At 46.9% G+C, this 71917-nt stretch overlaps 1 protein-coding gene and 1 pseudogene across 1 annotated transcript; both read left to right on the forward strand.

Annotated features, from left to right (window-relative positions):
• Positions 1-12608: 12608 nt before the first annotated feature.
• Positions 12609-12706, forward strand: LOC144690240 (U2 spliceosomal RNA; annotated as a pseudogene).
• Positions 12707-24558: 11852 nt separating this feature from the next.
• LOC144689969 (tripartite motif-containing protein 16-like) lies at positions 24559-38583 on the forward strand. The gene is made up of 7 exons (XM_078557500.1): positions 24559-25160; positions 28494-28589; positions 29767-30000; positions 32685-32856; positions 35710-35805; positions 37584-38442; positions 38475-38583. Exons 1-6 carry the CDS (start codon positions 24573-24575, stop codon positions 38114-38116), a joined length of 1719 nt encoding a protein of 572 aa, XP_078413626.1. The 5' UTR covers positions 24559-24572; the 3' UTR covers positions 38117-38442; positions 38475-38583.
• Positions 38584-71917: the final 33334 nt, after the last annotated feature.

A 71917-nucleotide genomic window follows, 5' to 3' on the forward strand; every position in this document is an offset into this window, starting at 1 on the left:
GGTATTACACTGTCTGCAGTGAGTCTGGGTATTACACTGTCTGCAGTGAGTCTGGGTATTACACTGTCTGCAGTGAGTTTGGGTATTACACAGTCTGTAGCCTGGCTGGGTATTACACAGTCTGTAACGAGCCTTGATGTTACACATTCTGTAGCCTGTCTGGGTATTAAATAGTCCGTAGTGAGTTTGGATGTTACAGAGTTGGCAGCCTGTCTGGGTATTACACAATCTGTAGCAAATTTGGATATTACACAGTCTGTATCCTGTCTGGGTATTACACAGTGCGTAGTGAATCTGGATATTAAACAGCCCGTTGCCTCCCTGGGTATTACACAGCCTGTAGCGATTCTGGGTATTACGCAGTCTGTAACGAGCCTGGATGTTACACAGTCTGTAGCCTGCCTGGGTATTACACAGTCTGTAGCCTGTCTGGGTATTACACAGTCTGTAGCCTGCCTGGGTATTACACAGTCTGTAGCCTGTCTGGGTGTTACACATTCCGTAGCAAGTTTGGATATTACACAGTCTGTAGCCTGCCTGGGTATTACACAGTCTGTAGTGAGTCTGGGTGTTACACAGTCTGTAGTGAGTCTGGGTATTACACAGTCTGTAGTGAGTCTCGGTATTACACAGTCTTTAATCTGTCTGGGTATTACACAGTCTGTGGCATGTCTGGGTATTACAAAGTGTGTGGCCTGTCTAACTATTACTCAGCATGTTGCCTGTCTAAGTATTACACATTCTGTAGCCTGTCTGGGTATTACACAGTCTGTAGCGAGTCTGGATGTTACATAGTTGGTGGACTGTCAGGGTATTACTCAGTGCGTAGTGAGTCTGGATATTAAACAGCCTGTAGCCTGTATGGGTATTACACAGTCTGTAGCGAGTTTGGTTATTACACAGTCTGTAGCGAGTTTGGTTATTACACAGTCTGTAGCGAGTTTGGTTATTACACAGTCTGTAGCGCGTCTGGGTATTACACTGTCTGCAGTGTGTCTGGGTATTACACTGTCTGTAGCACGTCTGGGTATTACACTGTCTGCAGTGTGTCTGGGTATTACACCGTCTGTAGCGCGTCTGGGTATTACACTGTCTGCAGTGTGTCTGGGTATTACACTGTCTGCAGTGTGTCTGGGTATTACACTGTCTGTAGCGCGTCTGGGTATTACACTGTCTGCAGTGTGTTTGGGTATTACACTGTCTGCAGTGTGTTTGGGTATTACACTGTCTGCAGTGTGTCTGGGTATTACACTGTCTGTAGCCTGTCTGGATATTACCCATCCGTAGCTTGTCCGGGTATTACACAGTCTGTAACGAGCCTGGATGTTACAGTCTGTAGCCTGTCTGGGTATTACACAGTCTGTAGCCTGTCTAAGTATTACACAGTCTGTAGCCTGTCTGGGTGTTACACATTCCGTAGCAAGTTTGGATATTACACAGCTTGTAGCCTGCCTGGGTATTACACAGTCTGTAGTGAGTCTGGGTGTTACACAGTCTGTAGTGAGTCTGGGTATTACACAGTCTGTAGTGAGTCTCGGTATTACACAGTCTTTAATCTGTCTGGGTATTACACAGTCTGTGGCATGTCTGGGTATTACAAAGTGTGTGGCCTGTCTAACTATTACTCAGCGTGTTGCCTGTCTAAGTATTACACATTCTGTAGCCTGTCTGGGTATTAAACAGTCTGTAGCCTGCCTTGGTATTACACAGTCTGTAACTAGCCTGGATGTTACACAGTTTGTAGCCTGTCTCAGTATTCTTTAGCCTGTCTGGGAATTACACAATCTGTGGCGAGTCTGGGTATACATAGTATGTAGCCTGTCTGGGGATTAGACAGTGTGTAGTGATCCTGGGTGTTACACAGTCTGCAGTGAGTCTGGGTATTACACTGTCTGTAGCCTTTCAAAGAACTGCACATTTTGTAGACTGTTTGGGAACTACACAGTCTGCAATGAGTCTGGAAGTTACACAGCCTGTAGCCTGCCTAGGTATTACACATTCTGTACCCTGTCTGGGTATTACACAGTCTGTAGCCAGTCTGGATATCACACAGTCTGCGGCATGTCTGGGTATTACACAGTCTGTAGCGAGTCTGGGTATTACAAAGTCTGTTGCCTGTCTGGGTTTTATATAGTCTTTGGCAAGCCTATGTATTATACAGTCTGTAGTAGTCTGGATATTACACAGTCTGCAACGAGTCTGGAAGTTACACAGCCTGTAGCCTGTCTAAGTATTACACATTCTGTAGCCTGTCTGGGTATTACACAGTCTGTAGCCAGTCTGGATATCACACAGTCTGCGGCATGTCTGGGTATTACACAGTCTGTAGCGAGTCTGGGTATTACAAAGTCTGTTGCCTGTCTGGGTTTTATATAGTCTTTAGCAAGCCTATGTATTATACAGTCTGTAGTAGTCTGGATATTACACAGTCTGCAACGAGTCTGGAAGTTACACAGCCTGTAGCCTGTCTAAGTATTACACAGTCTGTAGCCAGTCTGGATATTACACAGTCTGCGGCATGTCTGGGTATTACACAGTCTGTAGTGAGTCTGGGTATTACACAGTCTGCAGTGAGTCTGGGTATTACACAGTCTTTAATCTGTCTGGGTATTACACAGTCTGTGGCATGTCTGGGTATTACATAGTGTGTGGCCTGTCTAACTATTACTCAGCGTGTTGCCTGTCTAAGTATTACACAGTCTGCAGCCTGTCGGGATGTTACACAGTCTGTAGCCTGTCTGGGTATTACCCAGTCTGTAGCCTGCCTTGGTATTACACAGCCTGTAACTAGCCTGGATGTTACACAGTATGTAGCCTGTCTCAGTGTTCTTTAGCCTGTCTGGGAATTACACATTCCGTAGCGAGGTTGGATGTTACACAATCAGCAGCCTGTCTGTGGATTACGCAGCCTGTAGTCAGTCTGAATATTACACAGTCAGTAGCCTGCATGGGTATTACACAGTCTGTAGTGAGTCTAGGTATTACACAATCTGTGTCGAGTCTGGGTATTACATAGTGTGTAGCCTGTCTGGCTATTACACAGTCTGTAGCCAGTCTGGATATTACACAGTCTGTGGCATGTCTGGGTATTACACAGTCTGTAGCAAGTTTGGGTGTTACACAGTCTGTTGCCTGTCTGGGTTTTACATAGTCATTAGCAAGCCTATGTATTATACAGTCTGCAGTAGTCTGGATATTACACAGTCTGTAGCCTGTCTAAGTATTACACATTCTGTAGCCTGTCTGGGTATTACACGTTCCATAGCAAGTTTGGATATTACACAGCTTGTAGCCTGCCTGGGTATTACACAGTCTGTAGTGAGTCTGGGTGTTACACAGTCTATAATGAGTCTGAGTATTACACAGTCTGTAGTGAGTCTGGGTGTTACAAAGTCTATAATGAGTCTGAGTATTACACGGTCTGCAGTGAGTCTGGGTATTACACAGTCTTTAATCTGTCTGGGTATTACACAGTCTGTGGCGTGTCTGGGTATTACATAGTGTGTGGCCTGTCTTACTATTACTCAGCGTGTCACCTGTCTAAGTATTACACAGTCCACAGCCTGTCGGGGTGTTACACAGTCTGTAGTGATCCTGGGTATTACCCAGTCTGTAGCCTGTCTGGGAATTACACAGTCTGTAGCCTGTCTGGGAATTACACAGTCTGTAGCCTTTCTGGGTATTACACAGTATGTAGCCCGTCTGGGTATTGCACAGCCTGTGTTCAAGTCTGGGTATTACACAGTCTGCAGTGAGTCTGGGTATTACACAGTCTGTAGCTTGTCTGGGTATTACTTAATTTGTATAGAGACTGGATGTGACACATTCTGTAGCCTGTCTGGGAATTAGCGAGTCCGTTGTGAGTCTGGATGTTACACAGTCGGTAGCCTGTCTGGGTTATAAACAGTCTGTAGCCAGTCTGGTCATTACACAGTCTGTAGCCTGTCTGGGTATTACACAGCTTGTAGCCTGTCTGGGTATTACACAGTCTGCAGTGAGTCTGGGTATGACACAGTCTGTGACAAGTCTGGTTATTACACAGTCCGTAGCGAGTCTGGGTTTCAAACAGTCTGTAGTGGGTCTGGGTATTGCACAGGCTGTAGCAAGTCTGGAAATCACGCAGTCTTTAACCTTTCTGGGTAGTACACAGTCTGCAGCCTGTCTGGGTATTACACTATCTGTAACGAGTCTGGATATCACACAATCTGTAGCCTGTCTGGGCATCACACAGTCTGAGGTGAGTCTTGGTATTACACAGTCTGTAGTGAGTTTGGACGGTACCCAGGCTGAAGTCTCTCTAAGTATTACACATTCTGTAGCCTGTTTGGGTATTAGACAGACTGTGGTGAGTCTGGATGTTACACAGTCTATACCCGTTCTGGTTATCAACGGTCTGTAGCCTGTCTGGGTATTACAGTCTGTAGGGAGTCTGGGTATTACACAGTCCGTAGCCTGTCTGGGTATTACACAGTCTGCAGTGTGTCGGGGTATTACACAGTCTATAGCGTGTCTGGGTATTAGGCAGTCTGTAGCGAGTCTGGGTACCACACAGTCTCTAGCGAGTCTTGTTAATACACAGTCTGTAGCCTGTCTGGGTATTACACAGTCTGTAGCGATTCTGGTTATTACACAGTCTGTCGTTAGTCTGGGTATTACACTGTCTGTAGTGAGTCTCGGCATTACACGTTCTGTAGTGAGTCTGGGTATTACACAGGCTGTAGCGAGTCTGGGTATTACACAGTCTGTAGCGAGCTTGGTTGTTACACAGTCTGTAGCCTGTCTGGGTATTACACAGGCTGTAGCGAGTCAGGTAATTACACAGTCTGTTGCCTGTCTGGGTATTACACAGTCTGTAGCGAGTCTGCGTATTACACAGCCTGTAGTGCGTCTGGGATTTACACAGTCTGTAGCGATTCTGGCCATTACACAATCTGTAGTGAGTCTGGGTATTACACAGACTCTAGCGAGTCTGACTGGGTATTCCACAGTCTGTAGTGAGTCTGGGTTTTAAACAGTCTGTAACCTTTCTGGGTATCACACAGTCTGTAGTGGGTCTGGATATTGCACAGACTGTAGCAAGTCTGGATATCATGCAATCTGTAACCTTTCTGGGTAGTACAGTCTGTAGCCTGTCTGGGTATTACACTATCTGTAGTGAGTCTGGGTATCACACAATCTGTAGCCTGCCTGGGCATCACACAGTCTGAGGTGGGTCTTGGTATTACACAGTCTGTAGTGAGTTTGGATGTTACACAGGCTGTAGTCTCCCTAAGTATTACACATTCTGTAGCGTGTTTGGGTATTAGACAGACTGTAGTGAGTCTGGATGTTACACAGTTGGTAGCCTGTCTGGGTATTATGCAGTCTGTAGCAGGTCTGTATGTTACACAGTCTATACCCTTTCTGGTTATCAATGGTCTGTAGCCTGTCTGGGTGTTACACAGTCTGTAGCGAGTCTGGTTATTACGCAGCCTGTAGCCTGTCTGGGTATTACTCAGGCTGTAGCGATCCTGGTCATTACACAGTCTATAGCGTGTCTGGGTATTAGGCAGTCTGTAGCGAGTCTGGGTACCACACAGTGTCTAGCGAGTCTTGTTATTACACAGTCTGTAGCCTGTCTGGGTATTAATCAGTCTGTAGTGATTCTGGTTATTACACAGTTTGTCGTGAGTCTGGGTATTACACTGTCTGTAGTGAGTCTCGGCATTACACGTTCTGTAGTGAGTCTGGGTATCACACAGTCTGTTGCAAGACTGGTTAGTACACAGCCTGTAGCGAGTCTCGGCATTACATATTCTGTAGCGAGTCTGGGTATTACACAGGCTGTAGTGAGTCTGAGTATTACACAGTCAGTAGCAAGCCTGGGCATTACACAGTCTGTAGCCTGTCTTGGTATTACACAGTCTGTAGCGAGCCTGGTTGTTACACAGTCTGTAGCCTGTCTGGGTATTACACAGGCTGTAGCGAGTCAGATTATTACACGGTCTGTTGCCTGTCTGGGTATTACACAGTCTGTAGCGAGTCTGCGTATTACACAGCCTGTAGTGCGTCTGGGATTTACACAGTCTGTAGCGATTCTGGCTATTACACAAACTGTAGTGAGTCTGGGTATTACACAGTCTGTGGCGAGTTTGGATATTACACAGTCTGTAACGATCCTGGGGATGACACAGTCTATAGTGAGTATGGGTATTACACAGACTCTAGCGAGTCTGGTTATTCTACAGTCTGTAGCCTGTCTGGGTATTAGACAGTCTGTAGCCTGACTGGGTATTCCACAGTCCGTAGTGAATCTGGGTTTTAAACAGTCTGTAGCCTTTCTGGGCATTATACAGTCTGTAGTGAGTCTGGGTATCACACAGTCTGTAGTGGGTCTGGGTATTGCACTTTCTGTACCGAGTCTCGATATCACGCAGTCTGTAGAATTTCTGGGTATTACACACTCTGTAGCCTGTCTGTGTATTGCACTATCTGCAGCGAGTCTGGATATCACGCAGTCTGTAGCCGGTCTGGGCATTATACAGTCTGAGGTGAGTCTTGGTATTATACAGTCTATAGTGAGTCTGGTTATCACACAGTCTGTAGCCTGCCTCAGTAATAAACAGTCTGTAGCCAGTCTGGTCATTACACAGACTGTAGCCTGTCTGGGTATTACACAGTCTGTAGCCAGTCTGGTCATTACACAGACTGTAGCCTGTCTGCGTATTACTCAGTCTGTAGCCTGCCTGGGTATTACACAGTATGTAGCCTGTCTGGGTATTACACAGTATGTAGCCTGTCTGGGTATTACACAGTCTGTAGCACATCTGCGTATTACTCAGTCTGTAGCCTGCCTGGGTATTATACAGTCTGTAGCGAGTCTGGATATCACACAGGTGTTAAATGAATACTTTGCATCGGTCTTTACCAAGGAAGAAGATGTTACCCAGGCCATGATTAAAGAGGAGGTAATTCAGACATGAGAAGTGTTTAAAATTGATATGGAGGGGGTACTGGATAGGCTGTCTGTGCTTAAAGTTGATAAGGCACCAGGACCGGATGAGATGCATCCAAGGTACTGAGGGAAGTGAGAGTGGAAATTGCAGAGACACTGGCCATAATTTTTCAGTCTTTTTGAGACTCGGGATGGTCCCAGAGGACTAGAGAATTTCAAATGTTACACCCTTGTTCAAAAAAGGGTGTAAGGATAAACCCAGCATCTACAGGTCAGTCAGCTTAACTTCAGTGCTGGAAAAACTTTGAGAAACAATAATTTGAGACAAAATTAATAGTCACATGGACAAATGTTGGTTAATCAAGGAAAGTCAGCAAGGATTTGTTAAGGGAAAACTGTTTAACTGACTTGCTGGGGTTTTTAGAAGAGGTAACGAAAAGGGTTGATGATGGCAAATCTGTTGATGTGGTGTACATGGACTTCCAAAAGGCATTTGATACAGTGCCTCACAACAGATTTGAGAGCAAAGTTATAGCTCATGAAATAAAAGGGACAGTGGCACCATGGATACAGAATTGGCTGAGTGACATGAAACAGAGAGTAGTGGCTAACAGATGTTTTTCGAGCTGGAGGACAGTTACTAGTGGAGTCCCCCAGGGGGCAATGTTGGGTTCCTTGCGTTTCCTGACAGATATTAATGACCTAGACCTTGGTGTACAGGGCACAATTTCAAACTTTGCGGAAGCATTGTGAACTGTGAGGAGGATAATGCAGAAATTCAAATTGGTGGAATGGGTGTCAGATGAAGTTTAATATCAAGAAATGTGAAGTGATTCATTTTGGTAGGAAGAACATGGAGAGACAATATAAAATAAAGGGTACAATTCTAAGCAGTACTCAGGAGCATATATGTGTATATATGTGCATAAGTCATTTGAAGTTGGCCAGACAGGTTGGGAGAGCAATTAATAAAGCACACAGTATCCTGGGCTTTATTAATAGGGGCATAGAGCACAAGGCAGGAGGTTATGTTTAAATTGTATAAAGCACTAATTCAGTGTCAGCTGGAGTATTGTGTCCAGTTCTGGGTGCCACACTTTAGGAAGGATGTGAAGGCATTGGAGAGAGTACAGAAAAGATTCACAAGAATGGTTGCAGGGATGAGGAACTTGAGTTATGAAGATAGATTAGAGAAGTTGGGATAAAAACAGAAAATGCCGGAAAGACTCAGCAGGTCTGGAAGCATCTGCGGAGAGAGAAACAGAGTTAATGTTTCGAGTCTGTGTGATTCTGAAGAAGAAGAGTCATATTGGACTCAAAATGTTAACTCTGTTTCTTTCTCCAAAGATGCTGCCAGACCTGCTGTGTTTTTCCAGCATTTTCTGTTTTTATTTCAGATTTCCAGCATCTGCAGTATTTTGCTTTCATCTTGGAGAAGTTGGGACTGTTTTCCTCGGAGAAGCGAAGGCTGAGAGGAGATTTGATAGAGGTATTCAAAATCATGAGGGGTCTGAACAGAGTAGATAGGGAGAAACTGTTCCCACTCATGAAAGGTTTGAAAAGGAGAGGGCACAGATTTAACGTAATTGGTAAAAGAGGCAAAAGCGATATAAGAAAAAACTTCTTAAATCAGCAAGTGGTTAGGGTTTGGAATGCACTTCCCCAGGGTGCAATGGAGGCAGATTCACTTGAAGCATTCAAAGGAAATAGACCTTTATCGAGAAAGGAAGAATGTGCAAGGTTACGGGGAGAAGGCAGGAGAATGGAACTAGGTGAATTGCTCATTAGGAGAGCCAGTGCAGACACGATGGGATGAATGACCTCCTTCTGCGATGTAACAATTCTGTGATTCTATGAATAACCACCCCAAACCCCTCGAGTGGATTCTAGTCTGTAACCCACTCTCGGGTATCTGTTATTCTATATCTAAACTGCACAAATACCTCAATTAGATTCCAAACTGCATCTCAATGCCAGATATCTGTTATTCTATATATAGCACAACTACTGACCGAGCTGGCTGAGTCCTAAAGGACATAGCTGCTAGACTGGGTCTGCGGCAGGTGGTGTGGGAACCAACAAGAGGGAAAAACATATTTGCCTTCGTCCTCACCACCCTGCCTGCCACAGATGCATCTGCCCATGACAGCATTGGTTGAAGTGACCACCGAACACTTCTTGTGGAGAAAAAGTCCTGTCTTCACATTGAGGATACCCTCCATCATGTTGTGTGGCAGTAGAAGGGTGAAAGTGTGGCAAGGCTCCTTAGGCAGCACCTTCCAAACCCATGACTGCTACCATCTAGAAGGATAATGGCAACAGATACAAGGGAACACCACCACCTGGAAGTTCCCCTCCAAGTCACTCACCACCTTGACTTGGAAATATATTGCCGTTCCTTCACTGTCGCTGGGTCAAAATCCTGGAACTCCCTTCCTAACAGCACTGTGGGTGTACCTACACCACATGGACTGCAGCGGTTCAAGAAGGCAGCTCACCACCACCTTCTCAAGGGAAATTAGAGATGGGCAGTAAATGCTGGCCCAGCCAGTGAAGCCCACATCCCCTGAATGAATAATTCTTAAAAAGTACCACCGTGCTAAATGGGATAGATTTTGAACAGATCAAGCAACTCAAGACGAGGCAGCTATGAGGCGCTGTGGGCCATCAGCAGCAGCAGAATTGTACTCGAACACAATCTGTAACCTCATGGCCCAGCATATCCCCCACTCTATCATTACCACCAAGCCAGGGATCAACCCTGGTTCAATGAAGAGTGCAGGAGGGCATGCCAGGAGCAGCATCAGGCATACCTAAAAACGAGGTCTCAACCTGGTGAAGCTATAAGACAGAAGTACTTGTGTGCCAAACAGCATAAGCAGTAAATGATAGTCAAGGCTAAGCGATCCCACAACCAATGGATCAGATCTAAGCTCTGCAGTCCTGCCACATCCTGTCGTGAATAGACAACTCACTGGAGGAGGAGGCTCCACAAATATCCCCTTTGTCAATGATGGAGAAGCCCAGCACATCAGTGCAAAAGATAAGGCTGAAGCATTTGCAGCAATCTTCAGCCAGAAGTGCCGAGTGGATGATTCATCTCGGTCTCCTCCGGAGGTCCCCAGCATCACAAATGCCAGGTCTTCAACCAGTTCGATTTGTGCCAGGTGATATCAAGAATCAGCTGAAGGCACTGGATAGTACAAAGGCTATGGGCCATGACAATATACCGGCAATAGTACTGAAGACTTGTGCTCCAGAACTTGCCACACCCCTATCCAAGCTGTTCCAGTACAGCTACAACACTGGCTTCTACCCGGCTCTGTGGAAAATCGCCCAGGTATGTTCTGTACATAAAAAGCAGGATAAATTCAACCCGGCCAATTACTGCCCCATCGGTCGGTCTACTCTCGATCATCAGTAAAGTAATGGAAGGGGTCATCAACAGTGCTATCAAGCGGCACTTGCTTAGCAATAACCTGCTCACTGGTGCTCAGTTTGGGTTCTGCCAGAGTCACTCAGCTCCTGACCTTATTGCAGGCTTATTCAAACATGAACAAAGGAGCTGAAAGCTGAACCCTAGAGGTGAGGTGAGAGTGACTGCCCTTGACTTCATGGCAGCAATTGACCGAGTGTGGCATCAAGGAACCCTAGCAAACTGAAGTCAATGGGAATCAGGGGAAAAGTTCTCCGCTGGTTGGAGTCATACCTAGCACAAAGGAAGACGCTTGTGGTTGTTGGAGGACAATCATATCAGTTCCAGGTCATCACTGCAGGAGTTCCTCAGGGTAGTGTCCTCGGCCCAACCATCTTCAGCTGCTTCATCAATGACCTTCCTTCCATCCTAAGGTGAGAAGTGGGGATGTTTGCAGATGATTGCACAATGTTCAGCACCATTTGTGATTCCTCAGATACTGAAGCTGACAAGTGGCCAGTAACATTCACGCCACACAAGTGCCAGGCAATGATCATCTCCAACAAGAGAGAACCTAACCATCACCCCTTGACATTCAATGGCATTACTATCACTAAATCCCCACTATCAACATCTTGGGGGTTACCATTGACCAGGAACTGAACTGGGCTAGCCATATAAATACTGTGGTTACAAGAGCAGGTCAGGAGCTAGGAATCGTGCAGCAAGAGGGGATCTTCCAGGTGGTGATGTTCCCATGTATTTGCTGCCCTCATCCTTCTAGGTGGTAGTGGTTGTGGGTTTGGAAGGTGCTGTCTAAGGAGGCTTGGTGAGTTCCTGCAGTGCGTCTTGTAGATGGTACACGCTGCAGCCACTGTGTGTCGGAGGTGGAGGATGTGAGTGTTTGTGGAAGGGCTGCCAATCAAGCGACTGTTTCTTGAGTGTTGTGGGAGCCGCACTCATCCAGGCAAGTGGAGAGTATTCCATCACACTCCTGACTTGTGTCTTGTAGATAGTGGACAGGCTTTGGGGAGTCAGGAGGTGAGTTACTCACCGCAGACTCTGACCTGCTCTTGTAGCCACAGTATTTATATGGCTGGCCCAGTTCCAAAGTCTGGTCAACGGAAACCCCCAGGATGTTGACAGTGGACGATTCAGTGACGTTAATGCCATTGAACGTCAAGGATGGTTGGATTGTCTCAGACTCCCCACCCTCCAACCAGCCAGCCCCTGGAACCCCTCGATTAGATTCCAGTCTGTACCTCACTTTTGAGTGTCTGTTATTCTATTTATAAACCATCATTGACTAAATGCTTAGATTCCTGCCTGTGAGTCATTCATAAATTTTCATTAATTCCCCTATTCCTCATTTAAGGAATATAATGACTAGGATTTCCTTGTTGTGGTTATTCTGCACAATCTATTCCGAGAAATGTATGTAAGTGGTTCCATTCTAACTTATTGATGGTAACATTACATTGCTGACCACAGACTGAGTGCTCCCGCGTCAACATTGTAGCAGCAGTGAGGATTTAACTATCTCCAAGCACCCTGTGCTACTCAGCCACCAAGTACCAGCACAGTCAGTTTGGGAGCTTGCACTGGGTGTGCTGCCTACCCCAAGCGAGCAGCCAGGATGGGGTGGTGGCAGTGGAGGTCACTGTTGACTGAGGTTGTAACTCTCGTTGGCTGCGGAGCTCTGTGATGGGAATTTGGGGGGTCTGGTGTGGAGGGGAAAGCTGCTATCTGAATATATAGGTTTCACATCAGCTCACTCGCTGCATGGTCATTGGGTTAACCCAAGCGCAGACCCTTCACACAGATCCTTCACAGAGTGCCAGTTCCTTTACTGAATAATTCTGTCTCATGATAAAGGCACTGCCTGTGAGGAGGTACCCTGCAGTGAATTTGGATGAGGCGGATCTTAATTCAAAGCTGTTTAAAATTCAGAGATGGTCCAAGGGGGCAAAGGTCCCATCATCCTGAGTTTGGTCTAAACCTGTTTACAAAAGTTCCTAAATTTGCATTTTAAGATCTGTCCTTTATCCACAGGAAATGTTACTTAACAAGTATTTCTTTATTGTTATGGTAATTCTCACCAAAACAGTGCTGCTGTTCTTTTATTCATTCATGGGATGTGGGTATTGCTGGCTAGGCCAGCATTTATTGCCCACCCCCAATTGTCAGCGCTGTTAGGGAGGGAGTTCCAGGATTTTGACCCAGCGACAGTGAAAGAACAGTGATATACTAAGAGGCATTTTGGCTTCTCGGTCTTTTGGCTAAGATCAAGTGTAGTATCTGTTCTTGTCAATTTCTTCTACATGTGCAGGCTTCAGTACCTAACATCAGGAGCTTTAGGGGGTGATGGCTGCAACCAGTAGAGCCCCAAACCAGGGAGTACGTAACACCGTTAGTGTGGTGGTGAAGAACAGCGAAGGAGGAACACCCATGGATCGTGCCTTCTTCATGAAGCAAGTCCTTTTGGAGTCGTGTGGATTTGAAACTGTGGAGATCTACTGCGTGCAGGACTTCCCCAGCGCTGGATACTTCGACGTGACCTTCAGGAGCGTGGCTGCCTGCGTCAAGTTCCTGAAGGTGTTCATGGAGAAGAGAGACCAGCCGGAGATGAGGATCCTAATGGTGGAACCACCCTTTGCTCTGCTGTTGCAACGGGACCGTGTGGTGACTCTGCACCTCTACAACCCCCATGTCCCTGTCGCCGACGTGTTCACCTTCCTCGCCAGGTACGTCGACAAGGTTGGGAGCCGCACCGAGGTTAGAGACGCCTTCAGGATTTGGACCAGCAAACGCCAGGTCAAGGTCACGTTCAAGACCGATGGTAAGGGAGCCATCATCCACCCTCCTTCCAGCTTCGCTATCGGGGGAAGCCGTGGCTACCTTGTCTACGCTGGGCAGCCCAAACTTTGTCGCTCAAGTGGCAAGTCTGGTCATGTGGCGGCCAACTGCAGCGCCGCCCTCTGCAAGAACTGCAAACAGGAAGGGCACTAGACAAAGGACTGCAAACAGACTAAGTGCTGCAACCTGTGTGGCGAGGCAGCTCACCTCTACAGGACCTGCCCCAAACGCTGCCTCGCTTATGCACAGGCAGTCAAAACCAATGAGGGTGAAGCAGATGAAATGGTCAATGTCACTGCTGCCAAGGACACTTGCAACCCTCCAACCACCGTGGCCTCCAGCGAGAACAATGGGACAAAGGAGGACACAGAGAGAGACAAGATGAAGGAAAAGTTTGAGGCAGCAGACAGCCAATCAACAGCACTGCCCCCTGAACCTCCCACTCCTCAGGAGAGCGAATCAATGGAGGAGGAGGAAGCAGCAGAAAATCAGCAGGGGGAGTGGCAGCTGGTGAAGAGAGCCAAAAGGAAGAAGGGGCTAAGAAGGGACCAAGCCACTTCCCAGACAAGTGGCAAGAGGCGTCTCCCATCCGACACGGATGACAAGGGCAGCTGCTCTTCGGACGAAGGAGGGCAATAGCGGCACCTACAGAAGAAGTGGCAAAGCTCTAGGGAGTTGGAGGACGAGACACCCGAGCTCCAGAACATTGGAGACAATGAGGAGACCAGCGCACCCCAACTTTGCCCACAACCCGAAGAGGCCAGTGCACCCCAGCCCCAGGAATCTGGGAGCAGTGAAGCGCTCAGCACACCCCAGCTCCGGGAAGCCAGGAGCAGCAACGCCCCAGAGGGGGAGAGGATCGGAGAGACTTCTCCAACAGAGAACAATTCAAGCCTCGCTCCTTGTACGAACCCCCAGACGCCAACTGAACGGAACATCTCCAAAGGGGTGGTCCAGGGCAGTTTCTCAGCTCATTCAAAGAGAGTCAATTTGTGAACACTCTGGGTATGCAGGAGCAGACCAAAGGTCTGGAACTCGCAAAGACAACAGGTTTGGTAAGCGACAAAATGCTTTAAAAATGAGGATTAAGATTGTATCCATAAATGTGTGTAGCATTAAATCTACTACGCGATGTGTTGCGACCTTGGATTACCTTGTAGTGTCATAGAGTCAAAGAGGTCTATAGCACCGAAAAAGGCCCTTCGGCCCATCGAGTCTGCGCCAGTCAAACAAATACCTAACTAGTCTAATCCCATTTTCCAGCACTAGGCCCATAGCCTTCTATGCCATGGCATCGCAAGTGCACATCCAAATACTTCTTAAATGTTATGAGGGTTTCTGCCTCTACCACCCTTCCAGGCAGTGAGCTCCAGATTCCCACCACCCTCTGGGTGAAAAAATTCTTCCTCACCTCCTGTCTAAACCTCCTGCCCCTTACCTTAAATCTATGGCCCCTGGTTATTGATCCCTCCACCAAGGGGAAAAGTTCCTTCCTGTCAACCCTATCTATGCCTCATAATTTTATACACCTCATTCATGTCCCCCCTCAATCTCCTCTGCTCCAGGGAAAATAACCCCAGTCTATCCAATCTCTCCTCATAACTAAAACTCTCCAGCCCAGGCAACATCCTGGTAAATCCCCTCTGCGCTCTCTCTAGTGCAATCACATCCTTCCTATAATGCAGATTCCAGAACTGCACGCAATACTCCAGCTGTGGCCTAACCAGCGTTTTATACAGTTCCAGCATAACCTCCCTGCTCTTATATTCTATGCCTCGACTAATAAAGGCAAGTATCCCATATGCCTTCTTAACCACCTTATCTGCCTGTCCCACTACCTTAAGGGACTGGTGAACATGCACACCAAGGTCCCTCTGATCCTCGGTACTTCCCAGGGTCCAATCATTCATCATGTATTCCCGTGCCTTGTTTGTCCTGCCCAAGTGCATCAACTCACACTTATCCGGATTAAATTCCATTTGCCACTGATCAGCCCATCTGATGAGCTCATCTATATCTTCCTGTAATCTAAGGCTATCCTCCTCACTATTTATTACCCCACCAATTTTTGTGTTATCTGCGAACTTACTGATCAGCCCTCCTAGGTTCAAGTCTAAATCGTTTATATATAACACAAACAGCAAGGGACCCAACACCGATCCCCGTGGAACCCCACTGGACACAGGCATCCAGTCACAAAAACACCCCTCGACCATCACCCTTTGCTTCCTGCCACTCAGCCAATTCTGGATCCTTTGCCAAATTGCCTTGGATCCCATGGGTTCTAACCTTCATTATCAGTCTCCCATGTGGGATCTTATCAAAAGCCTTGCTGAAGTCCAAGTAGACCTCATCAAATGCATTGTCCTCATTTACACACCTGGTCACCTCTTTGCAAAATTCAATCAAATTGGTCAGACATAACCTCCCCTTAACAAAACCATGCTGACTGTCCTTGATTAATCCCTGCCTCTCCAAGCGTAGATTAATTCTGTCTCTCAGAATTGCTTCCAATAGTTTCCCCACCACTGAGGTTAGACTGACTGGCTTGTAGTTCCCTGGTTTATCCCTTCCTCCCTCCTTGAATAATGGTACCACATTGGCTGTCCTCCAGTCCTCTGGTACCACTCCTGTGGCCAGAGATTTATTGAAAATTATTGCCAGCGCCTCTGCTATCTCCTCCCTTGCCTCACTCAACAGCCTGGGATACATTTCATCTGGGCCTTGAGATTTATCTACTTTTAAGCCTGCCAGGCCACTTGGAACCTCCTCCCTTTCTATGCTAATTTCTTTAATTATATCATAATCCTTCTGCCTGATTTCCATACCCATGTCGTCCCTCTCACTTGTGAACACCAACACAAAGTATTCATTTAAGACCCTACCTACATCTTCCGGCTCCACACACAAATTACCACTATGGTCCTTATTGGGCCCTACTATTTCCCTAGTTATCCTCTTATTCTTAATGTACTTGTAAAATAACTTTGGATTTTCCTTTATTTTACCTGCCAATGTTTTCTCATGCCCCCTTTTTGCTCTCCTAATTTCATTTTTAAGTTCTCCCCGATACTTTCTATACTCCTCTAGGGCTTCCGCTGTTTTGAGCCCTCGGTATCTGCCATAAGCCTCCCTTTTTCAATTTATCCAATCCTTCAACATCCAGGGTTCCCTGGATTTGTTGGTCCCACCCTTTGTCTTTACTGGAATTTGTTGGCCCTGTACTCTCCCTATTTCCTTCTTGAATGAGCCCCACTGCTCTGAAGCAGATTTACATAAACGTAGCTGCTCCCAGTCCATTCTGGCCAAATCATATCTGATCTTATTAAAATCGGCCTTCCCCCAATTTAGAACTCTGATTTCTGGCCCATCCTTGTCCTTTTCCATCACAACCTTGAATATAATGGAGTTATGATCACTATCTGCAAAATGCTCCCCTACTGATACCTCTACCACTTGCCCAGCTTCATCCCCTAAAATTAAGTCCAGGACTGCCCCCTCTCTTGTAGGACCTTCTACGTACTGGCTTAAAAAGCTCTCCTGGAGCATTTTAAGAATTCTGCTCCCTCTAAACTTATCACACTATGACTAACCCAGTTAATGTTGGGGAAGTTGAAATCCCCCACCATTATTACCCTATTATTTTTACACTTCTCTGAAATTTGCCTACATATCTGCTCTTCTATTTCTCACTGACTGTTTGGGGGCCTATAGTACACTCCCAGCAATGTGATTGCTCCTTTTTTGTTTTTCAGTTCTACCCATATGGCTTCATTTGAGGAGCCTTCTAAGATGTCATCCCTCCTTACTGCTGTAATTGATTCCTTGATAAATATTGCAATACCCCCTCCTCTTTTACCTCCTTCCCTGTCTCGCCTGAAGACCCTATATCCTGGAATATTGAGCTACCAATCCTGCCCCTGTCTCAACCATGTCTCTGTGACAGCAATGACATCATACTTCCATGTGTTAATTTGTGCCCTCAACTCATCTGCCTTTTTTGTCAGACTCCTTGCATTAAAATAAATACCATCCAACCTTGCCAAACTCCCTTGTGCCTTGAGTGGTCTATAATTTCTATGCCTTCCAGACTCACTTGCTCTCTCTTCTAATTTTGGCTGTGCATCTCCCCCTACTGAACCTCATTTCAGGATCCCATCCCCCTGCCAAGTTAGTTTAAACCCTCCCCAACAGCATTAGCAAACCTCCCTGCAAGGATGTTGATCCCATTCCGATCCAGGTGCAACCCATCCACTTTGTACAGGTCTCATTGCCCCTAGAAACGGTCCCAACGTCCCAGAAATCTAAAGCCCTCCCTCCTGCACCATCTCTCCAGCCACACATTCATCTGGACTAACCGTCTATTTCTATACTCACTCGTTTGTGACACCAGAAGTAATCCAGAGATTACTACATTTGAGGTCCTGTTTTTTATCTATTTCCTAGCCCCCAAAATTCTGCTTGCAGGGCCTCATCCCTCTTTCTACCTATGTCATTGGTACCAATATGTATCACGTTCCCTGTCTGTTTGCCCTCCCCCTTTAGAATGCCCTGCAGCTGTTCAGTGACATCCTTGACCCTGGCATCAGGGAGGCAACATACCATCCTGGAGTCACGTCTACAGCCGCAGAAATACCTGTCTGTTCCCCTTATTATCGAGTCTCCTACCACTATTGCTCTTCCCCTCTTTTTCCTCCCCCACTGTGCAGCTGAGCCACTCACAGTGCCATGAGTGTGGCTGCACTCCCCAGAGGGACCCTCACTCTCACCCTTTTCCAACACAGAGAAACAGTCCTCAAGCGAGATGCACCCTGGCGATTTCCTAACTACCTGCCTGACACCTTCCTTCTGAATGATGGTCACCCATTCCCTCTCTGTCTGCACTTCCGTAAGCTGTGGGGTGACCACGTCTAAAAATGTGCTATCCACGAAACTCTCAGCCTCACGGATACACCTCAGTGCCTCCAGACGCCGCTCAAACTCTGAAACTAGGAGCTCAAGTGGATCCAAATCCCTGATGGAAACCTTGCCAAGGTCAAAGCTGACTTGATGTTTCTGCAGGAGTGTGCGATACCGCACCTCAGCTCCTACAGGCATTGGTCACGATGGTGGTCCCATAGGCCATCGATCTGGTCGGGAGGAAATGACTCTCGTTCCTCCGGCCTGGGTATTCTGCTGTGGGGAGGCAACTTCACCATCTCCGAGGTTAAGGAGGTGGTGGGCGGGCGCCTCCTCGTAGCAGACGTAATGTACAAGAACGCTCCACTCCGGTTAATTAACGTGTATGGCCCGTCACAAGGGGCCGAGCTGCTAGAGGTTTTTCAGCAGCTCCCACTGCTGCTGGTGACCTCCAGGCCGGTCATTCTGGGCGGTGACTTCAACTGCATCATCGATGCGGCTGGACGATCCGGCAGGGCCGGCAGCAGATTGGACGCTACGTCCAGATCCCTGATGGAAACAGTTAAGGATGCCAAGCTGCACGACGTCTTCAGCAACCCTGCAGACGGAGCGCAGCGTAGATACACCTAGTCGCGGCCAGACGGGTCCATCCGTTCCAGGATAGACTTCCTGTTTGTGTCCCGTGCGTTCGCAGTCAGATCCACCGACGTCAAGCCAGTGTTCTTCTCTGACCACTGCCTCCTACTGGCTGACTGTCACTTAGAGGAAGACCAGAGGGTGGGCAGGGGGACATGGAATCTGAACGTGCAACTGCTGACCCCGGAGAACATTGAGGAGCTCAAGAGGGATTACAAAGGTTGGAGAACCGTGAAACCCCTCTTTGAGACCCTGACACACTGGTGGGAAGCGATCAAGGGAAACATCAAAAGGTTTTTCATCCTCAAAGGCATCCAGAAAGCTAGAAAAGAACAGAGGGAAATGTCCCGACTCCAGAAAAACATGCAGAATCTGCTCCGGCTGCAGTCGATGGGGGTCGATGTCAAGGAGGAACTCCAAGAGGTGAAGAGCCAGCAAGCCTTGCTCTTTGCCTCGGAGGCCTCCAAGATCATCTTCCGTTCCAGAGTCCGCTCCGTGGAGCAGGATGAGACATGCTCACGTTTCTTCTTCCAAAAGGTACACAGAGAGAGCTCTGTGATCAGCAGCCTGAAGGAAGAAGACGGCTCAGTAAAGTCATCGCAGTCCGACATTTTGAGGATCAGTAAATCCTTTTATGCCGGATTGTATGACGTGAAGCCCACAGACAGCACAGCCTCCCAGTCCTTCCTGTCCTCTATCACAGAGGGGTCTTAGACGACAGTACATGGGAGAGTCTGGACAAACCGCTAACTCCTGACAAACTGACTAAGGCCCTTGAGTCCTTCGAGAAGAGTAAAACTCCCGGAAGCGACGGCTTGCCGGCGGAGTTTTATTCGGCTCTGTGGGACTTGATCGGCCCAGACCTGCTAGGAGTGTACGAGAGTATGCTCCTGGCCGGCAGCATGTCAGAATCCATGAGGAAAGGCATCATCACCCTCATCTACAAGCACAAGGGGGAAAGGGAGGAAATTAGAAATTGGTGACCCATGTCATTGTTGAATGTGGACTATAAAATTCTGTCCAAGGTCATTGTCAATCGAGTCAAGTCTGCCCTGGAGCCTGGTGATCCAGACCTGTGCTATACCCAGCAGGAAGATCTCTGACAGCCTCGCGCTGCTCAGGGATACGATTGCCTATGTGCAGGACAGGGGTGTGGACACCTGCCTCATCAGCCTGGATCAGGAGAAGGCCTTTGACAGAATATCACACACCTACATGGTGGATGTGCTCTCCAAAATGGGGTTTGGGGAGGGAATCTGCAACTGGATCCAACTGCTCTACACTAACATCAGTAGCGCAGTCTCAATCAATGGGTGGGAATCAGAAAGCTTTCCTATTAAATCTGGAGTCAGGCAGGGCTCTCTCTCCCCTGTCCTGTTTGTGTGTTGCATAGAACCCTTTGCTGAGTCCATCAGGAAGGATCCGGGCATGAGAGGAGTGACGATCCCAGGCAGTGGAGGCACTCAGGTCAAAGCCTCCCTGTACATGGACGATGTCGCTGTCTTCTGCTCGGATCCGCTGTCGGTGCCCAGACTGATCCACATCTGCGACCAGTTCGAACTGGCCTCGGGAGCCAAGGTAAATCGTGGGAAGAGCGAGGCCATGTTCTTTGGGAACTGGGCTGACCGATCCTTTGTCCCCTTCACTGTCAGGGCTGACAGCCTGAAGATGCTGGGGATATGGTTCGGAGGGACTGGGGCATGTGTTAGAAACTGGAAGGAGCGAGTGTCTATGGTGAAAAGGAAACTGGGCATGTGGGAGCGATGCTCCGTCTCCATTGCGGGTAAGAACCTGGTCATCAGGTGTGAGGCACTCTCGCTGTTGCTGTACGTGGTGCAGGTCTGGCCCATTCCAGACTCCTGCACGATGGCGATCACCCGAGCCATCTTTCGCTTTATCTGGAGGTCAAAAATGGATCGTGTCTTCAGGGACGCGATGTACAAGTCTCTAGATAACGGGGGAAAAACGTGCCCAACATCGCCCTCATACTGATGGCCACCTTTGTGTGCGGCTGCATCAAGCTGTGTGTAGACCCTCGGTACGCAAACACCAAGTGTCACTACGTGCTGAGGTTCTACTTGTCCCCGGTGTTGCGAAGGATGGGTCTGGCCACGCTGCCGCGGAACGCTCCAAGTAGTTGGACCGTGCCGTACCACCTGTCCCTGGTGGAAAAATTTATGCAGAAAAACACCTTTGACCACAAGTCCATCAGGCAGTGGTCAGCACGTAATGTCTTAGAGGCCCTGCGGGAAAAGGAGAGGGTGGATCCTGTGGGATGGTTCCCCCAGCAGACTGTCAAAGTCATTTGGCAGAATGCCTCATCGCCAGAACTTTCCAACAAGCACCAAGACGTAGCTTGGCTGGTGGTGAGAAAGGCCCTCCCCGTCAGATCCTTTCAACACGCCAGGAGTCTCACCCCCTCTGCACGTTGCCCTCGAGATGGCTGTGGTGGGGACGAGACCGTTGTTCACCTCCTTGTGGATTGTGCCTTTGCAAAGAAGGTCTGGAGAGAGATGCAGTGGTTTCTGTCGAGGTTCATCCCGAGCAGTTCTGTGACACAGGACTCTGTGCTCTATGGGCTGTTCCCAGGGACACACACCGAGACAAACATCAACTGCAGGAGGATCATCAACTCGGTGAAAGACGCTCTTTGGTCTGCCCGAAATTTGTTGGTCTTCCAGCACAAAGAGTTGTCCCCGACCGAGTGTTGCAGACTGGCACATTCCAAAGTCCAGGACTACGTGCTGAGGGACGCACTAAAGCTTGGGGCAGCCGCTGCAAAGGCGCAATGGGGAAGGGTCGCTGTTTAAGACCTTTCTGCCACAGTGCACCGAGGGACTGGGAACTGTATAGACCCCGTGGGCTGTACAGCTCACAATAAATATATGTAGTGAATACTAAATGTATCATAGTTGTATTGAAGCACCACAGAGTGCAACATGATGTGTGTCGATAACTCCAGTAATGACCATATTGGAATGACTGTAATATTCATTGTTTGTACTGAACCACCTCGTGATCCATGTGTAAAAGTTGAATCTGATTGCACTTTTAGTGATGGCCATTTTGAAATGTTTTTTTAATGTTCTTTCAGGTATTTTATGAACAAAGTATATTTCTCAAAAAAAAAAACAATTTTGGCTCTGGGTTTCCAAATGTGGACTGAAAGTGCCAGGATTGAAGATGACTGCAGACATTCACCATGCTGGGCAGCCCCTGCCCAGAGCTACCCGATCCATATGGGGATGGACAGCAGAATCGACACACACACAAACTCACACAGGAACATAATCACACAAACACAAATACACACGGACACAAATACACAATTTAAACTAAAGGGTACAATTTTAAAGGGGGTGCAGAAGCAGAGTATATATGTGTACAAATCATTGAAGGTGGCAGGACAAGTTGAGAGAGTGGTTAATGCAAAGAGTATAAAGAGTGCAAAAGCAAGAAAGTTATGTTAAATCTGTATAAAACACTGGTTCGGCCTCAGCAGGGGTATTGTGTCTAGTTCTGGTCAACGCACTTTAGGAAGGATGTGAAGGTATTGGAGAGAGTGCCGAAAACATTCAAGATGGGTCCAGGGATGAGGAACTTTTAGTTAAGTCTATAGATTGGAGAAGTTGGGACTGTTGCACTTGGAGAAGAGAAGGTTGAGAGAAAATTTGATAGAAGTATTTAAAATCATGAGGGCTCTGGACAGAGAAGACAGGGAGAAACTGGTCCCATTGGTGGAAGGATTAAGAATCAGAGGACACAGATTTAAAGGAATTGGCAAAAGAAGCAATGGCGATATGAGGAAACACTTTTTAAATCAGCGAGTGGTTAGAATCTGAAATGCACAGAGAGTGTGGTGGAGGCAGGTCCAACTGTGGTGTTCAAAACGGAATTGGATAATTAGCTGAAGAGAAAAGTTTTGCAATGTTATGGGAAAAGAGCAACGGAGTGAGGCCAGTTAAGTTGCTCTTACAGAGAGAGCTGGCACGGGTGCGACGAGCTGAATGGACTCCTTTCTGTAACGAAACCAAAAAATGCTGGAAAAACTCAGCAGGTCTGACAGCATCTGTGGTGGGAGAGACAGAGATAACATTTCCAGTCCATATGACTCTTCTACAGATCTAGAGAGGTAGCGATGTGGTGAAATGTGTAGTGATTAAGGGGGGGTGGAACGGGTGAAGCTGGATAGAAGGCCAGCGATAGGTGGAGGCAAAGGAGAAATTGTCAAAGAGTTGTTAATGGTGGTGGTACTGGCTAAAGGAGGTGCTAATGGTGACATTAAGAAAGCAAAATGTGATAATGGCCGGTCCAGGGTAAGCCCTCTGGAAAGTGTCAGATGGCCCTAGCGGGGATGGGGTGGGGGGAGGGGAAGGTGGTGGGAAGAAAGATCGAAAATAGGCTAAAAGCTGGGGATAAAACAATGAATGAAAATGGAAATAAATTTAAAAAATAATAGTAATGAAAATAAGTGGAAGAAAAAAAATGAATAAAAATTAAACAAATAAAAATGAATATGGGAAAAAAGGGGGATGAAAATGAAGGGAGTGGGCTGGAGGAGAGAGTTCATGATCTGAAATTGTTGAACTCAATATTCAGCCCGGAAGGCTGTAAAGTGCCTAGTCGGAAGATGAGGTGCTGTTCCTCCAGTTTGCGTTGGGCTTCACTGGAACAATGCAGCAGGCCAAGGACGGACATGTGGGCATGAGAGCAGGGTGGAGTGTTAAAATGGCAAGCGACAGGGAGGTCTGGGTCATGCTTGCGGACAGACTGAAGGTGTTCCACAAAGCGGTCACCCAGTCTGCGTTTGGTCTCTCCAATGTAGAGGAAACCGCATTGGGAGCAGTGAATGCAGTAGACTAAATTGAGGGAAGTGCAAGTGAAATGCTGCTTCACTTAGAAGGAGTGTTTGGGCCCTTGGACGGTGAGGAGAGGGGAAGTAAAGGGGCAGGTGTTGCACCTTCTGCGGTTGCATGGGAAGGTGCCGTGGGTGGGGGTTGAGGTGTAAGGGATGATGGAGGAGTGGACCAGTGTGTCCCGGAGGGAACGATCCCTGCGGAATGCCGCTGGAGGGGGGGGGGGTGGTGAAGGGAAGATGTGTTTGGTGGTGGCATCATGCTGGAGTTGGCGGAAATGGCGGAGGATGATCCTTTGAATGCGGAGGCTGGTGGGGTGATAAGTGAGGACAAGGTGGACCCTATCATGTTTCTGGGAAGGAGGAGAAGGCGTGAGGGCGGATGCGCGGGAGATGGGCCGGACACGGTTGAGGGCCCTGTCAACCACCATGGGTGGAAAACCTCGGTTAAGGAAGAAGGAAGACATGTCAGAGGAACTGTTTTTGAAGGTAGCGTCATCAGAACAGATGCGACGGAGGCGAAGGAACTGAGAGAATGGGATGGAGTCCTTACAGGAAGCGGGGTGTGAGGAGCTGTAGTCGAGGTAGCTGTGGGAGTCGGTAGGCTTGTAATGGATATTGGTGGACAGTCTAACGCCTGAAATAGAGACAGAGAGGTCACTCCTGCCTCCTTTCTTGTGTTGTGACCATTCAGTGATTTGGCGATTAGACTGAACAATGTTTGCAACAGGGATTGGTTGCTGCTTCCTGTTCTGTTCCCACTTTTAAAACGGGACGTTGGCAAGACACAGCCCAGCCCACCCACACACACTCACACACACACACACAGACTCAAAGGAAAACAAGACCGTGTCCATTGGGCTGATGTGCCGTGAGGCGGTCGCTGTTTCGTTCTGAATCGCATCATTTAAAGGGGCAGCGGCAAGTCAGTTTCACTTTCAATTTCTCAGAAAGCCAGCTTCACTGGCCGGGTGGAGATGGCCACTGTCACCGTGTCTGAGGACAGCCTGTCTTGTACCATCTGCCTGGATTTCTTCACGGCCCCGGCCACTCTGCCCTGCGGGCACAGTTTCTGCCAGGGCTGTATCAGCAAGAACTGGGACCACCAGCAGCAGCACAGCCCCGGGCTCTCCAGCTGCCCCAGCTGCCGGAGATGCTTCAACCCCCGCCCCTCCTTGGATAGGAACACGGTGCTGTGCCAGATCGTGGAGGGGTTCCTCCAGACGGCTCCCAGGAGGAGCTCCCAGCCCCTGGCCGGTCCCAGGGACGTGCCCTGCGACTCCTGCCCCCGGGACCACAAGCTGAAGGCGGTCAAGTCCTGCCTGGTGTGCCTGACCTCGTACTGCGAGGGCCACCTGCGGCCGCACCGGGAGAGCTCGGCATTCCGGGAGCACCGCCTGACCGAGCCGGTCAGCGACATGGCCCTCAGGAGGTGCCACAAGCACAGGAAGCCCCTGGAGTCCTTCTGCCGCACCGACAGGCGTTGCATGTGCTGGGTCTGCGCCCTCACTGAACACGGGGACCACGAAGTCATCACTGTGGACGAGGAGGCGGCTTGCAGACAGGTAACGGGAACCTGGGTTAGGCAGAGGGACCTGGATTTGGGATCAGAGAGGAGGTGGGTTAGGCAGAGGGACCTGGATTTGGGGTTAGAGAGGAGGTTGGGTTAGGCAGAGGGACCTGGATTTGGGGTTAGAGAGGAGGTTGGGTTAGGCAGAGGGACCTGGATTTGGGGTTAGAGGGGAGGTTGGGTTAGGCAGAGGGACCTGGATTTGGGGTTAGAGGGGAGGTTGGGTTAGGCAGAGGGACCTGGATTTGGGGTTGGAGAGGAGGTTGGGTTAGGGAGAGGGATCTGGATTTGGGGTTAGAGAGGAGGTTGGGTTAGGGAGAGGGACCTGGATTTGGGGTTAGAGGGGAGGTTGGGTTAGGCAGAGGGACCTGGATTTGGGGTTAGAGGGGAGGTTGGGTTAGGCAGAGGGACCTGGATTTGGGGTTAGAGAGGAGGTTGGGTTAGGCAGAGGGACCTGGATTTGGGGTTAGAGAGGAGGTTGGGTTAGGCAGAGGGACCTGGATTTGGGATCAGGGAGAAGAGGTTGGGTTCGGGACAAGGTCAATGAAAGGAAAATCCAAAATGGTAATGATTTGCCGAGAGAGTGCAATCTGGTTTGGGAGGTGATTAATCCGCCGATGTTGTAGTGATGGGGGAAGCTTTAAGAAACAATGTTCATTCATTCCAGATTTTCTAGTGCAGGCACTAGGACCCGGGGCAATGCTTGATAACTGCCAGTAAATGTTTACAGATGTCCAGATATAATCCACCTTTCCTGTTTATTTCAACTAACTATTGCAGATTTGTGACAAATTGTGAGTAAAAGCATTCTCTTTGGGGAATCGAATAATCAAGGTGTGCAGGAGCTGAACTATCTTCCGCTGATTGGATCGCAATTGTTTCCAGAATACAGAGCGATGCAAATTTGAAGCATCCAGAGACAAGGAGTACTTGATCACATGTACCAGTGTGGTACAGAGCCAGTGCAGCGCAGTGCCAGTGTGGTACAGTGCCAGTGCAGCACAGTGCCAGTGCAGCACAGTGCTGGTGAGGTGCAGTGCCAGTGTGGTACAGTGCCAGTGATGTACATCACCAACTTTCATCACCCCAGCATTGGTAGGCATCTGGTCCCTAACTCTGGAATACCCTCCTAAACACCTTGGCTTCTCCAGTCTCTTTCCTCCTTTAAGACATTCTGTAAATCCTACTTCTTTGACCAAGCTTTTAATCACCTGTCCCTAATATGTCCTGGTGTGGGTCGATGTCCATTTGTTTGGATAATGCTCCCGGTCAAACACCTTGTGACACTTTACTATGATGTGGAAGGTGACATTGTCAGAACAAATACAGCAGAGGCAGAGAAACTGGGGCCAAGCGATGGAAGCAGATTGTGAGAAAGTATCGTCGAGGCAGTTGTGGGAGTCAATGGGATCACAGAATCACAGTGCAGAAGAGGCCCTTCAGCCCACCGAGTCTGCACCGACACGCGAGAGACTCGATGGGCCGAAGGGCCTGCCTTCTGCACTGTGATTCTGTGATTCTGTGATCCCATTGACTCCCACAGCAGCCTCGACGACACTGAATATTTGCTGATGACCCGTCTCCAGAAGTGGGGACAGGGAAGTTAAGCAAAGGGAAGGAAGATGGAGATGGACCATGTGAAATTGAGAGAAGGGATGATGACATTTTCCAGTTCAGGAAGAGAGAAGGAAACTGCACCGATATAGTCATCAATATACCAAAGAAAAGTGAACGAGGGAATCTCAGTTGTACTGGAAGAAGACATGTTCCACAGTGCCCCATGACAAGGCAGACATAGCGAGGGGCCACACAGGTCCCCTTATATCGGGAGGAAGTGAGTGAAGTTGAAGGAGAGGTTGTTCAGAGTGAGAAGCAGTTCTGTCAGGGGGAGAAGGGGCAGGTGGATGGGGACCAGCTGCTCTCCGTTAGGAGAAGCCGAGAGCCCTCAGACTGTCCTGGATGGGGATGTGGAAGGATTGGAAATCTATTGTGAAGGGGAGATGGTAAATTGGAAACTTGTTAAAGTGACAAAAGGTATCGGAAGAATCCGGGAATAGGTGGAAAGAGGCTGGATAGTGGGAGAGCAAAAAAAAAACTAGAGCGGAATTAGAAAGAAATCAGGTTAGCAGAGCAAGAACAGGCGGCCGGGGAGGTCCTGTGTGTGGATCATGGGGTAGAAGATAAAATAAAGCTGTGAAGGTTTGAGGGATCCCAGGTTGGAGACTGTTGATAGAAGATCTCCAGAGGAGCTGAGGTTAATGATAACTCGATGTTCGGTGGGCGGGGAGTTAGGAGGTGGTGTCGAGGAGTTGGTATTCTGATCTCCAAACGACATTACTGGCACCCTTATCAGTATATTTAATCACAATGTTAAGGTTTGATTTGAGATTACGGAATAATGTAAAGTCAGAGAGAGAGAGATAGGGGAGTGGATATGTCATACCGGTCTGACCATGGAAATTTCAGGGGAGGATGAGAGGTCAGTGAGGGGTCAGGTGGAGTGGTGCCCCAGTCCTGTGGTGTACAGCCTTAGGGTCAGGCACACCGAGTTGAATCACTCTACCATTGGTTCTCTCCCTAAACCTCTCCCTCTTTCAAGGCTCTTTCTTGAAACCTACCTTTTTGACCAGCCATTTGTTCGCTGGTCCTGACGCCTCCTCAAGTGGCTCGACATGAAATTGTGTCCGATAACGGTACCGTGAAGTGCCTTTAAAAGGTGCTATATAAATGCAATGCTGTGAAGTGCTGATGTTGCATCTTTCACACGAGATGCTCAGCCGAATCCCTCAGGTGGGGGTAAAGTCTCGCACGGCAGGTGTTTCAGGCTCGGCTCATACCAGTGGCCAGTGTGAGGGAGATGGTAAAACATAAAACAGAATTACCTGGAAAAACTCAGCAGGTCTGGCAGCATCGGCGGAGAAGAAAAGAGTCGACGTTTCGAGTCCTCATGACCTTCAACAGAACTGAAGTATAGTTAGGAGAGAGGTGAAATATAAGCTGGTTTAAGGTGGGGGGGCGGGGGGAGAGAGAAGTTGAGGGTGTGGTGATTGTGGAGATAAGCAAGCAGTGATAGGAGCAGATAATCAAAAGATGTCACAGACAAAAGGATCAAAGAGGTGTTGAAGGTGGTGATATTATCTAAGAAAAGTGCTAATTAAGAATGGATGGCAGGACACTGGAGAGAGGGAGATGGTTTTGTGTCAGTGGGGGGTGGGTATGAGTGGGGGATTGTGTCAGGGAGTTGGGGGTGTTCTGTTGAGGGGGGTTGGTGTTGAAGATGATGGACGGACACTGCCTGAGTGATGTCCTGTTTTTGCTTTTGGCACAGAAGCTGATTACAGCCCGGAAGGTGCAATTACAGGAGCAGCTCCAGGCCACAGCCGATGCGATTGGAAAATGGAAAGAAAACATCGATTGCATCCAGGTGAGGGGTGGGAATCTGGGCAGGCGCCTCGTCTTGTAAAATCCATCAGTCTGATCCCAGGTCTGAGGGTAAACAGGCTACCGCCGCGAGAGGAGATAAAAATGATGGATATTTCACAGTGGCTGACCCAGGACCTTGACCCGTCCACAGTAACCCCCCCTCCCCACCCCACCCCGCCCCACCCCACCATCTCGCGGGTTTTACCCCCCCCACCCCCGCATTCCCAACTTCTCCTGAGTTGCCCTTCGGTGAATCATTCGACTCACCAGCTGAACTTGTCCCGTTGATCGAGCTGTTAAAGCCTCGCCTGATTGTCCGGCTGAGATTTAAAGCTCAGTGTGTGAGGGAACCGTCTCTGGGGGTGGGGGGAACATTGCCCTAAATCCTGATTCCCCAGTGGCTCAGACAGTGGCTGTGCAGAGTGTGGATGACATGGTGTTTTTGACCAGAAGCTGAGATAAATGAGACACTGACTGGCTGGGGGGGTAACTGACCCATCACTGGGGGTGGGGGGTGGGGCGGGACAGGTGATATTGAATAGGAGGTAACCGACAGGTCATTGGGAGGGAGTGATACTGATCTGAGGTGGAGGGGCGGGGGGGAGGTAATCGACTGCTCGCTGTAAGAGGGCGATACTGACTGGACGTTGGACGACAAGTTGTTGATTGAGGGATTGGGAGCGGCAGAGGAAACGGGAGAGTGACACTGAGAGAGTGACACAGATGTGGGAAGTGGGAGTGACACTGGAGTGGGGGCGGGGGTGGGGGTTGGAGGCCCTGAGTGAGTGCCATTGGGAGGGTTGGAAGGGGGATGACTGATTGTTGGAAGTGAGTGTCACTGGCTTGGGTGGGGATGGGTTGGGAAAGGAGAGTGACTTTGGGAAGGGGAGGGGGTAGGGGAGTGACTAGTTGCTGGAAGCAAGTGATACTGATTGGGGAGTTGGGGAGAAAGGGGCATTACACTGACTGCGAGGGGTGGGGTAGTGATCTATTGCTGGGAGCTATGTGGCTATGAGTCACTTTGGTCTAATGTGCCTCCCTGTGGGTCAATTCACTCTCCTTCCTCAGACTGGGGCTGAGCGCACTGTTGGCCATCCCATCACTGTAGCCCCACACGCCAGCGATCAAAGCTCACAGCCCGAGGGGTTAATCGAAAGTCCTATCCCTGTCTCCTGCAGGAATCTGCCCAAAGAGTGAAGGGCAACGTTGTAAGTAAGTTCAGCGAGTTACTGAGGGCAGTGGAGAAGGCACAGAGTGAAGCCATGGAGTTTCTAGAGAGGGAGGAGCTGGATGAGCTTAACCAGGCAGAGGCTGCCAAGAAAGAACTGGAACAGAAATGGACGCAGCTGAGACATGAGAAGGTGCGTCTGGAAGCTCTGTCCAAGACCAATGACAGCATCCACATCTCCCAGGTGAGAGGGGCAGGACATGAGGCAGGGTGGGGGGGGGCTGTGAATGGACTGTTTGAATATATTATGTGGGTGTGGCAGAGAGAGCCTGTGAGGGGTGGATCGCTGTTATTGACAGTGTGAGTTCCAAATTGAACTACAGATTCAGGAAGGACAACATTCAACTTGGATCTTGAAAATGAATGATTTCTCTTCAATGTTATTTTAACCCAGTTCCATGCACATTGTCTCAGACGCACACAGACACAATCCCCACAGCCAATACCTTCTATTTTGAAGAAACTCAAGCCATTAAATTTGGGAAGTTTCTTCCAGCCATTCTCCAAGCCCCTTCCCAAATTCCTGAGTGTGGTGTCATTTTGAGGGTTACTGGTGGGACATCAGAGTGACAGCTTGTTTATTCCATTGAGGGTGGGGTGGTGAGTGGTCTGGGCTGGACTAAATGCTAGAGCTGGCTTCAGGCTCCTTGCCATTTGGATTTGGGACTGTGGGATCTGCCTGGAAAATTCAGAATGCCCTGCGTCCAGAATGACTTCATGAGCGAGGGAGTTACATAGGAACTTAGGATTTAGGAACAGGTGTAGGCCATTCAGCCCTTCGAGCCTGTTCAACCATTCAATAAGATCGTGGCTGATCCAGTTGTGGTCTCAGCCCCACTTTCCTGTCTGCCCCCCCATGACCCTTGACTCCCTTGTCTATCAAAAATCTGTCTAACTCTGTCTTGAATAAATTCAATGGTCCACCCTTCCCCACTGCTCTGTGGGGAAGAGAATTCCACATACTAACGACCCTTTGAGAGAAAAATTTCCCCTAATCTCCATCTTAAACAATGAACCTTTTATTTTTAAACTGTGTCCCCTGGTCCTAGCCTCTCCCACAAGTATTCCAGATATGGTGTCACCAAGACCCTGTACAGCTGCAGTAAAACTTCCCTACTTCTATGAAAGCAAAATCTCTGAAGAAGGGTCATATGGACTCAAAATGTTAACTCTATTTCTCTCTCTACAGATGCTGCCAGACCTGCTGATTCTTTTCAGCATTTTCTTTTTTTATTCTCTACTTTTATATTCCATTTCCCATTGAATAAACACCAACATTCCACTTACCTTCCTGATCACTTGCTGTACCTGCGCACTAACTTTTGTGATTCATGTACCAGGACACCCAGATCCCTCTGCACCGCTGAGTTCTGCAATTGCTCACTATTTAAATAGTATACTGCTTTGCTATTCTTCCTGCCAAATTGGACACCTTCACATTTTCCCACTTTATACTCCATCTGCCAAATTTTTGCCCACTCACTTAACCTGCCTGTATTGCTTTGCCAATTCTCTACCTTCGCCTGACAACTTACTTTCCTACCTACCTTGGTGTCATCGGCAAATTTAGCTACCCTATATTGGGTCCCTTCATTTAATTTATTGATATAGATTGTAAATAGTTGAGACCCCAGCACTGATCCCTGTGGCACTCCACTAGTTACTGCTTGCCAAACCTGACAAAGACCCATTTATCCCCACTCTCTGCTTCCTGTTAACTAACAAATCCTTTATCCATGCTGATATGTCACCCCCAACATCATGTAATCTTATCTTGTGTAGTAAATTTGATGTGGCACCTTATCAAATGACTTCTGGAAATCCAAATACCCCACATCTACAGATTCGCCTTGATTCACATTGAATGTTACTTCCTCAAAAAACTGTAATAAATTTGTTAAACACGATTTCCCTTTCACAAACCCATGTTCACTCTACCTGATCATGTTATGATTTTCTAAGTATCCTGCTATAACCTCCTAAATAATGGATTCTAGCAATTTCCGTATGACAGATGTTAAGCTAACTGGCCTGTAGTTTCCTGCTTTTTGTCTCCCTCCTTTCTTGAATAAAAGTGTGTTACATTTGCCATTTTCTAACTGCTGGAACCCTTCCAGAATCAAACCAATTTTGGAAGATTATATGGGTTAAGAATGACCCACATTCGTTGTGTCAGAATTTCTTATTACTGTTAAAAGTGGGTGAAAATTCTTCCTGTATGCCTCCCACTGTGCTGAAATGACCCCATCCCCAAACCCCAATATTTTAGGGTGGCCAGCTTTGGGAGTTCAGACTGAGTGTAGGTGTTAAAAGGGAGATGGCAGCATTTGAAGAAACCAAACACAGCAGCAGAACATTCTTCCGAGACAGGAAACGACTGGTTAGAATGCTCTTAGATAAAAGTGGTGGTGAGGTTTATGATCAGATAACTGAGCAAATGAATAATTTCTAGAGTATTTCACTGAAGGTAATAACTCAAAAAAACGATGTCTTTCACCAGCCAATGAAATACTTTCAAATTGTTGTAATGTCAGTGTAGCATTCCCTCAGTACCACACTGTAACGTCAGTTTCAAATTTCCCAAGTGCTGGAAGGGGTTGGGGGGGGTGAACTCCTAACCTTCTGATTCAGCGGTAAATGTGCTATCACTGAACCACAGTTGACGTCTGCACTAACCTGTTGTTTGGGTCATTTCAGCAGCTTGTGGTCACACAGAGGAACCTATTGCTCAGCAAGTCCTTTGCACGCACTCTGGTTATTTGTAATTTATTCGGTTGGAAACCTCTGCAGCAAATAGCTCCAGACATTTAGCACAGATTACTGAATCGAGCTACATTTTAACATTTCTGAACTGCCCGTCATTCTCAGGAATCCCTGACTTTTAATGAGATCACAGAGAATCCTACCTCACCGTCTTCAACAATTGGTCTGGAAACAAAACTTGGCAAAGTCGAGCGAGCTATTGCAAGGCTGTCGACTCTTATTAAAGAGCATTTCCAATCTGCGTGGATGAAGAATCTGGAGAACACGGTTTTTACAGGTCAGTCACCTGGCGCATTCCATCCCGATCTAAAACAGGGCATATTGTCCAAACTGCCATTGGCTGACATAATCCTTGTAGGAACAATAATCAGACCTTGTGGAGTCGGTGGGAATACAGACTCTTGCACCTTAGCTGCTGAGACCCCTTTCCATTAACTGGTACCTTGTAGGATGGAGTCTGATTGCCAGGGCCCTGTTTGAGGCCCTGTGTCAATTCAGAATCCTGGTAAAAAGGGCATCTCACTGTCAGAAGAGGAATCCGGTCGTCAGGACTCTTCAGCTTCTCTGTCATCCCCTCTCCCCAATCAATAGGAAAAGGGACCAAAATAAACACTGATTCCCCTCAAAACCTTCCCACTCTTCAGTCTTGAGTGTAGGGACAGAGAAACGCTGGCTCTCTGTTCACCCACAGAAACTGGTCAATTAGCAAACTCACGACCCAAGATCAGATTGTCCCACTGTATTACAGAAGCTGCTGGAAAACACCTTGGGGCAAATGCCTGTTATGTGGAGAGATTAATTTAATATCTGCAAGTTTTATTAACTGAGTTTTGCAAGGGACTGTGGGTGGTTTAATCAGTTATAACCCCAGCCTTTACCTCCTGAACCTGGAACGAGTCCAACTCAACAAATGGAATGAATGAAAACCTGCTCTCCACTGCCTGTCGGAGATCAAAGTAAAATCAATCTGAATGATCGCAATCTGCTTTATACCAGAGCAAACATTGCTTATGATCCTGTACTGATTGTCACTCAGGAAGTCTCATTGAGAGAAGCCATTATGATGGAAACTCACCTGACTGATGTAGATTATGCACTTGGAAGAGTGTAAAGTGGACTTTACACCATTTCTAACCCCGGGCTGTACCTGTTCTGGGAGTGTTTGATGTGGACTGTGTAGAGGGAGATTTACTCTGCATCTAACTCTGTGCTGTATCTGCCTTAGGAGTGTTTGTTGGGGACAGTGTAGAGGGAGCTTTACTCTGTATCTAAGCCCGTGTTGTGCCTGTCCTGGGAGTGTGATGGGGACAGTGTAGAGGGAGCTTTACTCTGTATCTAACCCCGTGCTGTACCTGTCCTGGGAGTGTTTGATGGGGACAGTGTAGAGGGAGCTTTACTCTGTATCTAAGCCCGTGCTGTACCTGTCCTGGGAGTGTTTGATGGGGACAGTGTAGAGGGAGCTTTGCTCTGTATCTAACCCCGTGCTGTACCTTTTGTTGGGAACTCGAGATAGTTTAAGTAAGTTATATTTGTAATTGTGTGTGTTAGGAATGAGTTTTAGCTTTAACTTAAAAGTTTACTTTTTATTTCTGTAGTTATGCATTCAGAAAGGGAGATCCTGAGTTTTAGTTTCCCTTTAAAAGATGCCTGCATTTTCATGAGATGTACAACTCTTGAAGGGTAACTAAAACAAACACAGGGTAGAAAAAACTGTGCTGTTGCCTAGCAACAGGGGTCCAGAGAGAGAGAGAGGCCCCATATAGACTCAAAGAAACTGAGAGCAGTTTGAGTTCATTTCGTCATTCTGCTCTGGGGTGAAGGGAACAGTTTAAGTCTTTCGCTTGTTGACACATTAGCAGACTGCTGAGCAGAATAAGTCTAAGAATCTTAGATGAGTTGCTCTAAAGCAAAAGTAATAGTGAATGTCAAGTGAGTTCTGGATCTCAAGGGAGATACCAAGTTGTCAGCAGTCTACTAGGAGAGGAAACTGCAGGAAGCACATCTTAAAGGAGAAGGAGACAGGCCCAAGAAATCCTTTAAGTTAAGTCAGAGGACAATCTGGAAAAGGTCCTGTTCAGTGAAGTTAAGAGTAAGGAGCAGAGAAAGGTTCCAAACTTAAAGGCCATAAGCTGTAGGATACAAATTTAAAGGAAAATAGACTTGCAAGGAGCCAGATGATCCAAGGAGACAGCCAAAGTTCTATAGGTCTTTACTATGGGCATGTGAAGAAGTGGTATTTTCTTGACATAGTTGAGCACTTAAGAGAGAGTGCATGGGAGGCAAAGCTTGAATGGACGCGGCAATCCAGGCAGGAGGAACGTCGGAATGAGAGTTTGAGACCTTGGAGGTGGACAGTTGTGGAAGGCATCCAAGAGAAAGCGTTGCTGAGGAGAAGATTCCAAAGCAGGTTCTTGGAGAGTGGAGATTGGAAACCCTTGTGTGATAGATGGAGTTCAGTGAGACTGGTTGGCTCACGGTGAGACAAGCGTCTGGGGGGAGTTGTGGAGAGATCCATAGCATCTCTTTGGGGTAGCATCTGTCACTTAGTTTCAGAGTGTGGTGTGTGTCACTACAGGTCGCCCATTGGTTTACGTGGACTGTGTACTTACTGTGAACATGAGAATATAAGATAGCTTTTGTAACTTGTGTTATCCTTATGAATCTATATATATCTGTAAAGGTATAGTTGTAGCTGAAAGAGAATTATAACATAGTTCATCGTTTCTTGTTTATTAAATGTTTTATTCTTCTGTTAAAAGTTCATCAGCTGACTCCTGTGACTCTGCTCAATAGCTGCTCTCTACATTTCTAAACAAAAAGTAAAAGTTAGGTTTTATTAAGCCAAATTCCTCCCTGGGATCAGACTTGTCCAGTAGTAACATCAGCTGGAGTCATAACACTGTCCTGGAAGCTCTGATACTAACACAAATTGGGATGGTATGCTATGTTTTTTTAAAAAAAGCAACGCTAACATCCACCCTGAGTTGCAAAACCTGACACATGCACCTCAATTTCTGAAGGTTTTTATGGTGCCTAGGCTGTTGATTATTACAGAGTTGGTTAAAATTCCCCAATTTTATTTGTGTCCCATTTCCTGAAATTTTTCAATGATCTTTTGATACGTTCCCAGATGATGAAGAGAGAAGTTCAAAGCCCCCACTCGGTGCAGCTCCCCAGGAACAACCACTACGCCCTGAAACAAGGTACAGGGAAGACCTGCTGCAACGTGAGTAACATTCAGCCACTTCCGTGTTGGTACAACTATGGGGGAAGGGAGGGAAGGGGCAGAAAGTAAGGAGGGGAGAGAGGGTGGAGGTCGAGGGGGTTGAGAGGGGCCAGGGAGGTGAGATGGAGAGTTGCTTGGATGGTAAGAGATGGGAAGGGAAGGAGTGTGGAGAGAAAGGAGGCGGTTGGGTGTGTGGGGTGAGTGAAGGGAGAGGAGGGAGTTGGAGAGCAGGCACTGGGAGAGGGGTGAGAAATGGAGATGAGAGGAACAGGGTGAAATGTATGATCAGTGGCCCCATGGAGTCTGCTGGGACCTTGGAGATACATCCATGTGAAACAAATGCTTGGAGTTAAATATAAGGGATCAAGGAATCACTTGATTCTATTGGAAATAAAACCAGAAAATGCTGGAAATACTCAGCAGGTCTGGCAGCATCTGTGGAGAGAGAAACAGAGTTAACGTTTCAGATCAATGGCCTTTTGTTTCAATCAGAAACATTAACTCTGTTTCTCTCTCCACAGATGCTGCCAGACCTGCTGAGTATTTCCAGCATTTTCTGGTTTTATTTCAGATTTCCAGAAACTGCAGTATTTTATTTTTGTATTGCTGATGTTGGAGCTTATTTAACCCTGATTTTAACTATGTCCACATGGGAACAGGGTAGGTGTGGGGAGAGGGACAGCGTTACAATAGTGCAAGCCATGTAATAACTGCTGTATTCGGGTACACTGCAAGCTCTGCCATTTTAACTGGTGGGCGGAGGGAGGTTGGGAGGGGTGGATGGGGTGATGTTGAGGCCATCCCAGGCAGACAGGGGAAAGGGGCCTCAAACAGAATTAAAGATTGGGGTCTACTGACACTGTTTGGATCTCAGCCCCATTTTAACATTAAAATGTACAAATCAAGCTCCATTGCCTTTGCTGACAGTGAGGCTAGAAGGAGCCCGGGTAAGATTGATTCCTTTTTAGCCAAGAGGAGCAGGAGTGCTTTCCCCGTCCTAATGAGGTCACTTTGAACCTCCACCACCCCAGACTTTGCCCCCTTTGGCCCCAACACCTCCCACCATCCCTACCTTGTCCTGAAAATCCCTGTTATCTTCCTGATATCGAGTTGGTGAAGGGTGAAACTGGAACCAATCTTTACTTGGTATAGATTTATTTACTGAGTGATACATTACAGGTATTATACCTCCCATCCACCTCTTATAGTCAACCATAGCTGAGACAATTAACAGACCCCTCCTCCCCTGCAATCCTTACCTAGCTCGCTGGAGTATGTCCTTGAGCAGAAAGATAAACCTGCATTTCTATAGCACCTTTCACATCCGTTCAACATCTGAAAGCACTTTACAGGCAATGAAATACTTCTTGAAGTGTAGTCATTGCCGTAGGAAAATGTGGCAGCCAATTTGCACAAAGCAAGATCCCACCAACAACAGTCTGATAATGACCAGATAAACAGCTTTAATGTTGTTGGTTCAGAACTCCCTAAACTCTTGAATTCCCTCTTGAAACCTCTCCACTTCTCTAACTCTTTATTCTCCTTTAAGATGTCCCTTAAAACCTCCCCCTTTGACCGAGCGTTTATCTAGCTAGTATTTTCCTACATGGCCCGGCGTCCTGTTTTGTTTGATAATTGCTCTTGTAAAGCACTTTGTGATGTTTTGCTACATTAAAGGTGCTATACAAATGCAAGCCTTTGTTGTTGGCATGCAAGCCCGATACTTGTTGCCTTTGCCTCATGCACTCAGCAGCCCTGACCTGTTGTCTCTCCCGCAGATTGCTGTCAGGTAACGTTGGACCCCAGCACGGTCCAAAGGCAGCTGTGCCTGAGCGATGGAAACCAGCAAGTGACTAACATTTACCCGAGGTCTGAGGACTATGAGGAGTGCTCTGCAAGGTTTGACCTGTGCACCCAGGTGCTGTGTCGGGAGAGTTTGAACGCTGGCCAGTTTTACTGGGAGGTGGAGCTGAACGACGGCGACGCTATGATTGGGATCACTCACAAGCGGATCAGGAGGAAAGGAGCAGAAAATTGCTGTATCCTTGGACGGAACGATTTCTCCTGGTGCATTGAATTCTGGTACAATAACGTGTCAGCCTGGCATAATAACCAGGAAACTAGGCTGCAAGTGGGGAGGTTCGAGAGGATTGGTTTGTGTCTGAACTGCCCAGCTGGCACCCTGTCCTTTTATGGTGTTTCCGACCAGATCTCCCTCATACACCAGTTCCAAGCTGCCTTCACCGAACCCATGTACCCAGCCTTTTGGATTTACTGTGACACGACTCTCAGCATTTGCCAGCTCACATAATTCCTCAGGCCATTTCGAAGCACATTAAAACACAGAAACTGCTTTTTGGAACGTAATCCCTGTTGTATTGTAGAAAACACAGCCACCAATTTGCGCACAGCAATCTCCCATGTGATAATGACCAGATAATATGTTTTTGTGATGGTTGATTGAGGGATAAGTATTGGCCTGGGCACCGGGGAGATCTCCCCTGCTCGTCTTCAAAATAGTGGCCATGGGATCTTTGATGTCCCCACTGAAAGAGCAGACTGTTCCTCAGTTTACAGTCTTATGTGAAAGGCAGCACCTCAAACAGTGCAGCACTCACTCAGTACTGCACTCACTCAGTACTGCACTCACTCAGTACTGCACTTAGGAGTGTCAGCTGGGATTATCTGGTCAGTTGGGAGTAGGTCTTGAGCTACTGCTGAGCTGAATATCCAGTGCAATGAATTGGAGCTATACCTCCGGAATAAATGGGGGTGACTCAGTGGGAAATTGTCGATCATAGAACTCAGACCATTGGTTGGTGAGAGAGGTGCTAACAGGGGGGCGCTGTGTAGTCAGAACAAGCCCAGGTTTCTCTCACCTGTCAGATGGATTCAATATCATCAGGCGGTCCTGGTGCAGTGTTGACTCTCTGTGGAGTTGTGATGTTAAACAAGCCTTGATTGTTCAGGAAGGGATGGCCTGGTAGCTACCACTTTATATCTGGAGTTGCAAGGCAGCTCACGTCAGCCCTGAAACAGTCTCTCTGGCACGCTTGGTATAGCCCCTGGTGCCCAGGCAGCAGAGGTATGGAATTCTTATCCCTGCTCTGGTTCTATGCCGGAGCCAGTTTTCCCAGAGTCGACATGGGGCCGCAAGCAACTGGTGCTAAATCGCAGAGTCACAATTCCTTCAACTTCAGAGCTTCTGATTAAATAGAAAGATTTACCCAAGGAACGGGAACCAGTTACAATATCCACCAACAAGGCAGCCAGCTCAGGAGGCTGAGCGCTCAGTAACCAGTGGGACCACGGGAACATTCGGTGGGTCTTTCAGATCTGATGGGCTGATATTTAGGAGAAATTAGGAAGACACAGATTGAGAGTACCAGGGATTTTACCCTCGATTAGACTTCTGGGATCGATCCAGGCTGCCTGTTGGTATTTATTAGGGAAGTCAGGGAGCATATCGATTATTATCAATATCTATTGTGGACATGTCCACTATTAATATCAATATATATCGGACCATACCCAATACCAACATCAGTATGTACTGTGGGTGGGCTGTATCCTCCAAAAGCCCCAGCTTTTCCTCCATTGGCATTCTGTCCCTCTCCATTACCAACTGGAAGAGTGGCCCAGCCAATTAGAACTCCTTTTTGTCTTTGGGGTAATGTTGGTAAATTTTACCTTTACCCCAAAGTAACCTCAGCTTACCTGACTTGCTGCACTGCTGGACAGTCCTGGCTGTTCGGTGAGATCCTTTCTGAGAGGGAGGATGAGCATTTGGCCCACATACAGGTGCCCTTGTATCGCAAGAGGGTAGAGCGCAGGAGGGACTAGCCAAGTACATGGTTTACAGAGGCCCAGGTACAGATTCCCACAGCTGTCTGTGGCGAGGGACTGAGGATCCCAGGGAGGCGTTGCATGTGTTGTGATGTTGCATGTAGCTTAAAATACTGATTTACATGCTGCTGAATATGTAAATTGTTTGGTAGGCATCATCACAGGAAGTGATACAAGTTAACGTGTGATGTAGTAATTGGAGCCATATTGATCAACAGCTAACACATGTATGAAGCCCTCATCGAATCCTGTCATTCTTCAATAAAGAACCCTTTGATATTACCAGTCATTGCCATCATGTTTGTATGTTTGTATGTCAAGAGCCAGAAACACAATATGGTGTCCGTGCTATTGGCCACAGGGAGACCTGCGTATTCCCTCGAGGCCATGCGGGTGCTGCTGACTTTGCTGTGGTGAAAGTGGTGACAGCCTTGAATCTTTCTGTGGCTGTCCCCATCCGAAATGGAAGGCGGAGGGGGAGCAGCATATGCCAGTTGAGAGTCCACAGTGCGTGGTGCAATATGAACCTCCACCTTTAAAGACACATCAGCTATCTAGTAGGTGAGCAGAGGTGATGATGGAAGCCCCAAGGAGTGCTCTCCACCGTATTGGCGCCCTGGTACTGTGTTGGGATCTTCGCATGCAGCCAAAGGTCTTGCGGAATTACTGAGGACCTGTTCTCAGCCTCCTTCAGGATTCTTCTCTGCTTCCACCTGAACTTCCTCTCCCTCCCCCATCCCATGATCCTGCTCAAACTCTAAACTGACCACCTGTCCAGGTATGGAAATTCCAGAGCTGAATCTTGCAGCAGCAGAGAGGCTGACTCAGTGCTGGGCTTGCACAGTAAACCACCAGGATGATGAGATCTTGCTCATTTCCCTCAAGGAGAGTGGAATCCAAAGGAGAGTTGTAGAATCTTCATTTGTGGAGTATAGGTCAGACACTACCTGGAGTAACTTGTTCAGTTCCAGGCACTGCACTTCAGGAAGGGCATATCGGCCCCGGAGAGGTTTCAGCTATAGGTTAAGCACAAGAATAACACTGGGGTTAGAATAGGTACATTATGAGGGGAGTTTGAATAGACTAAGTCTGGATTCGCTTGACCTTAGAAGGTTGAGTGGTGATCCAATGGAGTTACACAAAATGGTAAAAGGATTTGATAGGGCAGGTAGAGAGGAATTATTTCTTCATGTAGGGGAAATACAGAACAAGGGGGACACAACCTTTAAATTTGCGCCAGTCATTCAGGGGTGAAATCAGGAACCAATTCCTCACACAAAGGGGAGTGGAAATCTGGAACTCTCTCTGACCCCAAAAGGCTGTGGATTCTGGGAGTTAATTGGCATTTTCAAGACTGAGATTGATAGATTTTTCTGGGTTAGGGAATTAAGGAATATGATGCAAACGCTGCTAAATGTGTTTGAGATTCAGATCAGCTACAATCTACAGGAATGGGGGAGCAGAGTTGCAGGGCTGAAAGGCCTTGTCCTGTTCATATGGGAGTGTTTAAAAAGTTTAACCTGTCAGTGTGGTGTTAAATATGATCACGTTGGAGCTCACTTACAGTCAGGTAATAAATACCCCTCTCCCAGTGCTGGTACTTATCCAGTAGATCCCTCTCCCAGTGCTGGTACCTCCCCTGTAGACCCCTCTGCCAGTGCAGCTACCTCCCCTGTAGACCCCTGTGCCAGTGCAGCTACCTCCCTGTGGACCCCTCTCCCAGTGCTGGTACCTCCCCTGTAGACCCCTCTCCCAGTGCTGGTACCTCCCCTGTAGACCCCTCTCCCAGTGTTGGTACCTCCCCTGTAGACCCCTCTCCCAGTGCTGCTACTTATCTTATAGACCCCTCTCCCAGTGCTGCTACTTCTCCTGTAGACCCCTCTCCCAGTGCTGCTACTTATCTTATAGACCCCTCTCCCAGTGCTGCTACTTCTCCTGTAGACCCCTCTCCCAGTGCTGCTACTTATCCTATAGACCCCTCTCCCAGTGCTGGTACCTCCCCTGTAGACCCCTCTGCCTGTGCAGCTACCTCCCGGTAGACCCCTCTCCCAGCGCCGGTACCTCCCCTGTAGATCCCCCTCCCAGTGCTGGTACCTCCCCTGTAGACCCCTCTGCCTGTGCAGCTACCTCCCTGTAGACCCCTCTCCCAGTGCTGGTACCTCCCCTGTAGAGCCCTCTCCTTGTGCTGGTACCTCCCCTGTAGACCCCTCTCCCAGTGCTGGTACCTCCCCTGTAGAGCCCTCTCCCAGTGCTGCTACTTCTCCTGTAGACCCCTCTCCCAGTGCTGGTACCGCCCCTGTGGACCCCTCTCCCAGTGCCAGTTCCTCCCCTGTTGACCCTTCCCCCAGTGCTGCTACTTCCCCTGCAGACCCACTTCCCAGTGCTGACACTTCACCTGCTGTTGATCAGCTGACATTTCCGTTGTTTTATAAATAACACCTTTCTGACCACGGTGAGCTACCGGGAATCCCTCTGTATTACGAGAAATCACATTATAGTTTCACTACTGTCACTTGCCTGATCTCTGCTTCCCTCTCTTAGTTGAAGTCTTGAATGGAACTGAATTATTTTTGAAATGTCTTTTTGAGATGCGGCCTCCCCCGGTATGGTCTCCTCCTGCTGCCATGCGGTCAATTGAGTTGCCTGGGAACCTGATGAGACACAATTTTGGAGTGGAAGTTGGGATAGATGGAAAGATCAATTGGGATTTGAATATGTACTTCTTCCAATACATCTACAGAGACTTTCAAAAGAAAGGATTGGAAGTTAGTTAGTTAGCAATGGACAAAATAACTATTTGAGAGATAGATTGATGATTAAAAGATGGAAGAATTGTCATTCATCTGCAATGTACACTGGGAGAGCAACACACATGTGCTAATGCAGGGAGGTACGGGTGATGAAAAGATTGTCAGAAATGTGTTGGGAGTGTTGTTCTCATGTGCTAAAGACAGTGGTCTAGATTAGACATTGTTTTATGCCCCACTCAGTCTTATTCACCATTGGCTCCTGAGCTGTCCCTGTGCAACCAGATGATTCACCTTGTACTTTGTGCTGAATTGTTTCAATTTTAAAACTACATAGTGACCATACACCTCCAGTCATTCTATAAATCTCTTCACCAGAAGCAGTGTGAATCTCTATCTATTCTACCACTGAGGAGAGTTTCCATAACCCACTGCTGCTCTCGCAATTCCCATTTTATAATACCCCTGTCTCTCTGAAACCAAACCGTAGCACCCACTCCTTAAAATTATCGTGTGATAAGCAAATAAACCAGATAGGCAGATCATGCTCACTCTCAGACTGCTCCACTGCTGGGAATGGGCAAAAACTGAATTCACTGCTTGCTGAGAAATTTAGCATGACCTTCCATTGAACCTTCGTTTGCAGTGAAGAAAAAAATTGCACCGCAGTTCTGGAGCTGTCCACACGAGGCAGTTAACAAGGGGCCCATGGAAAAAGGAGTTTCACATCATCATTGATTCGGCATCCAGTCAAGGCAAACTCAAAGAAATATTTACAGATGCGTTGGAACCATTTCTCTGTTGTGTTTTCTGTAGTTTAGTCTGATTGTGTAATATCATCTTCGTCGTAAATAAATCTGAACGTCACTGTTAACCTGAATGTACCAGACTGATGGGGTGATTCCTCCTACCTTTCAGAGTAGACAGGAGAGCATAGTGGACTTGCCATGTGGTCTCCACAGTATAATCGCAAGGTGAAAAGACAATTCTTTATTCTGTGCCATGTTCAAAAATCAGAGGCATGAGTTTCAGTTCACATAATACAGAGGTCTGTTTATGGTAAAAGCCTTTTTGTTGTGCAGACAACTTCATTTGTAAATTGCAAACCCAGGCCGAATTATAACAATTTTAACTAGACCCTCCCTTCCTGCGTTAACAATTCTCATTCCTTGTGACAGGCAGAAACCTAACTGTCATCAATAAAGCATTGCATCCTGATACAGGCTGAGCAATCTTTATGGTGCTGTTATCACAGACACCTCAGAACCTACATTCTAGCTACCTGCATGTTGTATCTGCCCTGCGAGTGTTTGATGGGGACAGTGTAGAGGGAGCTTTATTCTGTATCTAACCCCATGCTGTGCCTACCCAGTGCCAGTAACCCCCCTGTAGACCCCTCTCCGAGTGCTGATATCTCCCCTGTAGACCCCTCTCCCAGTGCTGATATCTCCCCTGCAGACCCCTCTCCGAGTGCTGATATCTCCCCTGTAGACCCCTCTCCCAGTGCTGATATCTCCCCTGTAGACCCCTCTCCCAGTGCTGATATCACCCCTGTAGACCACTCTCCCAGTGCCATTACTTCCCCTGTAGACCCCTATCTGAGTGCTGATATTCCCCTGTAGACCCCTCTCCCACTGTTTATGCCTCAGTTGTAGACCCCTCTCCCTGTCCTGCTTCCTCCACTCTAGACCCCTCTCCCAGTGCTGATAACTCCCCTGTAGGCCCCTCTCCCAGTGCTGATAACTCCCCTGTAGACCCCTCCCCCATTGCTGGTGCCTCACCTGTAGAACTCTCTCCCTGTCCTGTTACCTCCCTTTAGACCCCTCTCTCAGTGGCGGTACCTCACCTGTAGATCCCTCTCCCAGTACTGGCACCTCCCCTGTACACTCCTCTCACAGTGCAGGTATCTCCCCTGTAGACCCCTCTCCCAGTGCTGATATCACCCCTGTAGACCACTCTCCCAGTGCCATTACTTCCCCTGTAGACCCCTATCTGAGTGCTGATATTCCCCTGTAGACCCCTCTCCCACTGTTTATGCCTCAGTTGTAGACCCCTCTCCCTGTCCTGCTTCCTCCACTCTAGACCCCTCTCCCAGTGCTGATAACTCCCCTGTAGGCCCCTCTCCCAGTGCTGATAACTCCCCTGTAGACCCCTCCCCCATTGCTGGTGCCTCACCTGTAGAACTCTCTCCCTGTCCTGTTACCTCCCTTTAGACCCCTCTCTCAGTGGCGGTACCTCACCTGTAGATCCCTCTCCCAGTACTGGCACCTCCCCTGTACACTCCTCTCACAGTGCAGGTATCTCCCCTGTAGACCCCTCTCCCAGTGCCAGTTCTTCCCCTGTTGACCCTTCCCCCAGTGCTGCTACTTCCCCTGCAGACCCACTTCCCAGTGCTGACACTTCACCTGCTGTTGATCAGCTGACATTTCCGTTGTTTTATAAATAACATCTTTCTGACCACGGTGAGCTACCGGGAATCCCTCTGTATTACGGGAAATCACATTATAGTTTCACTACTGTCACTTGCCTGATCTCTGCTTCCCTCTCTTAGTTGAAGTCTTGAATGGAACTGAATTATTTTTGAAATGTCTTTTTGGGATATAGCCTCCCCCTGGTATGGTCTCCTCCTGCTGCCAGGCAGTCAATTGAGTTCCCTGGGAACCTGATGAGACACAATTTTGGAGTGGGAGTTGGGATAGATGGAAAGATCAATTGGGATTTGGATATGTACTTCTTCCAATACATCTACAGAGACTTTCAAAAGAAAGGATTGGAAGTTAGTTAAGTCAGCAATGGACAAAATAACTACTTGAGAGATAGATTGATGATTAAAAGATGGAAGAGTTGTCATTCATCTGCAATGTACACTGGGAGAGCAACACACATGTGCTAATGCAGGGAGGTACGGGTGATGAAAAGATTGTCAGAAATGTGTTGGGGGTGTTGTTCTCATGTGCTAAAGACAGTGGTCTAGATTAGACATTGTTTTATGCCCCACTCAGTCTTATTCACCATTGGCTTCTGAGCTGTCCTTGTGCAACCAGATGATTCACGTTGTACTCTGTGCTGAATTATTTCAATTTTAAATCTACATAGTGACCATACACCTCCAGTCATTCTATAAATCTCTTCACCAGAAGCAGTGTAAACCTCTATCTATTCTACCACTGAGGAGAGTTTCTATAACCCACTGCTGCTCTCGCAATTCCCATTTTATAATATCCCTGTCTCTCTGAACCCAAACCATAGTACTCCCTCCTTAAAATTATCGTATGATAAGCAAATAAACCAGATAGGCGGATCATGCTCACTCTCAGACTGCTCCACTGCTGGGAATGGGCAAAAACTGAATTCACTGCTTGCTGAGAAATTTAGCATGACCTTCCATTGAACCTTCGTTTGCCGTGAAGAATAAAATTGCACCGCAGTTCTGGAGCTGTCCACACGAGGCATTTAACAAAGGGCCCTTGGAAAAAGGAGTTTCACATCATCATTATTCGGGATCCAGTCAAGGCAAACTCAAAGAAATATTTACAGATGCTTTGGAACCATTTCTCTGTTGTGTTTTCTGTAGTTTAGTCTGATTGTGTAATATCATCTTAGTCGTAAATAAATCTGAACGTCACTGTTAACCTGAATGTACCAGAGTGATGGGGTGATTCCTCCTACCTTTCAGAGTAGACAGGAGAGCATAGTGGACTTGCCATGTGGTCTCCACAGTATAATCGCAAGGTGAAAAGACAATTCTTTATTCTGTGCCATGTTCAAATATCAGAGGCATGAGTTTCAGTTCACACAATACAGAGGTCTGTTTATGGTAAAAGCCTTTTTGTTGCGCAGACAACGTCATTTGTAAATTGCAAACCCAGGCCGAATTATAACAATTTTAACTAGACCCTCCCTTCCTGCGTTAACAATTCTCATTCCTTGTGACAGGCAGAAACCTAACTGTCATCAATAAAGCATTACATCCTGATACAGGCTGAGCAATCTTTATGGTGCTGTTATCACAGACACCTCAGATCCTTCATTCTAGTTACCTCCATGTTGTATCTGCCCTGCGAGTGTTTGATGGTAACAGTGTAGAGGGAGCTTTATTCTGTATCTAACCCCATGCTGTGCCTACCCACTGCCAGTACCCCCCCTGTAGACCCCTCTCCGAGTGCTGATATCTCCCCTGTAGACCCCTCTCCCAGTGCTGATATCTCCCCTGCAGACCCCTCTCCCAGTGCCGATATCTCCCCTGTAGACCCCTCTCCCATTGCTGATATCTCCCCTGTAGACCCCTCTCCCAGTGCTGATATCTCCCCTGTAGACCCCTCTCCCAGTGCTGATATCTCCCCTGTAGACCACTCTCCCAGTGCCATTACTTCCCCTGTAGACCCCTATCTGAGTGCTGATATTCCCCTGTAGACCCCTCTCCCACTGTTTATGCCTCAGTTGTAGACCCCTCTCCCTGTCCTGCTTCCTCCACTCTAGACCCCTCTCCCAGTGCTGATAACTCCCCTGTAGACCCCTCTCCCAGTGCTGATATCTCCCCTGTAGGCCCCTCTCCCAGTGCTGATAACTCCCCTGTAGGCCCCTCTCCCAGTGCTGATAACTCCCCTGTAGACCCCTCCCCCATTGCTGGTGCCTCACCTGTAGAACTCTCTCCCTGTCCTGTTACCTCCCTTTAGACCCCTCTCTCAGTGGCGGTACCTCACCTGTGGATCCCTCTCCCAGTACTGGCACCTCCCCTGTACACTCCTCTCACAGTGCGGGTATCTCCCCTGTAGACCCCTCTCCCAGTGCCAGTTCTTCCCCTGTTGACCCTTCCCCCAGTGCTGCTACTTCCCCTGCAAACCAACTTCCCAGTGCTGACACTTCACCTGCTGTTGATCAGCTGACATTTCCGTTGTTTTATAAATAACATCTTTCTGACCACGGTGAGCTACCGGGAATCCCTCTGTATTACGGGAAATCACATTATAGTTTCACTACTGTCACTTGCCTGATCTCTGCTTCCCTCTGTTGGTTGAAGTCTTGAATGGAACTGAATTATTTTTGAAATGTCTTTTTGAGATGCGGCCTCCCCCTGGTATAGTCTCCTCCTGCTGCCAGGCAGTCAATTGAATTGCCTGGGAACCTGATGAAACACAATTTTGGAGTGGGAGTTGGGATAGATGGAAAGATCAATTGGGATTTGGATATGTACTTCTTCCAATACATCTACAGAGACTTTCAAAAGAAAGGATTGGAAGTTAGTTAAGTTAGCAATGGACAAAATAACTACTTGAGAGATAGATTGATGATTAAAAGATGGAAGAGTTGTCATTCATCTGCAATGTACACTGGGAGAGCAACACACATGTGCTAATGCAGGGAGGTACGGGTGATGAAAAGATTGTCAGAAATGTGTTGGGAGTGTTGTTCTCATGTGCTAAAGACAGTGGTCTAGATTAGACATTGTTTTATGCCCCACTCAGTCTTATTCACCATTGGCTCCTGAGCTGTCCTTGTGCAACCAGATGATTCACGTTGTACTCTGTGCTGAATTATTTCAATTTTAAATCTACATAGTGATCATACACCTCCAGTCATTCTATAAATCTCTTCACCAGAAGCAGTGTGAACCTCTATCTATTCTACCACTGAGGAGAGTTTCTATAACCCACTGCTGCTCTCGCAATTCCCATTTTATAATACCCCTGTCTCTCTGAAACCAAACCATAGTACTCACTCCTTACAATTATCGTGTGATAAGCAAATAAACCAGATAGGCAGATCATGCTCACTCTCAGACCGCTCCACTGCTGGGAATGGGCAAAAACTGAATTCACTGCTTGCTGAGAAATTTAGCATGACCTTCCATTGAACCTTCGTTTGCAGTGAAGAAAAAAATTGCACCGCAGTTCTGGAGCTGTCCACACGAGGCAGTTAACAAGGGGCCCATGGAAAAAGAATTTTCACATCATCATTGCTCGGGATCCAGTCAAGGCAAACTCAAAGAAATATTTACAGATGCTTTGGAACCATTTCTCTGTTGTGTTTTCTGTAGTTTAGTCTGATTGTGTAATATCATCTTCGTCGTAAATAAATCTGAATGTCACTGTTAACCTGAATGTACCAGACTGATGGGGTGATTCCTCCTACCTTTCAGAGTAGACAGGAGAGCATAGTGGACTTGCCATGTGGTCTCCACAGTATAATCGCAAGGTGAAAAGACAATTCTTTATTCTGTGCCATGTTCAAAAATCAGAGGCATGAGTTTCAGTTCACACAATACAGAGGTCTGTTTATGGTAAAAGCCTTTTTGTTGTGCAGACAACTTCATTTGTAAATTGCAAACCCAGGCTGACTTATAACAATTTTAACTAGACCCTCCCTTCCTGCGTTAACAATTCTCAATCCTTGTGACAGGCAGAAACCTAACTGTCATCAATAAAGCATTGCATCCTTATACAGGCTGAGCAATCTTTATGGTGCTGTTATCACAGACACCTCAGAACCTACATTCTAGCTACCTGCATGTTGTATCTGCCCTGCGAGTGTTTGATGGAGACAGTGTAGAGGGAGCTTTATTCTATATCTAACCCCATGCTGTGCCTACCCAGTGCCAGTACCCCCCCTGTAGACCCCTCTCCGAGTGCTGATATCTCCCCTGTAGACCCCTTTCCCAGTGCTGATATCTCCCCTGCAGACCCCTCTCCCAGTGCTGATATCTCCCCTGCAGACCACTCTCCCAGTGCCGATATCTCCCCTGTAGACCCCTCTCCCAGTGCCGATATCTCCCCTGTAGACCCGTCTCCCAGTGCTGATATCTCCCCTGTAGACCCCTCTCCCAGTACTGATATCTCCCCTGGAGACCCCTCTCCCAGTGCTGATATCTCCCCTGTAGACCCCTCTCCCAGTGCTGATATCTCCCCTGTAGACCCCTCTCCCAGTGCTGGTGCCTCACCTGTAGAACTCTCTCCCTGTCCTGTTACCTCCCTTTAGACCCCTCTCTCAGTGGCGGTACCTCACCTGTAGATCCCTCTCCCAGTACTGGCACCTCCCCTGTGCACTCCTCTCACAGTGCAGGTATCTCCCCTGTAGACCCCTCTCCCAGTGCCAGTTCTTCCCCTGTTGACCCTTCCCCCAGTGCTGCTACTTCCCCTGCAGACCCACTTCCCAGTGCTGACACTTCACCTGCTGTTGATCAGCTGACATTTCCGTTGCTTTATAAATAACATCTTTCTGACCACGATGAGCTACCGGGAATCCCTCTGTATTACGGGAAATCACATTATAGTTTCACTACTGTCACTTGCCTGATCTCTGCTTCCCTCTGTTGGTTGAAGTCTTGAATGGAACTGAATTATTTTTGAAATATCTTTTTGGGATATAGCCTCCCCCTGGGAAAGTCTCCTCCTGCTGCCAGGCAGTCAATTGAGTTGCCTGGGAACCTGATGAGACACAATTTTGGAGTGGGAGTTGGGATAGATGGAAAGATCAATTGGGATTTGAATATATACTTCTTCCAATACATCTACAGAGACTTTCAAAAGAAAGGATTGGAAGTTAGTTAAGTTAGCAATGGACAAAATAACTACTTGAGAGATAGATTGATGATTAAAAGATGGAAGAGTTGTCATTCATCTGCAATGTACACTGGGAGAGCAACACACATGTGCTAATGCAGGGAGGTACGGGTGATGAAAAGATTGTCAGAAATGTGTTGGGAGTGTTGTTCTCATGTGCTAAAGACAGTGGTCTAGATTAGACATTGTTTTATGCCCCACTCAGTCTTATTCACCATTGGCTCCTGAGCTGTCCCTGTGCAACCAGATGATTCACGTTTTACTCTGTGCTGAATTATTTCAATTTTAAAACTACATAGTGACCATACACCTCCAGTCATTCTATAAATCTCTTCACCAGAAGCAGAGTGAACCTCTATCTATTCTACCACTGAGGAGAGTTTCTATAACCCACTGCTGCTCTCGCAATTCCCATTTTATAATACCCCTGTCTCTCTGAAACCAAACCATAGTACTCCCTCCTTAAAATTATCGTGTGATAAGCAAATGAACCAGATAGGCAGATCATGCTCACTCTCAGATTGATCCACTGCTGGGAATGGGCAAAAACTGAATTCACTGCTTGCTGAGAAATTTAGCATGACCTTCCATTGAACCTTCGTTTGCAGTGAAGAAAAAAATTGCACCGCAGTTCTGGAACTGTCCACACGAGGCAGTTAACAAGGGGCCCATGGAAAAAGGAGTTTCACATCATCATTGTTCGGGATCCAGTCAAGGCAAACTCAAAGAAATATTTACAGATGCTTGGGAACCATTTCTCTGTTGTGTTTTCTGTAGTTTAGGTCTGACTTTGTAAATTCATTTTAGTCGTAAAAAAGCTGAATGTCACTGTTAACCTGAATGTACCAGACTGATGGGGTGATTCCTCCTACCTTTCAGAGTAGACAGGAGAACATAGTGGACTTGCCATGTGGTCTCCACAGTATAATCGCAAGGTGAAAAGACAATTCTTTATTCTGTGCCATGTTCAAAAATCAGAGGCATGAGTTTCAGTTCACACAATACAGAGGTCTGTTTATGGTAAAAGCCTTTTTGTTGCGCAGACAACTTCATTTGTAAATTGCAAACCCAGGCCGAATTATAACAATTTTAACTCGACACTCCCTTCCTGCGTTAACAATTCTCAATCCTTGTGACAGGCAGAAACCTAACTGTCATCAATAAAGCATTGCATCCTGATACAGGCTGAGCAATCTTTATGGTGCTGTTATCACAGACACCTCAGATCCTTCATTCTAGCTACCTCCATGTTGTACCTGTCTAGGGAGTGTTTGATGGGGCAGTGTCGAAGGAGCTTTACTCTGTATCAATCCCCATGCTGTACCTGTCCTGGCAGTGTTTGATGGGGACAGTGTAGAAGGAGCTTTATTCTGTATCTAACCCCGTGCTGTACCTGCCCTGGGAGTGTTTGATAGGGACAGTGTAGAGGGAGCTTTACTCTGTATCTAAATCCATGCTGTACCTGTCCTGGGAATGTTTGATGGGGACAGTGTAGAGGGAGCTTTATTCTGTATCTATCCCTGTGCTGTACCTGTCCTTGGAGTGTTTGATGGGGACAGTGTAGAGGGAGCTTTACTCTGTATCTAGCCCCAAGCTGTACCTGTCCTGGGAGTGTTTGATGGGGACAGTGTCGAGGGAGTTTTAGATTAGAGCTTAGATACTCTGCATCTAACCCCATACTGCATCTGCCCAGTGCCAGTACCTCCCCTGTTCACGCCCCTCCCAATGCTGGTACCTCCCCTGTAGATCCCTCTCCCAGTTCTAGTCCTTCCTGCAAATCCCTCTCCCAGCACTGGTACCTCCCCTGTACACTCCCCAATCCCAGTGCTGCTACCTCCCCTGTTGACCCCTCTCCCAGTGTGCCTGCTACAGACAGTAGCATCTAAAAAAGCTGGAGAGAGGAGGACCACGATATCCAGGTCACTCCAATCTGTGGCTCCAGAAGAAAACGACTACATTCTGAGAAAAATCAAAGTGTGAAGTCACAGGAAGACAGGTACTTTATTTGCTGGTGAGTATTTGTCTCATTTCTCTATGAATACATGAGTAATTTTAGTAATTGTAAGGTTTAATTAATAATACTAAAGCTTATTAGATTGGCTGGTGAGTATTTCCTATTTATCCTAACTAAGGGATTTCAATCAGGTTAAGTAGAACATTTAATGAAGTAAAGAATATAAACACTGGCCGGACAAGAGACATTAATTAAAATTTAATCAGTAAATTAAGTAATTAATTAACCAGATAAAGGTGCAAGGGCAGGTGATGTGATACAGCTGCAGAATGTGGGGCCTTGTAGTCACCAGTGTGATCAAAGCAAACACATCTGCAGTAAGTGCCTGTGGCTTCAGGAGCTTTGGCTCAGAGTAATTGAGCTGGAGGCCGAGCTGCAGACGCATCAGGGTGAGAGAATGTGTCTCACACCCCTTATGATAAGGTTGCCTGATTTGGTCAAGGGCAGGGGGGGGTGTGGCTTGCGGCTGAGGCAGGTATGGGGACCAGAAGGTCAAACTGGAGGAGCCTGAGCCCTTGCAATTGTCCAATAGGTACCAGGTCCTTTCAGCTTGTGTGGATAAGAGCGGAGCCTGCAATGTGGATGAGCACACTGACCATGCAGGAAGCCATTCAAATAGGAGAAGTTAATAGGAATATAGTGGCAGTCGGGGACAGTATAGCCACCAGATGGACAAAGTTCTCTGCAGCTGAGAGTGAGAACCCAAAGGTTGTGTTGCCTGCCTGGTGCCAGGGCTCAGGACATTTGCTCTAGGCTGGAGAGGGACTAGCAGTGAGGGGGGGTAGATCCAGTTATCATCATTCATATGGAAACCAAGGACATAGATTGGACTAAGAAAGAGGCTCTGCTGAGGGAGTCTGGGCAGCTAGGACTAAATTAAAAAGCAGAACCTCAAAGGTAGTGATCTTCGGATTACTACCTGAGCCACACGAGCAAATTGGTACAGGGTAAATAAGCTTAGAGTTGAGTGTGTAGTTCAAAGATTGATGTGGGAGAAATGGGTTTCGATTGATGGGGCGCTGGCACCAGTACTGGGGAAAGTCGGACGGTCTTCACCTGAACAGTGCTGGGGCCAGTGCTCTGGCAATTCATATAACTAGGGCGGTAGAGAGGGTTTTAAACTAAATAATGTGTGTGAGGGATCAAATGAGGGAAGATGTGATAAATTAAAAAGAGAGAAAAAAGCAAGAGAGCAAGGTAGCACTAAGGGGATTGATAATCTCTATTCATTCACGGGATGTGGCGTCACTGGCTGGGCCAACATTTATTACCCATCTTGAGAAGGTGGTGGTGAGCTGCCTTCTTGAGCCGCTGCAGTCCATGTGGTGTAGGTACACCCACAGTGTTGTTGGGGAGGGAGTTCCGGGATTTTGACCCAGCGACAGTGAAGGAGCGGTGATATATTTCCAAGTCAGGATGGTGAGTGACTTGGAGGGGAACTTCCAGGTGGTGGTGTTTCCATCTGTCTGCTGCCTTTGCCCTTCTAGATGGTAGTGGTCATGGGTTTGGAAGCTGTTGTCTAAGAAGCCTTGGTGAATTCCTGCAGAGCATTTTGTAGATGATACACACTGCTGCTACTGTGTGTTGGTAGTGGAGAGAGTGAATGTTTGTGAATGTGGCACCAATCAAGTGGGCTGCTTTGTTCTGGACAGTGTCAAGCTTCTTGAGTGTTGTGGGAGCTGCACTCACAACATCCAGGCAAGTGGGAAGTATTCCATCACACTCCTGACTTGTGCCTTGTAGATGGTGGACAGGCTTTGGAGAGTCAGGAGTTGAGTTACTCACCGCAGGATTCCTAGCCTCTGACCTGCTCTTGTAGCCACAGTATTTATATGGCTAGTCCAGTTCAGTTTCTGGTCAATGGTAACCCCCAGGATGTTGATAGTGGGGGATTCAGTGATGGTAATGCCATTGAATGTCAAGGGGGCGATGGTTAGATTTTCCCTTGTTGGAAATGATCATTGCCTGACACTTGTGCAGCCCGAATGTTATTTGCCACTTGTCAGCCCAAGCCTGGTTATTGTCCAGGTCTTGCTGCATTTGGACATGGACTGCTTCAGCATCTGAGGAGTCGTAAATGGTGCTGAATATTGTGCAATCATCAGCGAACATCCCCACTTCTGACCTTATGATGGAAGGAAGGTCATTGATGAAGCAGCTGAAGATGGCTCAGCCGAGGACACTACCCTGAGGAACTCCTGCAGTGATATCCTAGAGCTGAGATGACTGACCTCCAACAACCACAACCATCTTCCTTTGCACTAGGTGTGACTCCAACCAGCGGAGAGCTTTCCCCCTGATTCCCATTGACTCCAGTTTTGCTAGGGCTCCTTAATGCCACACTCGGTCAAACATGGCCTTGATGGGGCAAGGGCAGTCAGTCTCACCTCACCTCAGGCGTTCAGCTCTTTTGTCCATGTTTGAACTAAGGCTGTAACGAGGTCAGGAGTTGAGTGGCCCTGACGGAACCCAAATTAGGCATCAGTGACCAGGTTATTGCTAAGCAAGTGCCGCTTGATAGCACTGTTGATGACCCCTTCCATTACTCTACTAATGATCGAGAGTAGACTGTTGGGGCAGTAATTGGCCGGGTTAGATTTGTCCTGCTTTTTATGTACAGGACATACCTGGGCAATTTTCCACATAGCCGGATAGATGCCAGTATTCCAGCTGTACTGGGACAGCTTGGCTAGGGGCTCGGCAAGTTCTGGAGCACAAGTCTTCAGTACTATTGCCGGAATATTGCCAGGCCCCATAGCCTTTGCATTATCCAGTGCCTTCAGCATTTCTTGATATAACATGGAGTGAATTGAATTGGATGAAGACTGGCATCTGTGATGCTGAGGACCTCCAGAGGGGGCCGAGATGGATCATCCACTTGGCACTTCTGGCTGAAGATTGTAGCAAATGCTTCAGCTTTATCTTTTGCACTGATGTGCTGGGCTCCCCGATCATTGAGGATGGGGATATTTGTGGAGCTTCCTCCCTCAGTGAGTTGTTCAATTGTCCACCACCATTCACGACTCGATGTTGCAGGACTGCAGAGCTTAGATCTGATCCGTTGGTTGTGGGATCACTTAGCTATGCCTATCACTTGCTGCTTATGCTGTTTGGCATGCAAGTAGCCCTTTCTTATAGCTTTACCAAGCTGACACCTCATTTTTAGGTATGCCTGGTGCTGCTCCTGGCATGCCCTCCTGCCCTCTTCATTGAACCAGAGTTGATCCAATTGCTTGATGGTAATGGTAGAGTGGGGGAATATGCTGGGCCATGAGGTTACAGATTGTGTTCGAGTACAATTCTGCTGCTGCTAATGATCCACAGCACTCCATGGAAGCCCAGTCTTGAGTTGCTAGACCTGTGGCAGGAAGGGACAGAGCATAGAAAATTAAGTACGTACCAGCAGATAAGGCTAGAGGTTGCAATAATAATAAAAGGACAGAATTAAATGCACAGTTTCTGAATTCACACAACATTCACAACAAGTTAGATCAATTGACAACACAAATGGAAGTAAACAAGTATGATCCAATTGGTATTCTGGAGATATGGCTGCAGGGTGACCAAGGCTGGTAACCGAAAGTTCAAGGGTATTCAGCATTTTGGAAGAATAGGCAAAAAGGAAAAGTAGGTGGGGTAGCACTGTTAATAAAGGATAGGATCAGCACATTGGTGAGAGAGGATCTTAGGTCAGAAGGTCAAGGTGTAGCATCAGTTTGGGTGGAGTTAGGTAACAGCAAGAGGCAACAAACAGTGGTAGAAGTTGTTTATAGGCCACCAAACAGTAGTGGTTATGTAGGGCACAGTATAAATCAGGAACTTGGAGGTGCATGTAACAAGAGTAATACAGTAAACATGGGCAACTTCAATCTCCACATAGACTGGGTAAACCAAACTAGCACTAATGCTGTGGACAATGAATTCCTGGAATTTAATTGGTTTTCTAGAGCTGTATGTTGTTATGAGGAAGTGCTTTTTCTCAAAGAACAAGGTACATTTTCTAATTCTCCTTTTCCTGGCTGGATTTTTTAAAAGAACCAACAAACTGCAATCCTACTAAGGCAATGGAGGGCTGTCAAGTGGGATGAAAAAGGAACAGAAAACCAACTCCCCTGAGAAGCGTGAATGACCCCATGTCCTGCTGGGCTTTCACACTATCCTGAAACTCTCCAATTGGCTAATTAATAATCTTGTTGTAAAGGAGCCTCTCGGGAAGAACAACCATAATATAACTGACTTTTACATTAAGTTTGAAAGTGATGTAGCTCAATCTGAAACTAAGGCCTTAAATCTAAACAAATGATGAACATATCCAATTAAAATTATGGTGCCCGGAACTGTATCAACACTGGGGATTTTCAACCTCAGGCTAGATTTGTCCATCATGCCCATGTTAGCCACTTTGTCCTTCTTTAGTGCAAAGGCAGATACATTTATTTTTCAACAGACACATATACAAAATATGAAATTCCTGCCTTCTTTTGGAGATTATTAATGTCAGCATCAACAAATCCAACTGTTATGTTTTACTGTTGGGTCGCTTTGCTTGCAAACTGTTTATTTTTAATTCATTTACAGGATTTGGGCTTCGCTGGCTGGGCCAGCATTTTTATTGCCCATCCCTAGTTACCCTTGAGAAGGTGGTGGTGAGCTGCCTTCTTGAACCGCTGTAGTCCATGTGGTGTAGGTACACCCACAGTGCTGTTAGGAAGGGAGTTCCAGGATATTGACCCAGCGACAGTGAAGGAACGGCGATATATTTCCAAGTCAGGATGGTGAGTGACTTGGAGGGGAGCTTCCAGGTGGTGGTGTTCCCATCTATCTGCTGTCCTTGTCCTTCTAGATGGTAGTGGTCGTGGGTTTGGAAGGTGCTGCCTAAGCAGCCTTGGTGAGTTCCTGCATTGCACCTTGTAGATGGTGCACACACTGCTGCTAATGTGCTAATGGAAGGATTGAATGTTTGTGGATGTGGTGCCAATCAAGCCGGCTGCTTTGTCCTGGATGGTGTTGAGCTTCTTGAGTGTTGTGGAAACTGCACTCATCCAGGCAAGTGGGGAGTATTCCATCACACTCCTGACCTGTGCCTTGTAGATGGTGGACAGGCTTTGGGGAATCAGGAGGTGAGTTACTCATCGCAGGATTCCCAGCCTCTGACCTGCTCTTGCACATATATCTGTCCGTTGGCGAGTTAGCAACAATGTACTGCAGACGCAGAGACCAATATAAGATGAAGCACAAGCTGTTAATTTACACAGATAACAGAGCATGAACATGATGTGTGCTTCTCCAAGCAGACCCTACTCTAAACTAATCCTTGTAGCCCACACTACACAGCTATTGGATCATACAGTCACGTGGTCAATCTGCTTACATTCTCTTAAAGGTGTCTTGCGCCTCAGATTACCACATCCCTCCCTCTTAACTTGAAAGTAAATTTTACAATATATTAACTATTTACAAATTCAGTCTCTCTGGAAGCTTTTTCAAATGTGTCAACCGTCTTAGTTCTACGACTTCATATGGTTTATCCGAGGCCTCCCTCTCAGGAGTTATCTGTCCACTAAGCTCCCCAGTAGGAACCTGTATGTTTGCCTCCTCGACTCTCTCAGGCTCAATGGGCCCACACAGGTACTTCCAAAGCAAGAGGAGTTCCTTCTACCTGTGGTGTAGGCTCCAAAGGGAATGTTTTCACTCTCTTTCAGGCCCCATCACATGCAGTTCTGCTGCCCCTCCCCTCCTAGTTCAACAATCAACTGCCTGTTGTGTGAAAAAAAAAATTCAGGGCCTTGTAAGAAATTTTGGTTTCTCTTCCTTCTTTTGATGGGTTTTCTTCTTGGCAGCGCTGACTTTCATCTCAGCTTCCTCTCCAATTTCCCTAATGGCCAGACTAGGCTCAGGTATGAGCTCAGCTTGAGTGAACTCGGTGGTTGAGTCCTCCAGGATTTCCTCATTTGTCAGCTCCTTTGAAAACTCAGGGGTCTTTATTTTAAGGCTTCTTGGCTTCCACGTAGCTGATTCTTCAGCTCTTTCATTTCTTTTTATATTTGTTAGTTGTTTCCTGGAGAATTAAGTATTGTTGTGCTTTCTTGGCTAATTGATTCTTCATCTTGGCCAGAGATATGCGGAATTCTTTCTGTTCTTCCTCATACCTTTTTAGTGGGACAAATTGGGATCTGAGGGAATCTTGCAATATATGAAAGTCCTTCAGCAGGTTTTCTTTTTCTTTTTGGGGGTTACTGACTTCAACTTGAACTCTGTCCTGAAGCATCAGCTCCATGAGTTCCTTTTGTTGAGTCTTTACATGCTCCTTTTTCCAAACAGCAACATCTTCTGCTTCTGATTGGGATCTCGGTAATCTCTCACGATTAATCTCTCTTAACCAGTTTCTTCTGAGTTAGACTCGGTCCTCTGCCTGTTATCACCATGGGGGGTAGATCAGCAGACTGGCTTCCATATTGTACTGGAGCCTTGCATATACCTTTCACTGGTATGTCTTTGCCAGCATAGGTCTTTAATTTAACATCTGAATTTTCCAGCTTTAGTGAGTGGCCTCCTCCATTCAGATACTTAAATGTATGTTCCCCCTATGACTATCATGGATGCGCCTGTATCCACCTCCATTCGGATGGGTTTTCCGTTGACTTCTACTGTCACATAGATTGACCCTGTTTTACCCATGTTTAAGTGGTGTAGCGAGTAAATATCTGACTTTTCTTCTGGTTTCCCCATTATATAAATTTCACGACTTCTGTCTTTTTGTTTGAAATTTTGCCTCAATCTGTCTTTGCGATATTGCAAAATGTGCCCATTGCGATGGCAGTAGAAACACTTGGTTGTGTTAAATTGTCATTCATTTACAGGCTGTCTGGTTCCAATTCTGCCATTATTAATGTGGTTTTTATCTGTTAAATCATTGCTTTTTGCTGATCTGTTAATGGCGGCTGTTTCCCGCCTTTCCGCGGAGCCCAGCGCTTCCGCGCCGTTTCTAACCGGAGCCTCCCTCCCGATGTGAAGGACGGTGTCATTTTGTGCTCCCTTGATTGCTTCTGAGTCCCTGACTGAGTCTCCATTGTGAGCACCAACTCCAGTGCCTTGCTGGAGTCTAAATTCGTTTCTGACAGCAACTTTTTTTGAATGGTGTCTTCATTAATCCCACATACTAATTGGTCTCTTAACATGTCGTTAATCAATAAGCTAAACTCACAGTGCTCTGTCAGTTGTTTTCAGGCTGCTACAGAGCAAGCGACTATCTCTCCAGGGGCATGGCAATTCGAATTGAATTTAAAACGCTGCGTTGGTACCGAGGGTTTTGGCTGAAAGTTGCTTTTCACAAGATTCACCAACTCATCAAAGCTCTTGGAATCTGGAGGGGGTTGGGTGCCATTAGACTATGAATAAGGCCGTATGTTTTACTGCCACATGTCGATAAGAGGATTGCTCACCTCTTCTCCTTCCCCGATATGTCATTGGCCAAAAAGAAAAACGCGAGATGTTCAATATCATGTGACCAGTCATTGGTGATCTGATCAAATGGTTCAATGCAGTCAATTATCGCTGGAGGGCAATAACTTTGACGATTATGGTGAGGGCTGTACTTACAATCGGCCTGCAGCACGGCTAATTCACTACAGTTGGGTTTTTGCGGCTTTCCTTGGTGTCGTCGACTGGTCATGTTTTGCTCGTTGTTATATTCCACTGTGGGTCGCTTTGCTCATGAACTGATTGCACATTTATCTGTCGGCAGGTGAGTTGATTACAACATACTGCAGATGCAGAGACCAATATAAGATAAAACACATGCTGTTTATTTACACAGACAGTAGAGCACTAACATGATGTGTGCTTCTCCAACCAGACCCTACTCTAAACTAACCCTTAACATTGCAGCCCGCACTACACAGCAATTGGGTCTTACAGTCATGTGGTCAACCTGCTCACATTCTCTTAAAGGTGTATTACACCTCAGGACCACCCAACCCCCATCCCACAATCACCATGATTAACATGGATCAATCCTGATACAAAATCAAAACACTGCTGGAGATCTGAAATGAAGATAGAAAATGCTTAGGCAGTCCCTTGGGATTGAGGATGACTTGCTTCTTTGCCGGTTCGATCAGTTCTGAGATGGCTGATGTGTCCAATGCGCGATCTACAGACACTGCCAGAGAAGGTTTGGGTAGATGTGGTGTTTGGAGGTTTGTGCGCTCCCTCAATGCCTCAACTTTGCCTCTGCAGATTCCTGACAAAGTCTCTTGGTGTGTTTAGTGCCTTCCCAGATGAGTCTTCTCCATTTTGACCAGTCACAAGCCAGGGTCTCCCATGAGTCCGTGGGTATGTTTGACCTCGTCGGGGATGCTTTGAGGACATCTCTAAAGTGTTTACGCTGTCCTCCTGGGGCTCTCCCGACGTTGCCGAGTTCAGAATGGAGAAGTTGCTTCGGGACTCTGGCGTCAGGCATATGAGTGACGTGGCCCACCCAGCAAAGCTGGTTTACAGTGATTAGTGCCTCAATGCTGGGCGTGTTGGCTTGGGAGAGTACGCTACTGTTGGACCACTTTTTTTGCCACTGGATTTGGAGGATCTTGTGAAGAGCTTGCAGACAAACTGCTCCCACTGTCAGAAGGATTGAGAACCAGGCAGCAGAGATCTAAGGTAATTGGGAGAAGAAGCTAAGGTGACAGGAGGAGATGGTTTTTCACACAGCGAGCGGTTCAGGTTTGGAATGCACTGCCTGGGAGTGTGGTGGAGGCAGGTTCAATTGAGGCTTTCAAAAAGGAATTAGACTGTTATCTGAAAAGGAAGAATGTGCAGGGTCATGGGGAGAGGGTAGGAAGCGGCATTAAGGGAATTGCTTATTCTCAGAGCCGGTGCGGACACGATGGGCTGAATGGCCTCCTTCTGCGCTGTAACAATTCTGTGAAAGGAAACTACAAAAGTGTGAGGGGCAAGTTGGCTGTGGTCGATTGAGAAACTACATTAAAAGGTAAGATGATGGAAAGGCAATGGCTAACATTTAAAGAATTAATACACAGTTTGCAACAAATTTACATACCTTTGAGGCACAAAAACGCAGCAGGAAAAGTGATCCAGCCATGATTGAGAAGAGAAGTTAAAGATTCTATTAGATCAAAGGAAGAGGCTTATAAAGTTGCCAAAAATGTAGTAAACCTGAGGATTGGGAGCATTTTAAAATTCAGCAAAGGAGAACCAAGAAACTAATAAAGAAAGGGGAAATAGAAAATGAAAATAAACTTGCAAGAAACAAAAATGGACTGTAAAAGTTTCTATAGGTGTGTAAAAAGGAAAAGATTAGCAAAGACAAATGTGGGCCCATGGCAGACAGAGGCAGGAGAATTCATAATGGGAAATAAGGAAATGGAAGAGAAACTAAACAATTGCTTTGTGTTAAAAGCAAAATACTGCGGATGCTGGAAATCTGAAACAAAAACAAAAATAGAAATAGCTGGAAAAACTCAACAGGTTTGACAGCATCTGCGGAGAGGAATACAGTTAACGTTTCGAATCCGTATGACTCTTCATCAGAACTAAGAAATATAGAAATGAGGTGAAATATAAGCTGGTTGAGGGGGGTGGGACAGGTAGAGCTGGATAGAGGGCCAGTGATAGGTGGAGGCAAAGGAGAGATTGCCAAAGATGTCATAGACAAAAGGACAAAGGGGTGTTGACGGTGGTGATATCAGCTGAGGACTGTGCTAATAATGACATTAAGGGTAGAAAGCAGGACGAGCAAGGTACAGATAGCCCTAGTGGGGGTGGGGTAGGGGTAAGGGATTGAAATAGGCTAAAAGGTAGAGATAAAACAATGGATGGAAATACATTTAAAAATAATGGAAATAGGTGGGAAAAGAAAAATATATATATAAAAATTGAAAAATTATAAATTATTGGAAAAGGGGGAATCGGAAAGGGGGTGGGGATGGAGGGGAGAGTTCATGATCTGAAGTTGTTGAATTCAACATTAAGTCCTGAAGGCTGTAAAGTGTCTAGTCAGAAGATGAGGTGCTGTTCCTCCAGTTTGCGTTGAGCTTCACTGGAACATTGCAGCAGGCCAAGGACAGACATGTGGGCATGAGAGCAGGGTGGTGTGTTGAAATGGCAAGCGACAGGGAGGTCTGGGTCATGCTTGCGGACAGACCGAAGGTGTTCTGCAAAGCGTTCACCCAGTTTGCGTTTGGTCTCTCCAATGTAGAGGAAACCGCATTGGGAGCAGCGAATGCAGTAGACTAAATTGAGGGAAGTGCAAGTGAAATGCTGCTTCACTTGAAAGGAGTGTTTGGGCCCTTGGACGGTGAGGAGGGGGGAAGTAAAGGGGTAGGTGTTGCACCTTCTGCGGTTGCATGGGGAGGTGCCGTGGGAGGGGGTTGAGGTGTAGGGGGTGATGGAGGAGTGGACCAGGGTGTCCTGGAGGGAACGATCCCTATGGAATGCCGACGGTGGGGGGGGGTGAAGGGAAGATGTGTTTAGTGGTGGCATCATGCTGGAGTTGGCGGAAATGGCGGAGGATGATCCTTTGAATGCGGAGGCTGGTGGGGTGATAAGTGAGGACAAGGGGGACCCTATCATGTTTCTGGGAGGGAGAGGAAGGTGTGAGGGTGGATGCGCAGGAGATGGGACAGAAACGGTTGAGGGCTCTGTCAACCACCGTGGGTGGGAAACCTCGGTTAAGGAAGAAAGAGGACATGTCAGAGGAGCTGTTTTTGAAAGTGGCATCATCAGAACAGATGCGACGGAGGCGAAGGAACTGAGAGAATGGGATGGAGTCCTTACAGGAAGCAGGGTGTGAGGGGCTGTAGTCGAGGTAGCTGTGGGAGTCGGTAGGCTTGTAATGGATATTGGTGGACAGTCTATCACCAGAAATTAAGACAGAGAGGTCAAGGAAGGGAAGGGAAGTGTCAGTGATGGACCATGTGAAAGTGATGGAGAGGTGGAAATTGGAAGCAAAATTAATAAATTTTTCCAGGTCTAGGTGAGAGCATGAAGCAGCACCGAAGCAATCATCGATGTACTGGAGAAAGAGTTGTGGGAGGGGGCCTGAATAGGACTGGAACAAGGAATGTTTCACATACCCCATAAAGAGACAGGCATAACTGGGGCCCATGCGGGTACCCATAGCCACACCTTTTATTTGGAGGAAGTGAGAGGAGTTTAAGGAGAAATTGTTCAATGAGAGAGCAAGTTCAGCCAGACGGAGGAGAGTAGTGGTGGATGGGGATTGTTCGGGCCTCTGTTCGAGGAAGAAGCTAAGGGCCCTCACATTATCCCGGTGGGGGATGGAGATGTAGAGGGATTGGACGTCCATGGAGAAGAGGAGGTGGTTGGGGCCAGGGAACTGGAAATTGTTGATATGATGTAGGGTGTCAGAGGAATCACGGATGTAGGTGGGAAGGGACTGGACAAGGGGAGAGAGAAGGGAGTCAAGATAGGAAGAAATGAGTTCCATGGGGCAGGAACAGGCTGACATGATCGGTCTGCCGGGACAGTCCTGTTTGTGAATTTTGGGTGGGAGGTAGAAGCGGGCCGTCCGAGATTGGGAGACTATCAGGTTGGAAGCTGTGGAGGGAAGATCTCCAAAGGAGATGAGGTCAGTGACAGTCCTGGAAACAATAGCTTGATGTTCAGTGGTGGGGTCATGGTCTAGGGGGAGGTAGGAGGAAGTGTCTGCGAGTTGACACTCAGCCTCTGTGAGTTAGAGGTCAGTGTGCCAGACAACAACAGCACCACCCTTGTCAGCGGGTTTGATGACAATGTCAGGGTTGGACCTGAGAGAACGGAGTGCAGTAAGTTCAGAGAGAGACAGGTTAGAGTGGGTGAGAGGAGCAGAGAAATTGAGACGGCTGATGTCATGCCGACAGTTCTCAATGAGAAGATCAAGAGAAGGTAAGAATCCAGAGGGAGGGTCCAGGTGGAGGGAGAATATTGGAGGAGGGTAAAAGGATCCATTGAACGGGGAGAGGACTCCTGCCCAAAGAAGTGAGCACGGAGACGAAGGCGGCGGAAGAAGAGTTCAGCATCATGTTGAGCCCAAAATTCATTGAGGTGAGGGCGCAACGGTATGAAACTGTGTCCTTCGCTGAGCACTGAATGTTCAGCGTTGGAGAGGGGAAGGTCATGGTGAATACATGGCCAGGGCTGGGATTGGAAGACGGGGTGGGGACAGAGGGACAAGCAGGGGTGGAGGGTCCTGGATGGGTGTTGGTGTCGATGAGTTGTTGGAGCTTGCGTTCCTTTGCACCTGAAGGAAAGAGACAAAGTTTCTAGTAGAGCCGTCGGATGAGACGAAGAATAACATGAAACTGGGGGCAAGGACAGCTTAGAGATAGGGTGAGTCGGTGCTGCTGGAGGGAGAGGCCGAGTGTGTTCATATGGCAACGCGTGGTACTGAGTGTGGATGTCAGGATGCGATGAGAACAGCAGTCCGAGGAGCGTTGTATGTCCCGGAGATACCTGTAATCCTGGGTGGGTTTGAAACATGAGGGATGGAACTTCAATTGGAATGCACATGGGGTAAGTCGGAGACGGAGACAGTCACTGAGGAAGGAAATATGGCTGTGAAAGCGAGTTTTAGTAAACACCTTGTCAAACACCAAGAGAGAAATGGAAAGCAATGAAGGTGAACAGGGCAAAAAAGACAAGTGGAAATCCTATTGGAGAGAAGAGCAGCACTTCTTCAAGGTAGGCATTCGTGGAAGAGAAGTGGCAGTCAATTAAACACTAAGATAAAAGCAAAATACTGCGGATGCTGGAAATCTGAAACAAAAACAAAAATAGAAATAGCTGGAGAAACTCAGCAGGTCTGACAGCATCTGCGAAGAGGAATACAGTTAATGTTTCGAGTCCGTATGACTCTCCATCAGAACTAAGAAATATAGAAATGAGGAGAAATATTAGCTGGTTGAGGGGGGCGGGACAGATAGAGCTGGATAGAGGGCCAGTGATAGGTGGAGGCAAAGAAGGGATTGCTAAAGATGTCATGCTCATGATGACATTAAGGGTAGAAAGCAGGACAAGCAAGGTACAGATAGCCCTAGTGGGGGTGGGGTGGGGGGAAGGGATCGAAATAGGCTAAAAGGTAGAGATAAAACAATGGATGGAAATACATTTAAAAATAATGGAAATAGGTGGGAATAGAAAAATATATATAAAAAAATGAAAAATGATAAATTATTGGAAAAGGGGGGTCGGAAAGGGGGTGGGGATGGAGGAGGGAGTTCATGATCTGAAGTTGTTGAACTCAATATTAAGTCCTGAAGGCTGTAAAGTGTCTAGTCGGAAGATGAGGTGCTGTTCCTCCAGTTTGCATTGGGCTTCACGGAGGAAGAAACAAAAACGCCTCCCAGGAATAATAGAGAAGCAAGGGAGGAGTGAGGATGAGGAACTGAAAAAAATTAGCATTAGTAAAAAAGTAGGATTGGAGAAATTAATGGAATTGAAATCTGATAAATCCCCTGAACTGATGACTTACATCCCAGAATGTCGAAAGAGGTGGATGTAGAGTTAATGGATGCATTGGTGATCATCTTCCAAAATTTGTCAGATTCTGGAATGGTTCCTGCAGATTGGAAGGTGGCAAATGTAATCCCACTGTTTAAGAAAGGAGGGAGGGGGAAAATAGGAAACTACAGACCTGTTAGTAGTAGGGAAAATGCTGGAATCGATTATAAAGGATGTGATGACTGGGTGCTTAGAAAATAATGTTATGATTGGGCAGAGTCAACATGGATTTATGAAAGGGAAATCATGTTTGACAAACCTGTTGGATTTTTTTTAGATGTGACCAGCAGACCAGTGGATGTGGTGTATTTGGATTTTCAAAGGCTTTCGACAGGCGGTTAGTAACAAAATGAGAGCACATGGGATTGGAGGCAACATGCTGGCTTGGATTGAGAATTGATTAACAGGCAGAAACAGAGAGTAGGAATAAAGTTCATTCTCAGGTGGGCAGGCTGTGACTAGTGGGGTATTGCAAAGATCAGTGCAGTTATTCTAGCTATTTACAGCCTATATCAATGATTTGGATGTGGGGATCAAATGTAATGTTTTCAAGTTTGCTGATGACAGAAAATTAGGTGGGAATGTAAGTTGTGAGGAGGATGGGAAAAGGCTTCAAGGGCATTTAGACAGGCTATGTGAATGGGCAACAACATGGCAGATGGAATATAATGTGGAAAAATGTGGTTATCCATTTTAGTAGGAAAAACAGAAATGCAGAGTATTTCTTAAATGGTGAGTGAAATGGTGTTCAAAGGGACCTGGGTTTCCTTGTTTGTGAGTCACTGAAAGCTAACATGCAGGTGCAGCAGCAGTTAGGAAGACGAATGGTATGTTGACCTTCATCACAAGGGGATCTGAGTACAGGAGTAAAGATGTCTTGCTGCAATGGTATAGAGCGTTAGTGAGATGGCACCTGGAGTACTGTGTACAGTTTTGGCCTCCTTATCTAAGGAAGGATATATTTTCCATGGAGGAAATGCAACGAAGGTTCACCAGACTGATCCCTGGGTTGGTGGGATTGTCCTATGAGAGGAGATTGAGGAAACAGGGCCTCTATCCTCTAGTGTTTAGAAGAATGAGAGGTGATCTCATTGAAACACAAAATTCTCACAGGGCTCGACAGGGTATATAAAGAAAGGAAGATTCCCCTGGATGGGGTGAGGGCTTCAGAATAAGGTGCAGGCCATTTAAGACTGAGATGAGGAGGAATTTCTTCACTTGGATGGTGGTGAATCTTTGGAATCCTCAACCCCAGAGGGCTGTGGATACTCGGTCATTGAGTGTATTCAAGACAGAGATCGATAGGTTTCTAGGTATTAAAGATATCAAGGGATACAGGGATAGTGCAGAAAAATAGTGTTGAGGTAGATCAGCCATGATCTGATTGAATGGCAGAGCAATTTTGAGGGGCTGAATGGCCTACTCTTGCTCCTATGTGCCTATGATGCCCAGTCAGTCTCATGTCTGTAGTACTGTTGTACATTTTTTCTAAATTCCAAGAACCAAGAGAGATGGGCAGGAGTAGACCATATGGCCCATTGAGCCTGCTCCGCCATTCAATATGATCATGGCTAATCTTGGATTTCAACTCCATTTCCCTGCCTGCTCCCCATATCCCTTAATTTCCTGAGAGACCAAAAATCTGTCTATCCCAGCCTTAAATGTATTCAACGATGGAGCGTCCATAAACTGTCTGGCGTAGAAAATTCCAAAGATTCACAACCCTTTGAGTGAAGAAATGTCTCCTAATCTCTGCCTGAAATGATTGTCCCCTTATCCTGAGACTGTGTCCCCATTTTAAGATTCTCCAGCCAGAGGAAACAATCTCTAAGTGTCCACCCTGTCAAGCTCCTCCAGAATCTTGTATGTTTCAATGAGGTTGCCTCTCATTCTTCTGAACTTCAGAGAATATAAACCTAATTTACTCAGCCTCTCATCATGGGACAATCTTCTCATCCCAGGGACCAATCTAATGAAATTTCACTGTACCGCCTCAAATGCAAGTATATCCTTTCTTAAATATAAAGACCAAAACTGCTCACAGTATTCCTAGTGTGGTCCCAACAAAACCCTGTACAATTATAGCAAAACTGCCTTATTGTTGTTGCCTCCAATCCCCTTGCAATAAAAGCCAACATGCCTTTGGCTTCTGTTAAAGACAGAGGAAAGGTGGTTCCAAAACAAAAACAGAATTACCTGGAAAAACTCAGCAGGTCTGGCAGCATCAGTGGAGAAGAAATCAGTTAACATTTCGAGTCCTCACGACCCTTTGGCAGAACTGAGTATAGTTAGGAGAGAGGTGAAATATAAGCTGGTCTAAGGTAGGGGGGCGGGGGGAGAGAGAAGTTGAGGGTGGGGTGATTGTGGGGATAAGCAAGAAGTGATAGGAGCAGATAATCAAAAGATGTCACAGACAAAAGGATCAAAGAGGTGTTGAAGGTGGTGATATTGTCTAAGAAAAGTGCTAATTAGGAATGGAAGGCAGGATACTCAAGGTACAGCTCTAGTGGGGGTGGGGTGGAAAGACTAACAAAGTTTTAGTTTTAGATTTAAAAATAACAAACACTCCTTTCAAGTGAAGCAGCATTTCACTTGCATTTCCCCTAACTTAGTCTACTGCATTCGTTGCTCCCAATGCGGTGTCCTCTATATTGGAGAGACCAAACGCAAACTGGGCGACCGCTTTGCAGAACACCTGCGGTCTGTCCGCAAGAAAGACCCAAACCTCCCTGTCGCTTGCCATTTTAACACTCCACCCTGTTCTCTTGCCTACATGTCTGTCCTTGGCTTGCTGCATTGTTCCAGTGAAGCCCAACGCAAACTGGAGGAACAGCACCTCATCTTCCGACTAAGCACTTTACAGCCTTCCGGGCTGAATATTGAATTCAACAACTTTAGATCTTAAACTCCCCCTCCCCCATCCCCACCCCGGTTCCCCCCCCTCCCCTTTTTTTTCAATAATTTATATAGATTCTTCTTTTCCCATCTATTTCCATTATTTTTAAATCTAAAATTGTTAACCCTTTCAGTGTCCAACATTAGATGGGATTCTGTGATTGGATATCACTTACTGAACAACCCTGAGTGTGTTAAGAATTACATTAACAACCAATTTAAAATGATCAGTTGGGCTCACAATGTAGCTCACTTATGCTTGCTAGAAGCTACATACATATACATTCAGGCCCTGTCCTCTGCAAACAGAAGGACTACGTCTAGGCATTGTGCCTTTTTCAACTAAACAAAAGCTTGGTGTTAGGAGTGGGGTTGGGGTTGAGGGCAATTGTTCTCTGCTGCATTCTCCATGGTGACATCTCGACCAATCAGAGTCCACTTGATAAACGGTCAACACTCTTTTCTCATGCTATATAAATTTGTTGTTCTCTTTGAAATTTGGCATTCTTGTGACCTACCCAGATGAGTGTGGGATGAAATGCTTGGACATTATGGCTATTTTCTCAGCAATAAATAGAAGTGTCAGATAATGAAGTTAATGATGAGCTGAACAACTTAAAGGTGGACATGGCACCAGGTTCAGGTGGACTGCATACAAGATGCTTGAACAAATGCTGACAGAATGGGTTATGTAGTTCTCACTGTCTTTAGGTAAGCATTAAGGTTGAAAGTCATGTCTGAAACTTGGAAATTTAGCTGAAAGGGCCGGAGAAACTCCAGTCTGTTAAACTTAGACTCTGCTGTGAACAGTGGTGTCCTGAAAGAAAGGATAATGAAGTGTTTAGATAGATACTGGCATTGGTAAGAAGGGGTCAGGGTGGATTTATAGGAGAGACTTCTTAATTGACAAGCTTTCAGAATTTCTATTGCACCAATTTCCAGGAATTGCAAACAGTGCAGAGAATGGACAATAAAAGTGAAACCTGACTAAAGAATCTGAACAAGGGAGAAGAAGGGGGTATTGGGATTGTTGGGGGGGGGTGGGGGTGATAATTAACCTTGGTCAATGCTGTAAAATTTACTGACATTTGATGGGCTGAATGGTCTTGTTTGTGCTGTATCAATCTATGATTCTATACTCTGCACCCTGTTCCCTTTTCTGGAAAGGAAAATCAGACATGGGCAAAAACGAGTGTCAAACTCCATATTTACAGCATTATCTAAGTTTAAAATGACTGGTAGCTAATGTTGAAAAGTGCTGTTATAGCCAAAACCGGCCATTGTTGGCTGTGTTTCAGAGCTGTTTTTGACTATATTTGATGAGTGTGGTATTGTTAGGGGGAAGAAAGTAAATGAGAATTTATGGTAAGGGAATGAATTACTTAAATTAGAATCTACAGGCAGGCCAGCGCAAACCAGTAAATCAACAGTTAAACAGTTAAACCAGGTGAACTCTTACACCCGCAGGGCTTGCAGTCACCAGCAAGGAATTTAAAATAAGATAGATTGGATGTCCTGGGAGTCAGGCTGGAGAAAACAAAAACAAAAGTACCTGGAAAAACTCAGCAGGTCTGACAGCATCTGCGGAGAGGAACACAGTTAATGTTTCCAGTCCAAATGACTTTTCATCAGGACTAAGGAAATAGAGAAATACGGTGAAATATAAGCTGGTTGAGGGGGGGTGGGACAGGTAGAGCTGGGTAGGGGGCCAGTGATAGGTGGAGGCAAAGAAGGGATTGCCAAAGGACAAAGGGGTGTTGACGGTGGTGATATTATCTAAGTAATGTGCTAATGGGGACATTAAGGGTAGCAAGCAGGACAAGCTAGTGGCAGATAGCCCTAGTGGGGGTGGGGTGGGGGGAAGGGATCGAAATGGGCTAAAAGGTGGAGATAAAGCAATAGATTGAAATAAATTTAAAAATAGGAGGGAAAGAAAAAAATATTTTTTTAAAAAATGATAAATTATTGGAAAAAGGGGGATCGGAAAGGGGGTGGGGATGGAGGAGAGAGTTCATGATCTGAAATTGTTGAACTCAATATTATGTCCGGAAGGCTGTAAAGTGCCTAGTCAGAAAATGAGGTGCTGTTCCTCCAGTTTGTGTTGAGCTTCACTAATGCAGGCTGGAGACTTAGGTTGGAAAACAACTAAGATTAAGTTTTCAACAGATAGGGTAAGGACAGATAGTCCCAGCTTAGATAGGAGGGAAGGTCTCTGCCTGGGTGAAAAGTGGGATGTACCTGATGCTGGAAATGTACGCCATCAGTAAAGTATAAATATGCTGAACACTTGTAATTTAGCAGAGTGCTATCTCAAACTGTCTTGAGATGGTTCTCTCCTTGCAATTGATCGTGACCTGTACCTGAGCATCCTGTGGTATTTGTCAAAGTTACCACAACAGTATCAATAATTCATAACGTAGAACTCAACCTTACTCTGCTTTCAGAGATCAATGGCTCACATTCCATCCTACGCGTACTACAGTTCCACAGATGTTAAACAACTGGCGGATGGATAGCGGATGGCGGATTTTGTCATGGTGGATTGCCAACTCTTCAAACAGAGAAGAAGAAAAAAGCACACATTTCAAAATGTGAAGCTTGATATTGCAGCAATAGGTACAGCGGGTGTGGGCAAATCCTCTTTAGTCATCGCGCTGAGAAGCCTGGATGGAAATGATACGGAAGCAGCTCCAACTGGTGTTGTAAGAATCACAATGGAACCGATCCCCTACCCACATCCCACTCTACCCAATGTGACCTATTGGGACTCTCCTGGAATCAGTTCTCTCAACATTCCAGTTAAAAAGTCCCTGAAAGAGACCAACTTTTCAAAGCATGATTTGGTTTAACTGTTTGTGCCGATCGCTTCAACAAGGGCGATGAAATCCTGACCAGAAAGATGAAGAGGGCAGGAAAACCCATCTACTTTGTGGGTTCTAAGGTTGACATATCTATTCGAGCTGAGAGCAAGAAAACCGGTTATAACCGAGACCGAGTGTTTCAGAAAATCAGGGAATATTGTTCCTACTCATTGGCCAAAGTAGGGATTAAAAAAACCTCCCTCTTTTTCTCGTATCAAGTGAAGATTTGGATAAGTATGATTTCCCTGAGTTAAATTGTACCCTGGACTCTATCCTGCCGGAAACAAGGGAGGATTTATTCCTGCTCGGTCTCCCAAACAGATCTATCAATGTAATAAAAAAAGGAAACACGACTTGCTGAAGCTTTTCATCCACGGAGCAGCTTGTGCTGCCATTCCAATCCCAGCCTTATCCCTTCTTTGTGATTTGGCCTCATGCAGCACTGCAGCAAGTCCTGGTTCTGAGCGATGCCTCTAATCAAAAACTGGTTCAGACGGTGGGGAAGCCAAAGGCTCCCCTGCTGGCGAATGCTGATGACCCTTGGGTGTTTGGGGAGCTAGATCAAGGACAGGTCCTGAGCAGAGTTCCATTGCGTTAGCTCGGATTGTAGTCGAGCCAATACTTGACTTCGGACCAATTATTAGTTCAATTTTTGGATCAGCCTCGTCCTTTTGG

This window comes from Cetorhinus maximus, chromosome 14, assembly GCF_964194155.1.
Source record: "Cetorhinus maximus chromosome 14, sCetMax3.hap1.1, whole genome shotgun sequence".
Classification (NCBI taxonomy): Eukaryota; Metazoa; Chordata; class Chondrichthyes; order Lamniformes; family Cetorhinidae; genus Cetorhinus; species Cetorhinus maximus.

Excerpts from the sequence above, each read along its gene's own strand:
- LOC144689969 (XM_078557500.1), top strand. The coding sequence starts at position 24,573 with ATGGCCACTGTCACCGTGTCTGAGGACAGCCTGTCTTGTACCATCTGC. Across the intron at positions 28,590-29,766 it reads AAAACATCGATTGCATCCAG|GAATCTGCCCAAAGAGTGAA; the intron begins GTGAGGGGTGGG and ends TGTCTCCTGCAG. Across the intron at positions 32,857-35,709 it reads GGAGAACACGGTTTTTACAG|ATGATGAAGAGAGAAGTTCA; the intron begins GTCAGTCACCTG and ends ATACGTTCCCAG.